At 47.4% G+C, this 71,670-nt stretch overlaps 1 long non-coding RNA gene and 2 gene segments (V, D, J or C); 1 reads left to right on the top strand and 2 right to left on the bottom strand.

Moving 5' to 3' along the window:
* The first annotated feature begins 896 nt into the window (after nucleotides 1-896).
* Nucleotides 897-14,044, top strand: LOC116862422. Its single transcript, XR_004381631.1, has 3 exons — nucleotides 897-939; nucleotides 10,015-10,073; nucleotides 14,005-14,044. It is a non-coding gene; the product is annotated as an uncharacterized LOC116862422 (long non-coding RNA).
* A 10,168-nt stretch (nucleotides 14,045-24,212) lies between these two features.
* On the bottom strand, nucleotides 24,213-51,446 carry LOC116862418. The segment is given in 4 exon segments: nucleotides 24,213-24,481; nucleotides 41,720-42,030; nucleotides 51,176-51,185; nucleotides 51,338-51,446. Coding segments are annotated over 4 exon segments (636 nt in total).
* Nucleotides 51,447-58,811: 7,365 nt separating this feature from the next.
* On the bottom strand, nucleotides 58,812-59,390 carry LOC116862421. The segment is given in 2 exon segments: nucleotides 58,812-59,146; nucleotides 59,298-59,390. Coding segments are annotated over 2 exon segments (366 nt in total).
* Between the last annotated feature and the right edge of the window lie 12,280 nt (nucleotides 59,391-71,670).

The raw sequence follows: 71,670 nt of genomic DNA, 5'->3' as shown, positions 1-71,670 counted from the left end.
TTTAAATTGCCTGTAACCTTCGTGTAATAGATTTATGATTGATGATAGATTTAGTTAAAATATAACTATTTTAAATATATATTCTCGGTAAACGATTCCAACCTTTGCTCACTTAAGTAACTGGTGCATAATCCCTTTTCAATTAAACCGTAGTGCTGCTTTTCTTTTAAGGACCAATTCCGCGTTTCTGAGAGAACCCCAAGCTATTTTTCTAGAATGGCCGTATGCGTATGTATCAGGCGTCCTCTTTTCACTCCCTTTGTGGAGCACCTACCCTGGAGGTCATGTAATAACCAATGACCAAAACAAAAAGCAAAACAAAACTAACAAAACCCATCCAGATCGAAGTTATTCGCGTGTGCCATCATGCAACGCAGACCCTGCCTGAAGACGAGGAGACTGCTTAAATAGATCGCGGGCAGGGTCTCAGCCCAGGCCTGTGCTGGGGAAGCTGGTTCCCGGCTTCGGGCGCGATTAGGAAGCCAGCAAAGTGACCCGAGAGTGCAGCCCGGGTTTAGGGCTGATGATCTTTTAGCAGCCAGGCCACGCGCGGACACCCGCTCGAGGATCCTGGGCACCTAGCTGGGAGGCCGGCCAGCGCTGGCGCTGGAGACGCTCGGAGCCACGGCCCGGGCCCGCCCCTCAGGAGGGAGGGTGGAGGCGGCGGCGCGGAGAAGGGGCTTTGCTAATTGCCGAAGCAGGAAGTGAGTTCGCGGAGGGCGCGGCGGAGAGTCTGGGAGGAGGTGGAGGGGCTGGCGGGAGAGGGGCGCGCAGCGCCGCGGTGCTGTGCTGTGGACAAGTCGGGACTGTAGGACCTTCCGGACTCGCCGCTTGTGGCTCTCGCGCTCCAGCCCAGTCCCCGAAGCCGCGCAGTGCCGCTCAGGCGCCCGGCTGGCCCTCCCCGCCCAATGGCTTCTCCGGACGACCCTCCGCGCGCAGGTAAAGTGACACCGCGCCGCGCCCTCACCTGGAGCGGGAAGCGCGGGTCGCGAGCTCGCGGGGGTGTCGAGGCCCAGTCTCCCGCGAACCCCGGGGCACCGGGACCACCCCGGATACCGACACCGCGCCGCACCCGGGTCCGCACGGGGTTGGGCCGGGGACGGCGCCGCGCCAGGTGTCCCCCGCGAGCCGGCGCGCTAGCCCCCATCGTTCGGCACCCCCACGCGGGCTTGCCGAGGACCCCCCCCTTCACTCGTCCTGCGAGGTGGCCCCGCCACTTTTGTTCTGGACTTGGGATCCCAGGTTGAAACTAGTCCCTCAAACCTCCCTGGCAGCATGGAGCGCAGGGAGGGATTCTCGGTTTTTCTGCCCTGGCTCTTCCTTTCTCCCCACTCACATGCCTTCTCGCGTCCCTTTCCTCTCCTCATTTTCACTTTTATTAAATGGTTTTGTTCTGTATGTTGACCCGCAGAGCTATTTCATGAACGAATATACACGAAACCGAGAGCCGGAGCCCACCTGTGAGAGCCCACCTGTAGAGGCCTTTAATTAGAATGGTCTCTGGTTCTAGCCTCAATTTAGAATACTGCGTGTACCTGAGGACTGAGTCCAGATGTTTCTTTCATTTCTTACTTGAATTTGAAATCCTCCTCAGACTTAAGCTTCCAGGATTTCTTCCGTCCTTGCTCTCCCACTGTCTTGGCGGGGATCCGCCATGAGTATTGAACACAGGAATGAATGAATGATATATACCCCAGATCGCTGGGTTTTTTTTCTTGTTTTGCTGAGGTTGGAAAGGCTAGGGAGAGACCCCCCCTGTTCACAGATACAGAGCTGTATGCAGTTGCTTAGATAAACGTGTTCCCCACTTAATTGCTTGGGCATTGAACATTCCGCCTTTAATCTGTGGCTTGAGCGGTTAGGAGGAGACAATCTGGAGGTGAATCAGAAGATGGCTGAATCCGCATGGTGGTGGGCTGGGTTTGGGAGATTTTCCTGGAGATTCAAAAGAAAGATCTAAATTCTTCCAGTGGGGAGTGGTAAACATTTTATCGATGGGAGATGGAAAATAAATAGTCTGGTTAACCTTTCCCTCCCCTCAAAACCCATTATTTGAAAACAAAAAGGGAAGTGAAGGGAGAAATCCTCCCACTCCCATCCCCACTCACCTCCATAGCCACCTCCTCTTCCAAGAACCTAACAGACAAGGTGCCAAGAAGTATTAGGTAACAGCAGTGGTCTCAGATCTCATTCAAGGATCATGGTGAAAGGCATTCAAAGAGATTGTGGGGGCATAGGGATCCAATGAAGGGGGACAAGTTTAAGGTTTGCCTGGTCCCCTAAAAATTAATGGCACTAGAGAAGATGAGCCTTCGGAACTATAGCTTAATGGCTACAATGTGTAAAAAGCTTCAATGAGTCATGGTGGGAAGAGGCCACGAGGGCAGCAAATACAGTCTTAGATGATGTTATTAATAGCACTACAGGGTCTAGATTTCCTGTGGTGGTATTCTTGGCCAGCCCAGACCCGCCAAAGTGGATACTCACTGTTGGGTCCGTTATCAAAGGAACGAGACTGAGATAAAGTTACGCAAAGCCTTATTCTATGCCAAGCGTTAGAAGTTAGACTGACCGGCCAGGGAAACGAGGCTGAGACAAAGTAAAAGTTACGCAAAGCCTTATTCTATGCCAAGCATTAGAAGTCAGACTGACCGGCTAGGGCTGCCTCTGAAGAGAGCGACGCCCCTTGGTCTTAACAGGCTAGTTTTTATAGGGCACAATTGCAGACATGTACATATGTGGCTTTGGCTGATTGGATGTCTCCTACCTGTGTGTTTTAGTAACGGTTACCTGGAACTGATATCAATAACTGTTGAGGCATTTATTAAACAACAAAATGTTTACCTAGGCAACATGGAGTCACTATGGGCCAGGCAGGCCCTAGGGGGTTAACATGTTTTAACGTGGAATCGACCCCAACACTCATTCACAACCTAGAACAGAGGGTCTTGGAGATCCCAGGACGTGAGGCATGATGAGAGGGTAGAATGATAGGAGGTGTCCTTTGGAAGGACTGTCTCCTTGACTTTAAAAGGGAGAACCCAAATCTGTAGGTGAAATCTTTTTGGCTACAAAGAGGGCCGAGGCCTCCTAAGGTCGAGGTCTCCTCATCACTTGCAAAGATGTCGAAGAACATATTCAGACATTTCAAAGATATCCTCATGTCCATCCGTTTGCACTCTGGAATTCTATCAATAAGGTGAGAATTCCTCTAGTTAAAAAAAAAAAAGATCTAAAATGACTTCCCTTTCTCATGTAATTTCTGTAACCTCCAGGACACGCCCACCTACCCCTTCCAGCGCTGTAATGAAGCCACAGCTGGTGCCAATTTGTGGAACTCATTAAAGGCCATTTTCCCTTATATACCCCCTGACCAAGTTCCCATGCTCCCTCACCTGATTTCCTGCACTCACCTCCCACCTGGTGTGTTCACACCTGCATGTGCCTTTTACCAACCCCTTTGCCAAAAGGCAGCCAGAGTGACCTTTCAAAGACCTATCAGTTCCTGGCATTTGTCTACGTAGAAACCTGCACTGATCTTCTAACAAATTCTCAGTCCTCCAAAGGCATCCATAGTCCTCCCATCCGTCTCTTCCTACCCCTCCCAACTGATTGATGCCTGTTCTGCCCAGTCTCTCTACCCTTCAACCACACTGCCTCCCTCTTCCTTTGTAGACCCCTCTTGGCACCTGCCTCCAAGCACAGGTGATTCCCATTGATGGGAAGACCCTCTTCCTCTCCCCCGTCTCCTCACTCCAGTTATTCCCACTTATTTGTGAGCTCACAAGCCCCATGGTACACACTCTCCATGCAGCCTGCTCTCTCTTTTCTTTCTAGCACTGGCCTCTGTTTCGCTGTGGTTGTGTCACGGATGTCCCTTCCCAGCCAGCCTCCAAGCTCTCCATCCGTTTAGCTCCAACACCTGACACAGTGCCTGGCACGTAGTAAGCCCTGGCTAGCTTCTAAGAGCCTCACTGAGTGACTGAAAGCCTTTTTAAAAATGTCACCACGTAGGCTTCAAACTGTAGGCAGAAAAAGCTTTGCCTGGATTGACATTTTAGAGACGTATTCGTTAAGTTAGATGTATTCACTGACTTTACCTTGTAAAATTAAAAAAAAAAAAAAAGGACCTCTGTATCGCTTCGCATCTAACAAAGGCATGTGTATACTATTAGACCACGTTATAAGCTTAATGGAAGGAGACAAGATTTTTTCGCTAAGAAAATGTATAAGACTGTTGAGGTCACGTGGGAGGAAAATAGTCCCTTCGTTGGAGCATTGCTATCTTACTCTATCACAGCCACTAATAAAAATCTGACACGGGGTGAGTCAGAATTGTCTGTCGGAGGTAAGTTAGATCTGGCTCATGTTCGTGCAGACATGAAAGCTGGGAACGAAGAAAGAGGATTTGAAAGCCTGGGTTGAGGAGGCTGTGTGGTTCACTGCGATGAGCTAAGTGCCCAGGGCCACCGGCAGACATGCGGGCCTGTGTCCTTCCTTTGTTCTGGGGTCCCTCTTGCACTATGTGGTGAGGCTGGCGGCTGGGAGCAGCTCAGGACAGGACTGGGTGGCATCTTACCTCTCCCACCCTCCTGTGGGCTCCAGTGGGTCCCAGGGGACAGCCTGCCTTCCTTGCAAAGCCCAGTAGCACTGGGAGCAGAAACTGGAACCAAAGAGTGAGCGCTCTGTTTGACAAGCCTGACCAGCCACTTCTTCAGATGCAAGGGGAGCCCTGGCATGCTGACTTCTCCCTTCTCCCTTAACCCTTCCCTCTCTTCCTCCTTCTTCCCTTCCCCTCTCTCCTTCCCTGGTGGTGCCCTTTCCCAATGCCCACTTCATCCCTTTTCCTTTCTTACATACCTGTCTTCTAGATTTTCTTCTCTTTCCTCCCAATTACTTCCCCTCATCTGAATCTCCTCTTTGGTCCCTTTGTCCCTGCTCTCCGCTCCTCCTCCCCTTCCCTGGCCCCTGTTCAGCTCCATCCTGACTGTAGGCAGAGCCGGACTAACACGCTCACTAGCTAGCTCTGCCACCCTCCAGAGAAGTCACTCTTCGGTGGCCACCTTCCTGACCCCCTGGTCCTTTCTCCACTCATTCAGCTATTGCTCTGAAGTCTGAGGAGGACAGAGCGGGGCTGTCGCAGAATTAGGCCAGAGGAGAAACCAAACCATGTGTCCACACCGCGCCCCCCCAAGCGCTGCTGCTCTGAGAGCTTTCTGAGTCCTCAACAGGGTTAGGACTTAGGGGCTTCTTCAGAACCGGGAGTGAAAACAGCCATAGGTCAAAAGAAAAGCTATGGCCCCCACACAATAATAATCACAAATGAAAACTAAGTTAACTCTGAAGTCCCAAATTCGAAGAATTGCCTTGAATCTGTCACTAGAAAGCACCCAAGGCCTCACTCTTTGGGCTCTGGGTGCCCTGGGAGTGGCAGGAGGCTCTGACCCCCTTCCCTCTTCGTTCGCTCCCAAAGAACGTCCTCTGAGGTGGTCTTCGAACTTCCTCGGAGAAACTCTCTCTGGGAACTGTATGCCCTCGGCTGCTGGGACTAATGAGGGTGATGTCAGGACCGCGCAACTGTTGGGCAGCTTTACCAGGAGATTGTGGCTTCTGGATGCGGTCCTCAGGTCCCATGATCTGGGTGAGATCTGGGTCTTCGAGTGTTGGAGGACAGATGAGATTTCAGATTTAGAGTTGATGCTGGAATGATTAGTGCTTTGGGGGGCACTGGGTGAAGATATTTTGCACATGGGAAGGACACAATTTGGGGGCCAGAGAGTGGACTGTTAAGGGGTGACCTGCATTTCCCCCAGAAACCTTGCTGCTGTTCTCATCTCTGATACCACAGAACATGACCTTACTTGGAACTAGAGTCCTTACAGATGCAATCACATTACAATGAGGTCGTTAGAGTGGGCCCTAATCTCCTGTAACTGACATCCTTATGAAAAGGGAAAATCTGGACAGAGAGATGCCCCTACGGTCAGTGGTGGGCAGTACATGAACTTCTAGAACCCTGACAATAGTGGAAAACAGACACAGGCTGGGCACTAGGTAAATGGGAGCTCTAGCGGAATTTCAGATGAAGATGCTGTGGACCTCGGCTTCCCATGTCATAGAGATGTTAGCCTGAAGCGCTCTTTTGACCCTGCAACCCCCGCTTTTCACCGTTCACTGACTTTTAAAGCTGGAAGGACACGTGGAGGCTCTCTGTTTACCCCTGAATATTACAGATTAGGGACAGGAGCCCCAGAGAAACAAATGACTGCACAGCCCACCTAGTTGGCTCTCACCTGTGGTCTCCAAGAGCGAGGCTGGGTGCCTTCTCCAAGGGCCACTGCGTGAGTTTATCCTGGTCCTTTCTCATGCCTTTTGAGAACTGTCCAGAAGATGTGCGTATAAATTAAACATCATTCTTGCTGCCATCAGTGAGATCCTTGTTGGTTAGTTGCCAGCTAATTTGGGGTGGCCTGTGCCTTGCTTGGAGTCCCCAGTCCAGGAGAGGTGAGGTGGCTTTGGGAGGAAAGGACCTCCTGGGACAGCAGAGCTCCAGCTGAGGGCCAGAAGAAGGTCCCTCTGCAGCCCCAGCCTGAGCTCCCATGGTTGCCCTTTCTGGTTTGGCCCTTCCTGTGCCTCTCGTCTCATCTGATATCCGAGCCCTGCCTGCTGTTTCCTGGGGCCTGTAAAAATAAACATTTTAATGCTTCCAAATGATTTGACTTCAGACTTAATAATATTATACCGTGCAGCTCCGAGAGCTCTCAGAAATCCTTTAGGACAACTTCCTCCTTCTAGACCAGTATCAAATAACCAGGGTCAGCCCTCTTCCAAATGATCCATCAGGGCCTCGAAAACAGCCATCCGGGCCTCGAAAACAAAGGTGATTGACTGCGAACCACAAGGAAGGCGCAGGGTCAGGCAGAGCACGTCGGTCACCACGTGGGCCTGGGTCGGTGAGCGAACTTGGCAATGATGCGCCTGGAAGAACTTCCTCCAGGGTCTGATCCCCATCAGAGGCTCCAGCAAACATGATTCAAAGTCCTGAAGGTGCCTCCCTGGCTGGTCATGAATCTTTTTCTTTTCCCAATTGCCCTTTGGCTTTGCGGCCGTGACTCAGAAAATGAGAAGCCTAAATTCATTGTCCCCTTCCCATCAGAACTTCCATCTATTATCAGAGATTTCAGACAAAGCAAGAAACTTTGGGCGGCGAGATAGGTGCTGTCATTGGCTTGGCTCTTCCTGTTCGCCTGACAGGAAACATGCTCAGGTGTGACCCAGAGTTGGGTCAGGGTCAGAGGGTCAGAGCGGAGTGGACAGGGTTCCCACTCCTGGCCTCACCAGAACATCTCTCCTAGGTCTCCTGGACTGCAGGTTACAGGGGAAGGAGCCTGAAGCAGCAAGCACTTACGTGAGTCATCCAAGGTCACACCCTTGGACTTGTTCAAGGTCAGACCGCTGCTCTCCGTAGCAGTGTGTCAGGGAGAGCCAAGGCCTTCTGCACCCAAGCCCACTGTGCCTTCCTTTTGACTATGCTGTCGGCATCCTTGCTGCCACTCTTGGTGTAATTCTGCCTTTCCCAGCAATGTCCTCCGTTTCTTTCCTCTCATGCTTGTGTTTCTTTAGGAAACAGAACTTACTTGTCTCGAATGCAGTGGGTGGTGTCTGCATGGATCTTGTTGAGGGTTGTTTAGAAACCACCTCCCCCTTGGCCCCTCAACACGCACACCCCAGCTCCCCAGGTGCTGCCCAGCCCATGGACCTGAAATTCCACTGTTGGCATCTGCTAATGTACACCCCACACCCCTGGTGGGGCATGTTTTAAAGTATTACTGTCCAGCTATACTTCAGTGAAAATGGAATTGCGGAGACAAGGCTGCAGGGGGCGGCGGGGGGGGGGGATGGGGAGGAACTTGAGGTGGCCTCTGCCACCCACTCTCCCCGCAGCCAGGAACCAGAACGAGAAGGATGGAAAGGAAAAACTCAAAAACCAAACTCCGTGTGTCTGCCCGGACATATCTTAAGCACACTAATATGTCGTGTTCTTTCTCATCTCTTAGCCTTCACCCGTGCTGTTCCTTCTATCTACAATGCATTCCCCTACACAACCCCTTCTCCTGGCTCGCTTTAGCTCCTCCTTCCAGGCCCAGCTGTCAGTTCCCCTGCAGGCTCTACTCTCCTGCTGCTCTTCCCCTCTGCCCCCGGCCCTGTGCACCCCAGGCTGGGCAGGGGCTGCCCCTCTCATTTCCATATCATTCTGCCCTTCTGTTACTGAACTCTGGGTGCCCTGTGGTGTAAGTGCCTATTACCTGGGCTGCAGAAGCCCTGCCAACTCAGGGTGGAATTAGCACAAGTGGTTCTTACTTTCTTTACATGGACTTAAATCCATATTCGAGTCTGTATTCTACTGGGCTGCTAGGAGATTCCATCTCAGTCTGACCTGGGAGCCCTGGTCCCCTCTTTAGGGTCATACAAGGATGTGAGAGGATGATGTGCTGCTGGGACAACCAGGGAGGCAGCTCGGTAGGCATTGATATCCTCAGGGTCTGAGCCATAGAAAACCCCTGAGCTCCAGCAACCCTCTGCTTTGGGGCCAGGGACACATTGTGGGTATCTTTGCTAGTGCAGGGAAGTCCCCTTTGTGCATTCCCTGATGTGGTCTTGCTACCTCTGGGCCCTGCCAGGGACCAGGGCGTTGTCCCTGCTTGTGCGACTGCAGACGTCTGTCCCCACTTCCTTGGGAGGATGCTGGCAGAAGGCCGTCTCTGTTCATCCTCACTCCTCTGGGCCACTTCATTTAATCTCCCTAGTGACGAGGCTGTCGTAAAACAAACAGATGTTCCCTTCACACTTCACACACATTCTCCTCTGGGCATTTTCAGCACCTGCCAGGCAGAGACCTGTGGAAAGCCCAGACACATTCTAGAAAGGAGACAGTGAGGGAGAACCAACGTAAATGAATATATCAATAAATTGTCTTGATGTGCTCGTTTGGATCCCCAAAGGCATTTCCTGGGCCTAGTGCCTTATCCACAGTGTTTTCTTAATTCAGCTTAAGTTGACTCTTGGCTGATTTAAGGCTTACACTTAGGGTTTTGTAGGTTGTGCACTGCACAAATCTAGAGGGCTCCACTCAAACGGATTTGGTTCTTCATTAACATAGTTTTCTGGCAGATGTCTGGTCAGGTGTCTTGGAGTGTGAGCTCTTTTCTACTTTGAACAAATTCTTCAGATCTAGTGGTGGCCTCACAAGGCCTATACCTTTTTCTGTTTTTCCTCATTTGGTTTCTTAAATGCAACTAGTAATAAATAAGAAGCAAAATTTTGGGAAGTGAAAAATCACTTTTTGTTTGATGATAATCCCAGGAGATTGCTCACTTTATTAATTTACCTAGACCACAGCCAGAAGCTTAATATTTTAAAATGATTAAAAAAAAATTACAGAGGAGTGGGAAACATGGAGAAAAGAAGAAATCTGGATCATGTCATTCCTGCTCAAAGTTATAATCAAATTATACCAAAGAGGGGTGCCTGGGTGGCTCAGTGGGTTAAAGCCTCTGCCTTCAGCTCAGGTCATGATCCCAGGGTCCTGGGATCCCCGCATTGGGCTCTCTGCTCAGCAGGGAATCTGCTTCCCTCTCTCTCTGCCTGCCTCTCTGCCTACTTGTGATCTCTGTCTGTCAAATAAATAAATAAATAAAATCTTTAAAAAAAATCATGCCAAAGAGTCATGGGTACCACATCTGCATATCCATAGTTATGTAAAACTCCGAGTGTCTGTAGATCTCTACAAGTGAACTGTCTAAAATATAGTGTGGTTTTTGTTGTTGTTGTTGTTTTAAGAAAAGTTTGTCTTAATCTCTTTCTTGGTGCTATCTGACCCCATTCCTTCCTGTTTTGTTTCCAGTGACGAGGGTAGCTTGCATCGATAGGAAGACAGTTCTCAAAGGACACATCTGTGCTCTTACATTAAAATAATCTCCATTTTTTTGTCTTGTTTTGTTTTGTTTTTTACAGATCAGATGGCAAAGGAGCCAGTGGAAGACACAGACCCTAGCACGTTATCCCTTAACCCAGTAGGTTACAATCTTTACATCAGTAGTGACAACTCTTGTTATTTCTTTTTTCCCTTTGTTATGTTTTTATTGCTCAGTATTTACACAAAGATCAGAAACCCCAAAGTCAGGTTTTTCCAAGATAAATTTCTTTATCGCGGTGTTCTCTGTGATGTAATGAAGTTTGGGTTTCTCAGGGCTAAAAATGGTATTAGATTCTGTTCTTGTGATCTTCTTAGATTATATCAGGTCTTTGTATTCTTGCCTATTAATACTTGTCAGTCTTCTGTTTAACTTCCCCTTCTTCAAAGTTCAAAATATTTAGTGTGAGATGGAAGGCTAAAACAGGACTAGTATACAGTTACTGGGGGCCAGCGGGCACAGATGTTTGATTCACTCATGTTACTGCATTTATTCCCTGCAATAACCCTGTAAGGTAAGCACTGCCCATTTCACACATGAACAACTGAGACTCAGGGGTTGGAGTAAGTAGCCCACATTGGAAGCAACCCAGGTGGGAGGCAGACCCAGCAGCTGGCTTCCGGTCCCTGCCCGGCCCTCCCAGAACCACCCTGTGGCGTGTCTGCTGCTTAAGGCTTACCAAGGACTTCAATACATGCTTCTTCATCCTCCAAGTAATCAGTGAGATGGGAGGACAGCCACCCCATTGTACAGATGAAGCGATGAAAGTTCACAGATTCATAAAAAGTCACCCAGACGGGAGCCCTGCTCTCCTGTGTGGTACTGTCTCTTGGTTATGACCAAATCCACGCCTCTGGCAACATTACATGTGTTATAGTGCATATAGGGGGTGACACACTCCTTTAAAAAAAATAAAAGAGTGTTTGGAGGAGAAGAACTGCACAGCCCAAGAAAAATCCTTATCAATGTAGTTAGAATGATGTAAAAGACACACATCAATATAATTTGATGAAATGTCCTGAAGTCTTTGGTGATTCACGAGGCACCTCACTGTCTTGAGGGATTTGTCCTTAAGTCTTGAGTCCCCACTGCATAGTTCATTGGGGGCAGCACTGGGGACAAAGCTGGACACGCAGTGGAAATCAAGAGGAAAACATCCTCTGTCCTTGCATTCCAGAAAGACAGAGCATGGGCCAGCCCTGGGGCTGTTGCTCCCCATTCCCTGTGCTGTGCTCCTGAACGAGGGCCTTTGGCTGCTAGAAGGTGCCCTCAGTTTGTCCTTCCAGTCCCCTACCAAGCACCCGACCCGCACTGCTCTTGGACTCCTCTCTTCCCGCCTAGGGTCACAGCCATCTCCACCTCCACTCACTTCTCCGTGCCGGGGCACAGTGATTTCCCCAAACCTTCCCTAGGTTGGTTTGCTGGGTCTGCCACAACAGAAGACCACACAGCGGGTGACCTAAGTGCTCCCCATGTCTGCAGGTTGGAAAGGGCAGGGCCCTTCTCGTCCCTCCAAAACTGGTGGGGAAGAATCCTTTCCTGTCTGTGGTGGTCGGCAACCCCTAATGGTTCTCAGCTTCCAGTTGCATCCCTCCAGTGTCTTTGCTGCCTTGGCCCGTGGCCAGATTCTCCCTGTGGGCGACCATCTCTGTGTCTCTTCTCTTGTAAGGAGAGCAGTCCTGTTGAATTGAGGCTCCCTTACCCCAGTGGGATCTCATCCTCCCTAGTCCTCTATCTAAGTCTATAGATGTCTAGCTACCCTATTTTCTTTTTTTTTTTTTATTAAACGTTTTTTTTTTTTTTTAAGATTTTATTTATTTATTTGACAGACAGAGATCACAAGTAGGCAGAGAGGCAGGCAGAGAGAGGAGGAAGCAGGCTCCCCGCTGAGCAGAGAGCCCGATGCGGGGCTCGATCTCAGGACCCTGAGACCATGACCTGAGCTGAAGGCAGAGGCTTTAACCCACTGAGCCACCCAGGCGCCCCTAGCTACCCTATTTTCAAATGAGGTCCCAGGTAGAGGTACTCAGGGTTAGGACTTCAGCACATTTTTGGTGGGGAGATGCATGTCAGCCCAGAACATTCCAGGGGCTCCTGGGATGAAATCTGTGCTCCTCATCATGGCAGATGAGGTCCTCCATGACCTCATCTCAGCAGCCCTCCTGATGAGCCAGTTGTGTGTAGCTCTTTGCTGCACCTGAAACACCCACACCTTCTCACCTTCCAGGGATACTAACACTGTTCCGTGCAGCGAGGAAAATCTCCCAGCTTCCTCAACTAAGGAACTCGTGTGCTTCCTCCCAGGCGATGCTTTCTTTGCTTCACCCTGGGGCCTTGGTAGTGTCCTTTCTCTACAGCCTAAACCCTACTTTTTAATCACACTGTGCTGGAATTGTTTGCTTGTGTGAGTTCCTGCAAGACTGTGTTGAATGTCTTCCCATATTCAGCGCTGGACACAAAGCAAAGGTGGATGGGCCAAGCTTCCCAAGAACCTGGAATGGCACCCACCTAAATCTTTTCACCTTGCTTCCAGAATCTTCCATGTGAACTGGCTCTGTCATTTCCTATCCTCCCCTGTCCTCCTCCAGTGTGCCTCTCTGCTTCTACACTTGTCACACTTCACACCACCTGGGCTTGCTCCCCTGGGCCCACCACCTGTGACCACCGTGCTCCTTCCTCTTGGTCACCCGAGTTCTTGGGCATTCTGCACACCAATTTCAAATGTCAGTCTCTCCAGGAGACCTGCATTTGCTCCAGCCTGGGGTTCCCTCACACAGACTTCTGGTAGATATTTATTTAACACTGAGTCAAAATGCGGGGCTGCAAAGATCATAGTTCCTTTTTCTTAAAAAAAAAAAAACAACTCATGAGTCTATCTGAGGAAATAGGCAAGTCCATACTTTAAAAACAGCCTGATAAGTGTTACCGTACAGGTGTGTTTTCTGTGCTCCGGGGACCAGACTATCTAGAAGAATCTAGTCTCAGGGAGAATTTGACTTTAAGTTCTCCATGACTGATGACTGATTGATTTCTTCTGTGGAAGAGGAGTTTAAGGCTTCTAGATGTTCTGAAACTTCACTGTTCGGCTCCAAAGAAACTCTAAGGAAGGAGTTTTAAAACAAAATCCTTGGTTCCACATTTGTTTGTTTTTCTCTTCTGTCAGAGGAAGACATGCGTGAGACCTACAGGCAAGTTGGAAGGTGCAGCCTTTTTTTTTTTTTTTTTTTTTTAAGCCTGGAGGCATGGATCCAAAGGCCCAGATGGGGAGTGGGAGCTGTGCAGGGGTTAGGGACAGGATAGGGAGACTGTTCACATTCCTACTCTGCTCATGGAAGTCATCCGAGAATGACCACATTGTTTAATCGGAAGTCAGAGTTTCCAGAATACCTGCATGGAGGTACCAGGAAAGAAATATGTGATTGCAAGAGCCTTTGATATTTTGAATTCCCTCCTATGGTACTGCCGCCAGCCAGTGCAATGAGCAACTGTGTACCACTGTGCTCAGTGAGTAGATCTTTGTAGATCTTTGTGCGGTCGGTAGGCTGGTTGGCTTTTGAATCCTGTCTACTCACTCCAGGACATAGCTCTACATGAGTGAGATACAGCCTGGCCCACGGGCTTGTTGAGCCAAAGGAATGCCACAGAAATGGGGACAAGAATGGGTCTATCCCCATAATTCACGATAACAAATGCTCCTCAATTTTAAACTACAGGAAATGGGTGGTGGGGGGGGAATAGCCCAGCAGAAAAGAGAGGAAGTGTGGTTTAGCGGTCAGAGCTGAAGCAGTTTGGAAGCCTTATTCTGTCTCATGTTCCAACATTAACTTCTTGTCAACCTTGATTCCATTTTTATAGACTGAGGATAAAAATGAACAATGGGTCAGGCCTGTTGATAAATCCATGGCTAGAAACTTGCAAGGCTTTAAACTAAAATTATGACTTTCCCCAAACAAAGATTTCTTTTCACTTTGCTCTTATAACTGAACTATGGGGTTTAAAAATAACTCTCTTCTTTTGTTGGTTTCCACAGTCAGACAAATATCCCATTCAAGATACGGGACTCCCTAAAGGTATGTACACTTAATATAACTACTTGAACTTGTGATTATTTTAATGTCTTGAACAAAGCACTAGTGAAAGTCATCTCTTGTTCCTTAAAGTTGTTAAACAGAAACATACTGACAGTTTAGCTTTTGACTTGTTGACTCTCTCGGGCATGGATTTTCTTATTAAAATGTACAAATTATTTCATTACAAATTATACATTAAATCCCTGTGGCATTTTTAAGATGCATAAAATGAAGAGAACCAGCGCTCTGTGTTGCAAATGACAGAAACCTAACCCAAGCTCATTTTTAAAAAAGGGATGGGACATACTGGCTTAGGCTCTTTGGATACTGCGAGGTGCAAATTTGAAGGATGTTCTCAGGCTCCGTCTCTGTGTGTCTCTCATCTCATCTCTCTGTCTTCATCTGTGTTGGCTCCATTTTGGGGCAGGCTTTCCCTTCATGGCCGGAAGGATGGTCACCAACACCTCCGGCTCTACACGGTGCCCATCAAGATGGCAGAGCAAGGTCATGCCTTTCCCCTAGCGCCCACGGCACAATTTCTAGGGATGGCTGTCATATGGGGAGTTTGGGTCACATGGCCATCCGTGACTCCGTTGTTGCCCTTAGGAGGATGGAGGACGTGGGTCAGGTTTGCACCTTGAGGTTGGGTGGGGGAGGGCATGGAGTTATTCTACCCAAACCACAGGAAAGAGGCCTCTGTTACTAGACAGAGGGGCAAAGGATGCTTGTCAGGCCCCAAAGCAAAACAAAACAAAAACAAATCCAAAAAACCTATCTTTTGTAATTCACAGACTAACGGTTTAGCCATGGTGTAGACATGGCCAGGCTCAGTCTCTCGTGATTTCTTCTGTGGGGCAGTCTGTTGTGGGGTCATCTGGTTGCCCTCTTGAGTCTTTACCTTGTGCTCCGCTGACAGGCCTGAGAGGAGGGGTGGACGGGGTGAGGGACAATCTGATCTGAGCAGCTTCAGAGATGGCATGGGCCCCCAGCTTCCTGGAAAGGTGGGACTTCCCAGCACCTGCCGCTGTGGGTTTTCCTGGCAGTTCTTGTGACCGGGTAGCCGTAGGGTCACCCAACTGGAGGGTGAGGAGGGAGCTCCTTACCAGGGTCCACTTGGGGTTAGGTCCAGGGTTCTGCGAAGGTTCCCCTCCCTCCAGTTCTTACTGGCCAGACTCTTCTCCTTACACCCAGAAATTAAACCTCCAGCGTTTCATTCCTTTTGCCGTCTGTGCATGTCCTGGGAGTGGCAGTGATGTGGAAAAAGGAGACTGAAGGCCAGGTTTGAATCCAAATCCTGGCTGTATTCGGGGAGGCTTGTGGCAAGCTCCCCTTCCCCTAGTGGTGAGTGATTTCTAAGTGTCCCGATCCTCCAGTCCATGATTCGATTCTCTAGTTCAGCCAGAAGGTAGAAGACGCAAACCAGGCAACCAGGGGCATGGGAGGCAGTCTCAGGTGGTGTTGCTTCGACTTCAGTGTGCAGTGAAGAATTATTGAGGGCGTGGGGGAGCTGTTGAAAATCCAGATTCTGGGCTCAGTGGCTTTGAAATCACCATGTGGCAGGTGTGGGGCTAGACCCAGGAACCTGTAAATGCATATCTGAGCGGCTGGGAGGCAGACCTCACTTTAACCTAAGAAGCTCAAGGATTTGGTATGTCCACAAGGGAGGCAGATAGACAAGAGAACCAATCTGTAGCCAGACCACTAGCTGGACTCTGAGTGACCTTAGAATGGTGGCTGCACCTCTCAGGGTCTCAGTTCCCTGTCTCCCAGTGCAGGAAGGACAGTGTTTTCCTCTTCTCCCAGGATGCTAAGGAGAATCCAATGAAATGAGTCCAGGATGGAGCCTGACACAGGCGAGCCAGATGGTGGAGGGAAATCAGAAGAAGGAAATGTGCAAACTCAGGCTTGAGGATGCTTTCCCAGTCCCATGGCAAGAATGGCACTGCTTGAGACAACCGCTGAGCTGCAGTGACTCTGAAAATGCAATGTCATGGTTTGATCTGTCTAAAAGATCTTTTTTAACACCCTTAAAAGTGATTTCCTGTTTTGGAGGGGAAAAAAAAAAAGAAGACTGGTTGTTTAGCAACCCGATACTGCAGTAACTGTATCATTGGGTTTCTCCTGGAATTTGAGATTCACAAAACCTTAATTAAACTGGTGAAGATTTTACAAGTAACATGACTGTGAAAACCACATTTATGGGAAATGTGACTAGTCTTCTATCTTGATTCACGGAGAACTGTCTAACTAAGCACTTGACTTTTTTTTTTTTTTAAGATTTTATGTATTTATTTGACAGAAAGAGAGATCACAAGTAGGCAGAGAGGCAGGCAGAGAGAGGGAGGAAGCAGGCTCCCTGCCGAGCAGAGAGACTGACGTGGGGCTCGATCCCAGGACCCCGAGACCATGACCTGAGCTGAAGGCAGAGGCCCAACCCACTGAGCCACCCAGGTGCCCCAAGCACATGACTTCTTATCTCTAAAGAAATACATCATCTTATACATAATGTCTAGAAGTTTATAAACTTACTCTACGGGTGCCTGGGTGGCTCAGCTGGTTAAACATCTAACTCTTGGTTTCAGCTCTGGTCATGATCTCAGGGCCATGGGGTCAAGCCCCTGTGTCAAGCTCTGCTCAGCGCGATGTCTCTTTGAGATTCTCTCTCCCTCTGCCCCACCTGCAACTCACTCACACGCACACATGCATGCTCCCTCTCTCTCAATAAACAAATAAACGAATCAAATCTTTTTAAAAAACTTCAACATTTGCATTCAGTAATATCTATGACTTGGGATGCCTGGGTAGCTCATTCAGCTAATTATTTTCCTTTGGCTCGGGTCATGATCCCAGGGTCCTGGGATCGAGCCCTCCATCAGGCTCTCTGCTTGGTGGGGAATCTGCTTCTCCCTCTGCCTCTGCTGCTCCTCCTGCTTGTGTGCTGTCTCTGTCTCTGTCAAATAAATGAATAAAATCTTTTAATAATAATAATAATAATATCATCTATGACCTGATATTTGCTAGTATTTTTAAAAACCTACCAATGGGGCCAATATCACCATTAAACATTTATGGTAATTTTTTTATAAACATATAATGTATTATTAGCCCCAGGGGTACAGGTCTGTAAATCGCCAGGTTTACACACTTCACAGCACTCACCATAGCACATACCCTCCCAAATGTCCATATTATGGTAATTTTTTCATCATAAATGTTTTTAGGGGAAGAACCCATATGAATCAGTGCAGAAACAAAGTATAGATTCAAAAGCAAATATAATCTAATTAAGTCCAAACTTGGACTCTAACGTTTAAGTGAATTTTAGGGGGTCCTGCTTTCTTTAACAGAGGATTTACCTGTAATTAGCTTCAGTGGTTTCCATATGCTTAAAAAGTCTTCAAAATTTATTTTTTTAAGCAGACTAACCGTGTTTCACAAAATATGATGCTTCTAGTATATTCCTGCTGTCTCCATGGGCAGTATAAAACCATTCCTCACACGGTCCTGAATGGAGGGGTTCTGAATTAGCTGCTTTCACCATAAATCAACAGTGAAGTCTAACGCAGCTCTAATGACCAGCCTGTTTTTGAGATGAAACATGCTGCTAAACTTGTTTTCTTATCAAGAACAAATGTGTAGCTTCCGCCTCCCCTGATTTTAGAGATTTCAGGGCTTCATTCTGTCGGGCCTCTTTTCTGAGAGCTATTCTGGGAGAGTCTGCTGGCACTAAACTCAGGACTAATATAAGAGTGGGGTTCATCTTATTAAGGTTTTTTATTTGAGTATTGTTGACATGTAATGTTACATTAGTTTCAGGTGTAGGGCATAGTGCAAAACAGCATGGAGCTTCCTTAAAAAAATTAAAAATAGGGGCATCTGGGTGGCTCAGTGGGTTAAGCCTCTGCCTTTGGCTCAGGTCATGATCTCAGGGTCCTGGGATCGAGCCCCACATCGGGCTCTCTGCTCAGCCGTGAGCCTGCTTCCCCCTCTGTCTCTGCCTGCCTCTCTGCCTACTTGTGATCTCTCTCTCTGTCAAATAAATAAATGAAATCTTTAAAAAAAATTAAAATTAGAATTACCATATGCTCCAGTAATTCCACTATTGGGTATTTACCCAAATAAAACAAAAATGCTTATTCAAAAAAATATATCCACTCATGTTTATAGCACCATTATTTTCAATAGCCAAGCTTTGGAAGCAACCTGAGTGTCTGCGGACAGATGAATGGATGAAAAGATGAGGGGTGGAGTGTGAGTGAGTGAGTGAGTGTGTGTGTGTGTGAATGAATATTACACAACCGTTAAAAAGGATATGATTGTACAGTTTGCGACATGAGTGGGGCTTATTTTATATCAAAGAGCTCCTGATATCTTAGAAATTGCTGGCTTAAGTGTTTTGAAGGAAATGTGACTCTTCACAATTTGAGAGAAAGTGTGTTTGGGAAAAAATTCTCATTTTTGAACCACTACTCCCAGTGAAGGGAAATTTTTGCATATAAATACATTATAAAGTAATCAGGATTTTATCTTCTTTTTCTCTAGGGTTCCTGCTCTTTTATTGTTTAAAAAATTTTGTGGTGAATTTTAAGTTAAAGAGAAGTAAAGTAGACTAATTCTATTGTTGCTAAATTTGAGGCATCTGAACTCAAACGTAGATAATACTTGGGGGAATGTTTTAGAGCAATTTGTCAACTAAATGTAGAAGTAGTGGTTCAGTTTGAAAAAGTGAGGAGAAAAATATGAAGGAATTCACTAAAATAATTCAGAAGTAAAAATACTTGCCCTAAAACTCACAAGACAATATGCTGTACTATATATGATCTTTCCCCTCATAGATTGAAGCATTTTGTTAATAGGCTTCCCTGTTCTAAAAGGAAGCCAAACACCCCTCCTGCCTGCATGATTTGCTGTGTCCTGGTCCTGCTCGTTCCATAAGTTCATGGCCTCCCACTCAACCTTGACTGGAACTCCTATTATAATAAACTCCCAAATCAACCGTCCTTCCCCAAATTATGATTTGAATACAAAAGTGACCATCCTACACCATTTTTAAAAAAATATTTATTTGAGAGAGAGAGAGAGCACGAGCTGAGCAGGGAGGGTCAGAGGGAGAAGCAGGCTCCATCCCAGGACCCTGGGATCATGACCTGAGCTGAAGGCAGATTTTAACCCACTGAGCCGCTCAGGTGCCCCGATCCTGCACAGTTTTTTGTTTTTGTTTTTTTTTTTTTTTTCTTTTGAGGAAGGCAGGAGAGGGAAGGATGTGACCACAGGAGTGTTTGGGGTGCCACTTCACAAAAGTATGTAAGTTCAAGTTGTCCTCATGTTGGCAAAAAAAAACATGCTTTCACAAAAGTGCCAGGCTGACCGTTATGACAGTAGCCATTCTGAGAACCGGTGTGACTAAAATCACACGTCTGTTACTTTTTGCCATGGTGCCTCAATTCTGTGAGATGCCTGTTGGATGTCAGATTTCTGGGGACCCCCGAAGTTCCAGTTAAGTAAGTCTGGTGTGGAACCTGGGAATCTGCATTGTTAGTCCGCACCGGAATTTCAGACACCAGAAAGCTGGGCTCTGTCCCTTGAGACACACAGGCCAAGGCAAGATCTCTACTGCTCTCACTTCAAGAGATACCATGTAGAATCTTAGTGAAAAACTATGCCTTTAGTTTAAATTTCTCAGATAATACTATTAAGGGGTTGGGGGGAATGTCCTTTAGTTGGAATCATGTGGGAGGCCGTGAACATAGCCCCTTGTTTGAACAAATCCAGCACCCTGCCACTTACTAGGTGAATGGATGTTAAAGAATGTAAGAAAGAGATCAATCAACCAATTTCTCACTCAGTCTTAACTCTTGGCCCCCGATAAATGATTCTTTCTTCAAAGCTTTATAAGTCTCAGAGTTTGCATAAGGCTTTCTTTCATAATGTTCTCTATGTCTGTCAACTTTCATGTTGAGAGTACAGTGTTGAATTCTACAAAGGTTCAAATCTGATGGGACCAAAATCCGATTTCCACGCGTTGGTGCCATCTTCACCACAAGTCGGGGAGCTGCAAAGTTAACCCCTGTGTCAAACAACCTAAGAATGGAGGTTTTCTCCCCAAGTCAAGTTTTTGGAAGGTGTTAAACATGGCACCTGCCTTTCAGGTTCCTTTGACTTTCTCTGGCAATCCGCACTTGGACAATAGAGCTGACGTAGCTTTGCTCTGTCCTCTAGGAGGCTGAGCTTTGAAGACGTGTCATTCCCGCTGTCTGCTATCCGCCGGGCATAGTAAAGTGTCCAACAAGCAGATGAGCCCAGTGGCATCTGCTGTGGTGTTAAGCAGAGGGAAATGTGTTTGGAGTGTCATTTACTCACCCGGCTGGACAGGGAGGGACCCTGCCCGGGGTTAGGCGGACAGCCACACATACCTGACACTGGATGGATGAGATGGACAGCAGTTTATGAGTCCCTTATCCTCACTTGGGGAGGGGGATGCTGCAAGTCATGCAGGGTCACATGGGGTTGCCCTCGGGAGCACGTGAAGAAGCAGGGGCTGCAGTTCTAAGGGTGGCGAGAGGACAGAGGGCCCTGGTTCCCCAGGGAGGATGTGACTGGCTCATCTGAGTGATTCTGTGTGCCAGCAGGGACCTGAAACTCAGTACTCAGGGCTGAGTGGGGACGGTGGCTTGTGTTTAGCTAGAGGGCCATATCCATGGAGCAGAGCGCTGAGAGCTTGTACCTTGGCCATTCCAGGTCCTCCTGATTTTACCAGATATGAAGTCAGCACGGAATATTGAGTCTTAATCTTAGATCTTATACCCCAGTTTAGTCCATGGTGCCTTGACATCAATTTAAATCTTAGTGACGATTGAGACTTACAGGGTAGAGGAGGGCCTCCCTAAATAGCAAAACAGGCACTTGCCCAGGAGAGAATGTGGTGTGGCACTGGGGGAGTGAGTGCCTGACCCCCAAGGGCGTGAATTCAGACAACCAATGCTTATGGCAATAGTGACCCCAGGCTAAGGCTCTGTTTGCACTTTGTAACTAAAACAGGAATTCTGTGAGGGGCCCATTATACCTTTTGAGGTAGCCTGTTGCCTACAGAGTAAATGGAAGTTCCATCCAATGGCTCCTTTTAGAGCCAGGCATTGTGCATTCTGAGAAGTGAAATGAATATCTTGGTCCCTATCCAGTAGGGACTCTCTATCCCCTGGTCTGGAACTCCAAGGGGATAGAGAGTGTTCTAGAAAGGCCTTATATTTGTGTTCTTACTAGAGGTAGAGACATTTGTTACCTTGATTTATATTCTGTTCATCTGTGAGGCAAGAGATTCCCAGGGTTCTTTACTTCAGATTGGGCAAGTCTTCAGCAATGGTTCAAGAGTTTGTAAATAATAATATTAATAGTAGTAGTAGTAGCAGTAGTAGTAATAATAATAATGATAATATTAATGATAATACTGATGGGACAATTTGTTGGCCAGGGCATGTAGCACTGAGATGACAGCCTGAAGTCTGGCCAACTGTGCTGACTCTTGAATCCCGTCTGTTATCAGGGACATCCTGAAAGGGCTGAAAAGCACAGATCTCCATGAGCTCCATCATGTCTGGTGGTGGCCATCTCATCTGTAGTGTCTACAGTCTCCCACAGCTATTTGCTCAGTTGGTCTGAAGGGGGCCCCGCAGGTAACCCAGGCATCTGGGAAGAGTGACCTCTTCTAGCACCATGGCATCTGGCAAGAGACTGAGGAGAGTGAGGGACTCCCCCTCCCATGAGTGGAATATGCCCGAGGGTCCAAGTCTGACTCCACTCAATAGCAAGGCCACAGAAGCCATGTCAAGCTTGTAGGGTGCTGCTTCCATGACCCAAGGCAGAATGGGCAGCAGCGCCTGGAGCCTCACAGGTACAGGGTCAGTGAGAGCCTCTATTTCCAGAAGAGCCCAGCCTGCAGCCAGCAATCTCTGCTCTAATGGTATATAGAGAGAAGGGCCTAGGAGGGCGGTTTCTTGCATCAGAAGCCTATGGACAGTTTAGGACTATCATGGTGGTCCAGAGACTTTGGGAGAAATACGAGGAAGGAGGTTGAAACCCTGACAGTGAAGGGGTTGCTGAGAATGCTCACTGTAGACTTTTGTTGGAGGGAGCCAAATTCATGGTGGACCCATTTGCAAGTAACCGTGGCAATGGGAGTAAGTGAAGTGTGTAAATGGGGAATGGGTTGTCTCTAGAATTCCAAAAGAACTAAAAGATGTTGGACTTATATTAATGTGTAGGTACTCAGAGGCCCCATAACTCTTTAATGGCCTTGTCAGAAATGAAGCAGCCCTTAGTTTACCGGAAAAGTCTTAGGAAATGAACCAAGTGGTACACTGCCCTGGGGGGCAATGTCCTGATCCCTTTCTGTGAGCTCTTTTACAAATATTTATATGGTTTGGATGACTGCGTCACATGGATGTCCTCAGAGGAAGATGTGAACCTGTGAACCTGGAGAAGGGTGGGTGTAGATAAGATCTTGCCTGCAAAGTCCGTGTGCTAGGACAAAGCTGTTAGGAACCCCATGGGTATCCTGGTCACCACACACTGGGTGCCTTTGCAGACCAAGGTACACTGCAGCTGAGAGGCTGCTCAAGTAGACACTAGACAGAACATATCAGCCAAAACTGTAATAGCCAGGTATTTACTAGTGGCTGATGGGATAGAGTCAGTAATGTCAATAACACTGGGCATGGGGTGTAGGGCTTTCATGGATGGGACCATGGCAGTAAGGTTGCAGTAATGCACTTTGTGGTGCCATTCATTTTCCTCCGAGTTTAAGACAAGGCCGCATTCAGCTGTTAAATGAGAAGCAGGAGATAATCAGCCTTTCACTCTTCAGGTCTTATATAATAAGTTTTGATCTTTGGAGGTCCTGTTTTTTTTTTTTTTTTTTTTTAAGATTTTATTTATTTGACAGAGATCACAAGTAGGCAGAGAGGCAGGCGGGAGTGGGGGAAGCAGGCTCCCTGCTGAGCAGAGAGCCCTATTTGGGGCTTGATCCTAGGACCCTGGGATCATGACCTGAGCCAAAGGCAGAGGCTTTAACCCACTGAGCCACCCAGGCACCCCTGGAGGTCCAGTTTAATTTACATTGGGCCATAGTAGTTATTTGAACTGAGAAGTCTATGGGGTCCCATTTTGTCAAGTTAACTAACTGGGAAGATTTAATATGAATTCATGGGGTCAGAGCAGCCATGCCCCCATGAGATGTTCTAAGACAGCATGTGCTGTGACCCTGGGAAATTGAGGCCACATGGTAGTCCTCATGGTCAGGGTATGGCATTCCTGTCCTCTGTTTTACCTTCAGGAGCTTTCCTACCATGATGGGGGGTACACCATGGTGACATTTAGTGGCATCTCCAGGTGTAACTGTAATTTGAACCCTGGTGCTGATAAAGTCCATGAGGGTTTGCCAATTCAGATATTTCGGCAGATATTAAAGCTAATTCAAAACCTACATGCACACCTGCAATGGGCGGGAGGGCAGAGGGAGAGAGAATCTCCAGCAGACCCCAAGCTTGGTGGGGAGCCTGATGTGGGGCTCTATCTCACCACCCCGAGATCATGACCTGAGCTGAAATCAAGAGTTGGATGCTCAACCAGTGGAGCCACCCACCCAGCCCTGTTTCATCTATTGCCTGTGTAAATTATTGTAGTAAACGTTGGATTTGCCATTGGGTCACACTGTGGACCTCTGTTTTCAGTTCTTTTTTTTCCTTTTATCTCCTCCCCAGTATCCAGGTTTCTTTCCATCTTGCCTTCATGTCCCCTCCTCTTTTCTTTTTGCGTCACTGGATAAACTCTGGGTGCAAGTAGGAGGGGGAACCCTCTGCTTCCTCCTCCACAGACTCAAATCAGTACCATGGGGGTTGGGGTCTGCCAAAGCTGCCTGCCACAGGGCAGTGGTGGCTTTCTTATAGTTTTGGAACCCCGGGCTTGCGTCAGGCTCCAACCAACTCCTCGTCATGTGGCTGCGGGACCGTGGGTGGGTTACCCCTGTAACTGAGGGTTAGGATCTTCACTGCAGACAGGCAGAGGTAGCCCACGGGCCCAGCGGGGAATTGGCTAAAATGGGTTTGCTACAGCCCTGCCTTTTCTTCATTTCTTTTATGCTTTCTCTACAGATTCCCTTGGAATATTTTTATTTCTACTTGCATAAAGCCCCAGCATTCACTTTCTGGCCATTCATGGTGCAGACTTTCTGGGGGCTTATAGGGATGGGCTGGGGAGGCTGATGGCCCACCTCATAGGGAGCTATCTCTTCCTCCAAGGAATGCCAGTCAGTCTGCTTGGGGTCAGGGTCCACCTCCAGGAAGATCCCATCGCTGAGGGGTCGGGTGGGTTCTGGCAGGCCGGCCATCCAGAATTGGTCCTTCTGCACACTGTAAGCAGCTGCACTAAGCCCAGACACACTGGCTGGAGCCGTGGCATGGGGACAACAGCCACGTGCCAAATGCTCCTTCCCCGTTTCCCCCAGTTCCTAGGCCACGGGCTGCCATGGTCACGTATCCTGATGCCCTTGGGGGTTGGGAGAGCACATGTGCCGGCAGCAAGGGAAGCCACAGTGTAGGATACAGCAGGGTCACCATTTGTGCCCAAACAGCCACAAGCAGGGCGCCATGTTTCACTCACCCTGGGATGGTGATCTCAGGGCTTTCTGCAAAACTCCCAAAGTGCTATCCCCACACCCATACTGGCCGTGTACGATCACGGTGCCAGTGCGGCTGTCCCCAGGTATCCACCAGGCTGGACACAGCTGCCAGAGAGCTCTAGCCCAGCTTGTGATAGCTGGGACTTAAGTAGTGACCAGCCAGGGCGCTTCGAGCTGGAATTCTCCAAGCTCGCCTGCCAAACATCAGCAGACCCCAACAACACATCATACTGGGGGACAGACTGTGAACAATGGTTTGCACCTTGAGGATGAGGACATTTTAGCTGGGAAGAGAGGACAGATGCCACAGTACCTGGGCCGTGCTATTCCTGATGTCAGTTGTCACACCACCTCCCATTCACCCAGCTGGTGAGGGAAGGACCCTGCCCCGGGGTTAGGTGGACGGCCATATATACCTGACACTGGGCAGATGAGATGGACGGCAGTTTATGAGTCCTATATCCTCACCTGGGGGAGGGGACACTGCAAGCCATGCAGGGTCACATGGGGTTGCCCTTGGGAGCACGTGAACAAGCAGGGGCTGCAGGTTGTAAGGGTGGCGAGAGGATGGAGGGCCCTGGTTCCCCAGCAGGGATGTGACTGGCTCAGCTGAGTAATTCTGTGTGCTGGCAGGGACCTGAAACTCAGTACTCAGGGCTGAGTGGGGACGGTGGCTGGTGCCCTCCCAGGCAGTGGGGTGTAGCTGAGGGTCCTTACTCATGGCTGCAGAGAGGCAGAAACCTGAGGCCTTCCTGATTTCACCAGATGTCCAAGCAGCACATAATACTGAGTCCTCGTGGTAGACCTTACACCGCAGACTGTGTTCCTTATCAAGCCTGAGTCTTTTTCCCTCCGCTGCTGAAGAATGCGATCCCATTACTTTGAACTGCCCAACAGAGTCTGTGGGGAACATCAGGTAAGACTCATTTCATTTATATTTTCACCCTTGGCTTCTTGCTGATCCATCTAGAATTTTTTAGAAATTCTCTGCCAGAGCTTTGAAAAAAAAGAAGAGGATTTTTAGGTAATAAAATAAGTCTGGAAATGATCTTTAAACAGCCCAGTGACAGAGTACATGCACACAACTTCTGTTACTCCCAGTAACTATGGTAGCTTTAATCCATTCTTCAAAAAAAGCATTTGTCTGTAGGCTAAACACAGACTAGCAATGTCAATGAATGAAGGAGCAGAGCCTGCTTTTTTTCAGATGGAGTTGGTATGCTGTGAATGGGAAGCTTTTTTTTATTTTATTTAATTAATTAATTTATTAATTTATTTAAAAGATTTTATTTATTTATTTGACAGACAGAGATCACAAGTAGGCAGAGAGGCAGGCAGAGAGAGAGGAGGTAGTAGGCTCCCTGCTGAGCAGAGAGCCCGATGCTGGGCTTGATCCCAGGACCCTGGGATCATGACCTGAGCTGAAGGCAGAGGTTTTAACCCACTGAGCCACCCAGGTGCCCCAGGAAGCTTTTTTTAAGCCACAACAAAACTGGATAGTCTAATAACATTTTTGTAATGTTTTTATAAAACTTTACCTTTTTTCAGGAACACTTTATTTATTTTGGGGGGGGGGGGTCTTTTCCCACAACGCCAAATCCAGGGATTGTTTTCTGATTATAAAAGAATGTTTGTTATTTTAAACTTCAGATAGGACAGAAGTGTATCCCCCCAAATTGAGATTTGCCTGTCATTCCATTTTTTACTTTTGAGGTACATCCTTCTAGAAGCTTCCTTGGGTCACCGTGTGGTTCAGTTACTTCTGGTACTGTCCAGCCCGTTGCTTTCCACTCTTTCAAAGCTCATTGGCAAAATTGCACAATGCTTCACAGCAGCTGAACTATATTTAGAGTATCAAATGTCTCAAAAAGCATGTCTTACCTCAAAATGGGCTAGTTTGGTCCTACCCGTTCCATAACACCAAGATGATTTTTAGCGAGACAAATTAAAAGTTCTGTTTAGGCTTGCTTGTCAAATGTCAGTCTGTCATAAATCTTAATAGTGATGCTCTTGGGTAGTCAGATCACTTTTGGAAAAAACAAAATTATACTGTATTTGATAGAATGGCCAATTTTAATTGTACACAGCTCTCTTGAAAGTTGTCAGTGATGCTGCTTTTAATTTTGGATTGGAGTTCTTGGGTCACCTACTATGAACATCATATTCTTATTTAGTCATCCTTAGTGTTTTCCTTGAAATTGCGATATAATGATTGAGTTTGCTGCCGACTAAATTTAAACAATTGTAGTAAATCCAAAGTATGAAATTTTCTCTTTTCGCATTCCTCAATTTGTTTAACCAAGTCTTGCTCCTCGCATGTTTTGTAACATGATATAGACTCAAGGAAGAGGCAAGAATGCTACATGGTTTGTTTAGCCTGCTTTTAGGGATTTTCCAAAACCAGTTAAGGTTACGTATGGAATATACCTTAGGACACTGTTGAGAAGCTGTTTAATTTTAAGTGATAGTTCTAGCTATAAGAAGTAAAGACTCTCCTAAAAGATGAAAATAGATCTATCAATGAATAAAAGGGGTAGAAACCTATTTGAGATTTTTTTTTCAGTTCTGTTGTAAAAGAAACCGTCATATTCCTAAGAAAAGGAGGACTGTACCTAGCTAATTCAGTTCGTTATTTCTTTGTATAATCTATAGGATTTGTTCTAACTGCTAGATATCCAGAGGATTCTTTGAAACCAACTTGGCAGTGAGAACAAAGAAGACTTACTAGGGGAGACACGTTTAAAAAAACAAACAAACAAAACCCCCACAGTCCATTTTCTAGAGCTCTGACATTAAAAGCAAGCCAAAAATACGTTCTTCAGAATATGTAACATTTGGTGTGTGAGTGCTTTTTATCATTTGAAAACTAAAATCTACCCCTTTGAATGAAGCAGACAGAAAATAATGCGGTTTCCTGGTGCGCAAAGTCAAAGTCTAACCTCACACACAAAATTTTATAAAGAATCCTTTACTTTTAGGAACTTAAAATCCATACCCCATCTGCTAGAGCCTGTCCTACTTCTGCAGTTTATTATAAGTGGCATTTGTTGAGTGGATGTTCTGAGACCAAACCTGGACTGGGTGTTCTTGGGTGTAAGAAAAAGCAGGAGGGGGGTCAGGGGGTGAGAGAAGACCCCCACAGAGCTTACAGACTCATTGGAGAGGCAAGGCACCCAGCATGAGATTCTAGGTGTGGAGATGGTTCACAGAGCTTAAAAACGTTCATGGAACTTGCAGCTGGGTGGCTTGGTCGGTTAAGTGTTGACTCTTGATCTCAGCTCAGGTCTTGATCTCTGGGTTGTGAGTTCAATCCTCATGCTGGGCTCCATGCTCAGCATGGAACCTTCTTAGAGGGAAAAAAAAAAAGAAAAGAAAATGTCTGCGGAACTTTATGTTCAAGAAAACACTTTCCACAACTTTAGCCAACAATGAAGTTTCAGTTATGTGGACTACATACACAAACATCAGGCAAATGAGAATAAGGCAAAATTTCTTCCAGTCTGTGGCCAACAATCTGTGCCAAGAGGAAACTGGAGTAATAATAAAAATAATAAATATCAGGTTGCTAACTCAGAGTTAGAGGTTATAGAAAGAATGACATTCTCTTCTATTTATTTATTTGGTTTCACCAAACAAAAAGTTTTATCTTTTAAGTTTTAAAAACTACATGAAAGTACTGGGTTCATTTAGTTGTGACAAAAGTATTGTACTAATGAAAGGTGTTTAATAATAAAGGAATATGGGGTAGAGGGTATATAGGAACTCTTTATACCATTTTCTCAAGTTATCTGTAAGTCTAAAACTATTCTAAAATTAAAATGTATTTTATCTCATTTAACGTTTTATTTAGAGAGAGTATGTGCAGGTGGGGGGAGGGGCAGAAGGGAAGAGAGAGAGCATCACAAGCAGACTCCTTGCTGAGCGTGGAGCCAGATGCGGGGCTCAATCCCACGACCCCAAGACCTTAGCTCAAATCAAGAGTCAGGAGCTTAAGCAACTGATTCACTAGGCATCCGTAGAGTAAAAATGTATTTTAAAAACCACACTAAGTAAAATTTAGAATCTAGAAAAATGCAAAACCTCATTCACAATTCCACTACTGTATTATAACCATTTTTTTTTGTCAATTGGATGTATTCCTTCATACGTTTTTTTCATGTGAATGATTATAAAAACTGTTTGTAAATATATCTTGTTTTTGTCATGTGATGTTATTTCACAGACTTTATCCAGCTTGCTACATGGCTGTGCCATCAGTTTGAACGGCTGTGTGGTATTACTGTCTCTGACATGAAAGTGATTCTGGGATGCGTGAGGGCAGGACGGAAGCATCCCTGCTATCAGCAGTGGTACCTGTCAGCGCTCTGAGGAGAGAGCCACTCACAAGTACTTTGCCTGGATTGAAGTATTAGAAGATCCTAGGTGAGGGGCGCCTGGGTGGCTCAGTCAGTTAAGCGTCTGCATTCACTCAGGTCATGATCTCAGAGTCCTGGGATCAAGCCCCTGCATCAGGCTCCCTGCTCATTGGGGAAGCCTGCTTCTCTCTCTCTCTGCTGCTCCCCCTGCTTGTGCTCTCTCTCTCTCCCTCTCTGTCAAATAAATAAATAAAATCTTAAAAAAAAAAAAAAAAAGAAGAAGAAGATCCTAGGGGATAAGACTGAAGGATGAGTTGGAGCCCAGGCCCCAGAGCTTGAATGCCAGACACAGGTGGATGGAAGGTATTGGGTGTGGGGAGTCATGGCCCAGTGACCATATCCGGGAGCCCAGGGGGACTGTAGAAAAGATGAAGGTAAATTTTAAGCCTGTAACTGGGAGCTGTTCCTACCAAAAATACAGAGAATTCAGGAAGAAGTTGAGATTCTTGTTGCGGGGATTAAGTTCTGTTTGTTTATGGGCTGTGAGACAAGATGTGAAGGTTTGTGCCCATGCCCCGTAAGTGCTAGAAAATGCAGCTCTGGGTCCTGGTTTAGACCTCTTGCATCTTTAGGTTACAGCTGAAGCCTCAGGAGTAGATGAGACTGCCAAGGACGGAGTCCTTGTAGAAAAGCAAAGAGGGGAACCAAGGACGGAAGCTTGAGGAACATGTCATGTTAGAGGCCAGAGGAAGAAAAGGAGCTCAGAAGCAGAAATCAGTCCTTGGGACAAAATGCAATTGCTAGGCTTAAAGAATGAGTGGGTGATAAGAAAGTTCAGGCAGTCCTGTCAGATTCCTTAAGGGAGGAAGGAAAAAATATAAATTCTTATTTGAGTATGTTAGAAAATACAGTAAAAGCTGATTCTTTTCAAGATGGGAAACAGGATTTTAAAGGATAAGGTATCACCAGGAGTGGAGTGATCAGAAACAGGAGAAGGAGACGTGACAATTAGTGGGCTTGGTTTTCCTTACAGGATTAATGTTCCTCGAAAATACTGATGGATAATGTGCTTGAAGATGTTCTGTGGGGGTACCTGGGTGGCCCAGTCAGTTAAGTGTCTGATTCCTGATCTCAGCTCAGGTCTTGATCTTAGTGTCCCCACATTGGGCTCCACACTGGGTATGACACCTATTTAAAAAAAAATGTTCTGTGGGGAACACCCAATATATTGGTTTCTTTCAAGGAGTGTATAATCTGGCAGGGAAGATAAATGCAAGCATATATTAGATAAATAAAGTTATTTGATGCACATATTGGTGAGTTAGCATTTTATTTTATTTTATTTTATTTATTTATTTTAAGATTTTATTTATTTATTTGACAGATCACAAGTAGGCAGAGAGGCAGGCAGATAGAGAGAGGAGGAAGCAGGCTCCCTGCTGAGCAGAGAGCCCGATGCGGGGCTCGATCCCAAGACCCTGGGATCATGACCTGAGCAGAAGGCAGAGGCTTTAACCCACTGAGCCACCCAGGCGCCCCATGAGTTAGCATTTTAAAAGTAAGAATTTCGGGGTGCCTAGGTGGCTCCGTTGGTTGTGTCTGTCTTTGTCTCAGGTCATGATCCTGGGGTCCTGAGATCTAGGCCTGCATCAGGCTCCTTGCTCAGTGGGGAGTCTGATTCTCCCTTTGCCCCTCCCCCTGCTCATGTTCTCTCTCTCAAATAAATAAATAAAATCTTCAACAATAAATAAATAAAACTAAGAATCTCAACTTTTTCAGAGACAGGATGAAAAGAAGACTGGATAGGTAAAGACACAAGTGTTCTTTTTAGATGTAAAGATTCTGGAAGCCGAGATAGCTGATGGCAGATTTGAGTAGGGCCTTGAATGGTGACCCTTGAGTGGGGCAGAAGGGGGAGAAATCTAGTGAGGAGATAGGAGGTTAAAGGGTGTGTTCTGTCCATACAGCAGGGAGACCAGAGGCCATCGTGAGTGAGGCAGGGGCGTGGTGGCATTTGGTAAGTTGGAAATGGATTGCGACAGGATAGATAATGCCGTATCCAGTATCCGTCTGTCCGTCCGTCCGTCCATCCATCCAGTCTTTGATACCACCACTTTCTTAGGTGCTGGGGATACAATGGTGAATGCTTGGAGATCCAAAGTTAGCATTTGACATATCCAGCCTGGAAAGCAGAGTAGGAATGTTTCAAGATGCTCTGTAGGCAGGTAAGCTGAGAAACTCTCCCTTCTGTTCTCAGAGAGTCTCAGCACATCTCCATCAGGGAAGGGAGAGAGAGGAGACTGCTGGTTGAGTTCGTTTGACAGGTAAGCAGACGTCTCGGAACAGACGTCTCCCACCACCTGGGAGACGTCTCCCACCACCTGGGAGAAACACCTCCCACCTCCCGTGACTGTTAACCCAGGCATCCAGCGGGTTTTCCAAAGCTCCACTTTGCAAAGTGCTGCTCTGGGCAAAGCAGTCTTGGTCTCCCAGACCTGGGGAGCTTCCTGGAAGAGTCTCCCCATAGAGTGATGGCACAGAACAGAGTTTTAGACAAGTCCTCTCAGCAGTGGCTCATCCAGGGGAGGGCTCAGGAGAAACATGGAGGCAATGGTGCTCATCCAGGAATGGGGGTCCCCAGGGCTCGGGTACAAGACATGGAGGGGGCCGTTCTGAACATCCGTGCTGGTGTTTAGGGCTGCTTTGCTGCTCTGGACCTTGCAAGTCCAAGGTGGATCCTTCTGCGGGTGCTGGGGGCAGGCTCAGCACTTGTTTATCAATGGCCATCTCCTCCCTGCGTCTTCCTGCCATCTTTCCTCTGCGTGGCTCTCTGTACAGATGTCCCCTTTACCCAAGGACACCAGTCATACTGGTTTAGGGCCCACCTTCATGACCTCATTGGAACTTGATACCTCTGTAAAGAGCCCATCTCCAAATACAGCCATGTTTTGAGGTCCTGGGTGTTAGGACTCCAATGTGTTGGATCTCTTTGTGGGGGGTACCTAAGTAAACTCATAGGAACATTTGCAAACAGAACAAAATGAGAACAAACAACAAGATGTTTGGAAGGAGGTGAAAGGATTTGGCATCCGTCAGGGCTTGGGACTGAAGAGAAGGGAAGCTGGTGACTGCTGGTGACCGGGTGCATGGGGGTCACTGTCAAAAACAGGAAAACACGAATTTGGGCAGTGGGGGATGAAAACAAATTGATCTTTCTTGAAGCTCATAAAATGTCGTGCAGCACATCACAGATGCTTTATGGGCGTGGAACTAGTAAGTAGGACTGATGAGGAACAAACGGTGTGATACTGAGTATTTCTCCTGGTGATAGTGCTCGAGGCATTGACTCCCGGGGTTCAGTCGTGCTCCTGCTCCTCAAGACTAGGACTCTCTCCTGCACTGGGTCAGTCCTGTTACCTGGGGGAAGGGGGTGGAGAGGCCTTAGTGAGACCACCCTGCTGGCCATCGCTGAGAAGAGAGGCAGGCCGGGTAGAGACAAAGGAGTGGGGCAGGTTTTAGGAGCTCTGAGCTTCCAGAATAGGGAGAGGGAGGGCAGAATCTTCCCAAACCTCAAAGTAGATTCTAAAAGCCCCCTAGGTGATTCTGATGCACCCCACTTCCTCTCCTACAAACAAAATCACTGAATAGGAGTCATGGCATCCAGGCATAGGTGAAATTCACCTGTCCCGCAGCAAGGCTGCTGTATGAATAATTTTGGCTCACGTTAATATAAATCTGCAGTTGCAGTTACTGGAGATTGATCACAAAAGTACCTCTTACCCTTTATCCGCCATATCCTGTCGCCATCCTACCCGTCTTGGCCAGTTTTGGATCATCCACGAGCCTGGCATGTGATTTTGCAGAGAGAAGGGGCAGAGGTCCTTCACACATCAAGTACGATCTGACGCTTGCCGGCAGGAATGAGAATCCTTAGGGACAGATTTACAAAATGCGGAAACACCTCTTAGTGACCTACAGAAAACAGATTTAAATTTTCTTACTAAAATTAGGCCCTCCTACGATCTGCTCAGCCCAGTGGATCTGGACCCTGATTGCACATAGGAATCACTTGGAGAACTTTTTTTTTTTTTTTTAAGATTTTTTATTTCTTTATTGGACAGAGAGAGATCACAAGTATGCAGAGCATCAGGCAGAGAGAGAGAGGGGGATGCAGCCTTCCCGCTGAGCAGGGAGCCTGATGCGGGACTTGATCCCAGACCCTGAGATCATGACCTGAGCCAAAGGGAGACGCTTGACGCACTGAGCCACCCAGGCACCCTACTTGGAGAACTTTTGTGATACTCCAGAGCCTGGCTTCCATCCCATAGAGATTCTGACTGAGATGGTTTGGTGTAGGCTTCCATCACTGCTAGCCCTTGATGCCCCGAGAATTTCACTGGGAGGCATGTAGACCACGCATCCATGGCGTGAGGGGTCCAGACATGCCCACAACATTAACTCTTCATTTTCCACGTATGCGGGCTGCTCCCACCGGCTGCCTCCAGGTGTAGCTCTTTGTGGTGCCTCTTTCCAAATGTCCCCTTTTTATAAGAACACCCATCCTCTGGGATGAGGATCCTCCCTAATGACCTCTCTTTAACATGATTACCTCCGTGAAGACTTTATTTCCGAATATAGTCATGTACTGAGGTTAGGACTCTGATATATGAATTTGGAGCAGGGGTAAGCGGGGCACAATTCAGCCTTAATCAGCATTCAGTGATTTGGTGTTGATTATATTGCAGCATTGATCTTGGAATTTGACACTGTGTAGGCATTTAATAAGTGGGATGGACGGATGAATACCTATCCTCTAGCACCAGGGGTATTGTGTATGCCAGCCGCTAATCCGTGCACAAAACATACACCCTGATTGTTTACATCCTCTTCCAAGCGGAAGGCCAGAGCTTTCCCAATTAACTAACCTCCAAATAAAAGTCATGTTCTTACGCAATGAAGAAGAGGGAAATGTTGGGGTTGATTTCACGTTAAAACCTGTTAAACCCCTAGGGCCTGCCTGGGCCTACTTAGCCAAAGTGACTCCATGTTGCCTAGGTAGACATTTTGTTGTTTAATAAATGCCTCAGCAGTTACTGATATCAGTTCCAGGTAACTGTTGCTAAAACACACACCTAAAACAAGGCCATTTTGTTTAATAAATGCCTCAACAGTTATTGATATCAGTTCCAGGTAACTGTTACTAAAACACACAGGTAGGAGACATCCAATCGGCCAAAGCCACATACATAGAGGTCTGCGGTTGTGCCCTATAAAACTAACCTGTAAGACTAAGGAGGGGTCGCTCTCTTCGGAGGCGGCCCTGGCCGGTCAGTCTGACTTGGCATAGAATAAGGCTTTGCATAACTTTCACTTTGTCTCAGTCTCGTTCCTTTGATAACGGACCCAACAGAAGTATTATTTCCTCTTTTTTTCCCCTTTATGAGGATATAACGATTTTGTATGTAGTTGTAATCACACTGTACAATGTAATGTTTATTTTAAAAATATTATTTATTTTAGAGACAGAGAGAGAGTGGGAGAGGGAGAGACAATGTCAAGCTGATTCTGTGCTGAGCAGGGAGCCCAACACAGGGCTTGATCTCACGACCCTGAGATCGTGACCTGAGCTGAAACCAAGAGTCCGACTGAGCCACCTAAGCGCCCCTCCTTTCTCAACTTAGTACAGTATCCTAAGCATTCTATGAGGTTAATGGGATGTAACCGAAAGAATAGTAATGAACATTTTTAAGGCTAAGACTTATTCCAAGCACTGACCTGTATGAATTCATTTAATCTTCCAAATGACTCTGTGTGGGACGTACTGTTACTGTGCCCATTTTACAGATGCATATTGTGACACAGAGAGGTTAAATAATTTGTTTAAGGTCACTCAGCTACTGAGAGTGGAGCCAAGATTTGAACCATGCAGGCATATTGATGCCAGACTCCATGCTTGCGGTTGCTACTGGCCTTACCACGGGCCTTGGAGCTAGACAGACCTATGAGGCCCCTGTCACCTTGAGCTAGTTGCCTGACCTCTTTGTTTCCTCCTTCCTAAAATGTGTACCAGTCTCCTGGCACATAGTAAATGCTCAATAAATACCTGGTTAGTATTGCATTTATTAATTTTTTTAAAAGATTTTATGTATTTATTTGACAGAGATCACAAGTACACAGAGGCAGGCAGAGAGAGAGGAGGAAGCAGGCTTTCCGCTGAGCAGAGAGCCCGATGCAGGACTCAATCCCAGGACCCCAGGATCATGACCTGAGCCAAAGGCAGAGGCTTAACCCACTGAGCTACCCAGGTGCCCTAGTATTGCCAGGTGCCCCATACCTCATTAACTCTTCACCTTCAAACTCAAAACTTGTCTCCTCACCTCCTCCACACCTGAAATTTTGAGGCCCAAAGAGATGTGGACGTGCTTCCCCTCTCCTTCCCCAAGTGAGAACACAGCACTGTATAATGACATGGTGTGGACAGAGCACTCTCAGCCAAATGTTTATATCCGCCTGGAACAGCCAACCCCAGCCACTTCTCCCCTAGTGCCATTATCATACCATCTTACCCGAGTAGGGCCCTTTCAAGATGGCTCCTGTCCACTTGTCCACTTGGCCATGGGGAACTTGTCAGGGATAGGGACGGCTCCCTTGGCACTTCCTCATACCTGTAGGGGAGGACCTCCCAGGGGCAGAGGGTTGGGCCCAGAGTATCTTCACATCAGTCAGCTTCCAATCAAGGAGTGAGAGGCTGGTCTGCCCCCTGCTGGCAAGCACACCCACAGGTGGTGATCCGGCTTGGGTGGGCAGAAAGGCTCCCCTTCCTCCTAAAGGCCGGGGAAGGGGAATAGCCACAGTGTTCACTTCTTTCAGTTCCTTCAAAGAAATCTCTTCTTACATAAGCTGAAGGTGGGGTTAGAGTAATTAATGGTCACACCACCACTTTTGGCCCCTTCATAGCTAGTCCTTTGGGATTTACCTGGCCCCTCACTGGGGATTGGATGCATACCATTGTCCTCCACTCGGGGCCCCAGTCACAGCTCTTGAGACACTAGGAGAATGTCCATCTCATATCCTGTTATATTCTTGGCCATAGAGTAATTGAAGAGTTTCCTCTTGTGGAACTTGAGGTTGGTTCAACTGTTTTGCTATCTGAAATATTGCTGTGGTAAACTTCCATCCCCTGCCTCTACCGCCCCCCATGGAAGCTGCAGATTTCCTAGACTACATTTGCATCTGGATTTGCAGACTAGACCTAGCAGGACAGCCCTCCAGTCTCCTCTTCCTCCCAACAAGTTATGAGAGCTCGCATCAGTTCCTAGTAACAAAATGCCGCCAAATAAAAAGATGCTGTTTTATCTGTTGAAAGCCTCTCAGTAACTAAGTTCTTTGAAATTGAACAAAACCTTTCACAGATAAAACTGCACAGTATATTGCCCAGAGGAGATGGCGGGCAGGGGGTCCACCCCAATTATTAAGCCATGGGATGCCAAGTGTGCTTGTTGATAGTGTTATGCCAAGTACCCTACAAGGATGAAGACTGAAGTTCTCAACCCTTTGCAAGCTGGAGAACTGTCTTAGTTAATGATGGACGCCCAAGACATTGTGGGTAATCTTGGATCTTGCTTATTCACCAAAGAAGCAGAAGTCTTTTATTTCCAAGGACACATGTTTTGTATCTTTGGTGGAACTTTCCCCCATGGCTTTGACCCCTCAACTACCATCCATGCCTACTCTTCTTCTTTTTTTTTTTTTTAAAGATTTTATTTATTTATTTGAGTGAGAGAGAAGAGAGCAAGCAGGGGGTAGGAGCAGAGCAAGAAGGAGAAAGATTCTCAAGCAGACTTTGTACTGAGCACAGAGCCCCAAGCAGGACTCGATCCCACGACCCTGAGATCGTGACCTGAGCCAAAACCAAGAGTCAGCCACTGAACCAGCTGCACCACCCATGCCTCTCCATGCCTTCAATTTCGATCTCTGGGTCCTTACCTTCCTCCCAGCTCCCAGAGATCCTGACAATTTAGAACATGGGTTTGGGCCCAGGTGTGCAGATGGACACCTTGGCAGGGTTTGAGCCCAAGGCGCCCCCAGAAATCATGTCGTTCATGGTTTCTTTTGTTTTACAGCAGAGAGAAACAGCTGGCTTGAATGATGGACTAGGGGCTTCTTGCAGACTTGTTTACCATCCGGTCACATGCCACACCTTGTGGGACTGTGGGCAAGGAGGTGATATTTGCTCTAAATAGGTGTCCGATATACAAGCTGTTTCTCCCATAGGCAGCATTCATGGATCCAGGAACAAATGGGTGGAATGGTAAGCGTCCTTACTCACTGATATTCCGGATGACCTACTGCAGAATTTTCAGTCCTTGTACCATGACCGTACACTTTGCTTCCCTAGAGGTCTTAGTTCTAAAGGAGAATTGCTTCCACACAGAAACACCACAATGATTCTGTTCAATGGAAAGCTGAGACTTCGCCTTGTCACTTTGAGCTTGTCTTGTCTCCATGGATGTCTCTTTGTCCTTCCAGCCTGATCTTTCATCTCTAACAAGTACCCTAGGCCAAAAAACATGACAGTGCCATCCTGCCTCCTGTACAGGCACCCCTGATCCACATGATACAGAGGCTGCCTGGAGGGCTATGTTGGGAGATGGACCTGGGAATCTCAGATCTGGGGCCCTGGACCAGACTTATGTGCTTTGTCCACAGTCCTCCAGGGGCTGATGGAGAGTATGACACAGATAGGAAAGAGGTTTTTATCTCACAACCCTGTCTCTCTCACTGTGAGCGTTAGTACCACTGTCCCACACCTGATAGTAGTAGTTGCCTCGTCCTTGGCCCTAGTCTTGCTGGTGTTTAGGGTGTCCCTTTCTTCCAAGTTGGACTCCTAGAATCAGGAAATCCCCGTGGGACCCTTGTTACTGTTACATATGGCCAGCCAGGGACCTGTCCTGACAGCTGCAAGTACCACTAAACACTGAAGATTTCTGTACTGTCTCCCTGACAGGTGATCATGACCATCTGTCCCAGGGTCAGTGAGGACAGGGTAGCTGAGTCAGCTCCAGGGAGGCCTTTCAGGAGCCTGGCCATGGGGCTGAACTGGGCTCTTGTAGAGCTACAGACAACACCTGATTCAGGGAAAGTGGTCCTGTGACCTCAGTGTCTACCCCTCCTGCTTCACGTCCCCTCTGCATCCCCCAGCTGAACTCTGGTCCCATCCTCAACATGTCATGAGAATGGGAAACTCTCTCATTATGACACTTGTTTATCATGGTACGTTTGGGAATTTACTGTTGTAGAATCACCTGCTCTTAGAGAGTCACCATGACTTCTAGTTTATTTCCGTGTGGGCTGACTATCTCTCTGACTCACTCCATCCCACAGCAGTCCAGCAATGTACATCTCAACACTTTGATTCCTTTCATTTTTTTCTTCCATGTCTCATGTAAGTTTTGCAAAGTGCCAGAAACCACCCCTGACTGAGGGACTCACTTCATGTTTTGTGCCTCTTTGAGGGTCCCCATGGTTACATCTTTGCATAGGGAATGAGTTCTGGGGACCAGATAGTCTGTGGTCCCTCCTGGGAACAGGACCTGTCTCTGAAGCAAGGACAGCACAGGGACCAGAGACATGGCCTGAGACCATGGGAATCACTTCACTCTGTAGACAGTCTCACAGGAGGCTGCAGACCCACCTTCCAGGAACCAGGGGCTCTGAGTGCCCCATCTCCCATCCCCCCGAGTCACTCCTGAGCAAGGCACCTGCAGCCCAAGATCTGCATCTGCAAGGAGTGGGGCAGGAGAGGCAGATGGGTAGGAGTCAGGGTGCCTATGGACGTGCCCAGCAGAGAAGAGTCAGTTATCTGGGACCTCAGGTAGAGAGACAGGGACTGGAATTTCAATGTTCTGGGTAACTGTGTGTGAATCTGACCCTCAGAACATAGTCCCTGGAGCCTGAGGAGTTAGGATAGATCAGGCTGACAGGCTCTGAGGACTGAACCCTGGACCCCTGCTGACCCCCAGGCCTGGTTTCCCTGTGAGGCTCCCTTTGGTCAGCCCTAGCCTCTGTCCTGCTGCTCCTGATGCGGTCTGCTGCCCCCTGCTGGTGGAGACTGGCTCAGACCAGGAGCTTCTGTCCTGCAGGTCACTCCACAGCACCTGTCACCTGAGAAAGGGTGTGGACAAGGGTTTCCAGCCTCCCACAGTAAGTTGCCCCCACTGCCTTGCCCAGACCAGCACAGAAGTTCACACAGAGTGCAGGAGACAGCACAGGTGGGATTCCTTCCTCTTGTCCACGGGTTGATATGGCCTAGCCTTGCCACTGGCTGTTGCAGTAGTGTGGGTGCAGGCTAAAGTGTAGTGTGCTGAAAGGGTCACAGTTCAGAAAACCTTTGTGAGATCCTGTTGGCACTCCTTTCTTAAGTCCGATGCTGCCTGCATCCCAGTGAGTGTCGCTGGGTCACAGAGCAACAGGGGATCCTTCTAGCACTAACGTTCACATGTGCACCTAAATCTTTATTTGCATATTCCTGTCATCTCTGACACTGTTGTTTCTACTACAACCCAGTGCACTAGCAGTCTGAGGGAGGATGATTTGTACACGAGCCTCCTGGGTGATGTGGATGAAACAGGGAAGTTGGGAATCAGACCTGCATGTGCAATTTCACATCATACATGTAACACTTTTGCTGAGCCCCTTCCCTTGGGTTTCTGTAGAGGATGGACAAGAGACTCCCTGCCCAGTGTCCACTCACTGAGACCCTACAACCTCTGTTTCATTCATAAGACTCTGTCAATATTTGTACATCATCGAATTTGGAAACAAACTGTTTTTAACATCAGCATAATTGTCCTCATTTCATATCACATAAAGTTGAGGTCCAGGAAAAAAGATTCCCCGGAGAGCAGAGAAAAGTGGGGCTAGTCCAGGATGGAGCCCAGGTGTGCTGGATTCAGATCCCAGGCACCTAGGGGCAGGGCTTGTGCAGAACTGGAGGGAGGGAGGGTAAGGCCAGGTTGGGCAGCAGGGCTCCTGTCACTGAACTCACTGCCATCCCCATCCTGCCTGGTGTATGGAGGAGTCCCCTCAGCCTGCACGTGGGGTGGATCAGCGGTGTCCTATCCCAGGTTAGAGCTGGAGAATCTGTGAGGACAGTAGAGAATGTTTGGCTATACAGGGACCTGGCGTGTGTCCTCCTGGATCTGCTCCGTATTATTGCTTACTCCTCTCTGTCCTCTAAGTTGGAGAGAATGACAGGAGTCTTCTGGCCATACAGCTGGGGTCAGTGAGTCCTGCAGTGGACACAAGGCCTCTAGTTTCAGGAGAATCAGGGGCTCCTTCTCTGGGTTCCAACCCTGCAGCACTCTCCAGGCTGAATTCAGGTTCAAGGTCATGCTCAGGTTCCTCTGGGGGTTGACCCAATGGGCAGCACCAGGTCAGCACCTGGGAGCGAGTGAGGTGGGAAACAGGAAAAGGTCCAGCCTATGGTGGGTTTGCAGCCATCACCCCGTATCTTATAGTTCCCCCCAATGACACGACATCACTCAGGTGCAGGATAAGGACGCCATAACATGGTCTCTTCTCTGTCATTATTTTTGCTCTCATCATCATACGTTTTACATGTTCCTCCATTATAAATTAAACATGTTGCTATTGTTTTTGCTTTTAGCACTGGATGGTATTTCCACACATTGACCACTAAAATTTGTTTTAGGTTTTTCCATGTAGATATGATTTCTGAAGTTTATTATACTTTATGCAGACTCACATTTCCATATGCCACTCTTTCCTTCTGACTGAGGGGCGTCCTTCACTCTCACTTGTGCTGAGGGTCTGTGGGTGATCAGTTCTGGGAGGTTTGCTGTCTGAGAAAGGTTGATTTTGTCTTCACTTTTCAATGACATTTTTCATCAGTAAAGACCAATGCCGACAGATTTTTCCTATTAGCATGTTGAAGACATTGCTCCCTGTTTTCCAGTTTACATGGTTCATGATGAGAAATGTGCTCCCAGCACGATTCTGGGAACTCTGTAGGGTACAGGACTCTCCTCTCTGCCTGTGAGAGTTTCGGATACATTGGTTCCTGGGTTTCTCCAAATTTACAGCCTTTTTTAGATTATATCTTCACAGACTTTTTATTTCACCCCCAGTCCCTCACCTTCCCTCCCTTAAGTCCCTACACTTGCACACTGTCTCGGTGGTGTGAAGGTATCCTCTGGGCACTGAGCCTTCATTAATTTTATTAGGTCTTTCACTGTGTGTTTCATTTTGAATACTTTCCATCGCTATGCCATCAGATTCCCTGACAGCATTATATTTCCTGTCAGTCTATCCCCAGTATTTTTAAATTTCAGACATATTCATTTAGGGAAGTTTTAAAAGAAAAGTTCTTTAAAAAGGTGTTCCATTTCTGCTTCTCACATGTGCAGTCCTTCCTCCACACATAGTCCCAGAGGAAATGGAGTTCTAACAACTGCTTACAAATGCCCTGGTGATCTGCCCTGTGCAGCCTGCCTGGAGGACTGGGAAGAAGGGGACAAACTGGGGACCTCAGACCTGGGGACCTGGGCCTGACCTGCTCATTGCTCTGCTCTCCTCCTGGAGCTGGAGGAGAGTGTGACACAGATGGGCAAGGGGTTTGTTTCTCACTTCCCCATCTGCCTGTGTCACTATGAGCATTACCACTATCCCACAGCTGACAGTAACAGTCAGCCTCGTCCTTGGCCTGTGCCCTGCTGATGGTGAGGGTAGCCGTGTTCCCTGACTTGGAGCCAGAGAATCGCTCTGGGATCCCAGAGGGCCGCTCACTATCTGCATAAATGACTGTCAAAGGGGCTTCTCCTGGCTTCTGCTGGTACCAGTGTACATAATCATATTCCAGTTCCTCTCCAGTGCAGGTGATTGTATCCGTCTGTCCCAGGGCCACTGACACAAAGCATGGCTGAGTCAGCTCACTGGAGACTACGGAGCCTGAAAAGACAGAAGAGGAGAGGTTGCAATGAGGTCCAGGGGCTCATTCCAGGATCCTAATACTGAGGTTGTGCTGTGCCTATGCTCAGGGTTTTGGGCAGGCTCAGCTCAGGTCCTGTGGGGCTGAGAGTGTGAGCAGGACTGAGGACAGCACCTGTGCAGAGTGAGGATGAGGAGTGAGAGAGAAGTCCAGGCCATGGCGGATTTGCTCGGGGCTGCTTCTGAGAATCACAGCTGAATCAGCCTCACCCTGGCCTCTCTTCTTTCCAGGCCTTTTGTTCTGTGGGTGATAGTATTTATGCAAATTTCCTTCTCTCTGGGACTCAAACCATCTGTGAGCTCAGGCCAGGTGAATGAGGAGGGAGGAAATGATCCTGCAGCTTCCTCCAACAGCTCTCAGGTCAGAAAATGAAAGTTGGTCTCCAAATTTGGTATCACAATCACATTCCAGAGATTTGAACACAACCACTGACCCTACACATTCTTCTTGGGGTTTGTCCGGGGCTGGCCCAGGGTCTTCCAGATTCCTGGCCATGGGCTGCTGGTCTTGTCCCTCTGAGAAATGCAGATAACACTAGAGTCAGGGAAAGGTGGTTCAGTGACCTCATAACCTCCTTCCCTGGCTTCTCATTCCCTCTCCATACCCCAGAGACTCTGTGGTCCCATCTGTGGCATGACAACAAAATAGGAAACTCTCATTTTGAGGTTCATCATCATTTTGTAAGTGGGAGCTTACTAGTCAAACAACCACCTGCTGTTGGAGATTCATCAGGATTTCTGGTCTATTTACACATGGTGCTGTTGTCTCTATGCAACCCCCATCCCACAGCAGACCAGCAATTGACATAATCAACCAGTTGATTTTGTTTACTTTTTTCATCAACGTTTCATGCAAACCTGTTAGTATGGCCTGAATCCATGTGAAAATATTTCAAGGTTGGTGGTCTTGTGAGGATCCACATGATCACATGTTCCCATATGGTGTGAGCTTGAGGCCCAGAGCCATGGTCCCTGCAACCATGAGAGTCACGTCACTCTGGAGACAGTCTCACAAGGAGGCTCCAATTGCTCCTCCAGGAACCAGGATCCCCAAGTGCTCTGCCTCCTGCCCCCGAGATGCCCTTGAACAAAGGAGCTGCAGCCCCAGGTCTGAGTTGGGGTGGAGGTGGGGAAGGAGAGGTAGAGTGTGAGTCATCAGTTGTCTCTGGATGTGCCCAGCACAGAGGAGTCAGTCCCTGGGACACTGGTGGACAGAGAAGGGACCTGAATTTCCCAGGTGAGATGTTTACTGTGTAAGGACTCATGTCATTGTCCTGGGTGACACTGTGTATCTGACCCTCAGAGCAAGGTCCTTGCAGCCAGAGGAGTTAGGATGGATCATCCTGACAGCCTCTGAGGACTGAACCTTAGACAACCTGCTGAAATCCTGGCCTGGTGTTCCTGAAGACCCCCCACTGGGCCACCCCAGCCTCTGTCCTGCAGCTCCTTGATGCAGCTCTGCTGCTCCCCTGCTGGTGGAAACAGACTCAGACCAGGAGCTTCCCTCCTGCAGGTCACCCCAGAGCACCTGTCACATGAGAAGGGGTGTGGACCAGGGTTTCCAGCCTCCCACAGGCAGCTGCCCCCCTGGTCTGCCCAACCCAGCAGAGAAGGTCACATACAAGGTGCAGGAGGCAGGGCAGGTGGGATTATTGTGCTTGTTCCAGGGTTGAAATGCCCTGGAGTAACCCATTGTCTTCTTTCAGAAAGGAGAGTGCATGGGTCAATGCAGTGCATTTCAAAAGGGTCAGTGTCTGGGCAAACCTGGGTGATGTCCCACAGCCACTGGGTTCCTGTGTATTTAGGAATCAGACCAATGCTTCTTGCATCCGTATCCATATAGTTGGGTCATGGGAGCGACAGGCGATGGTTCTGGTGCTAAGTTCAGTTGAGCAGGCAAACCTTAACTTTTATCCTCAATAGTGTTACTTTTACTGCATTTTAAATTACTCCAGCCCTCTTCTCATGAGTTTTGTGTGGGAGGATTTGTAGCCTATTCTCTGCTTTTGTGGAATTGGGCATCTATTAATTATACTTGGACCCAGGTGCACATGATGCAGGTCACAGGGCAGCTGAAAACTTTTCCTTGGATTCCCACAGAGGACGACCAGACACTCCAACCACAAGCTCAACTCACTGAACTCACATTGACTCTCTACTAATTAGTAGGACTCTTAAAATATTTTGTATCATTTAATGTGAAATGAAGTGCTCACTTTGGCAGCACATACACTAATGTGAAATTTAAACAGTGTTTCTTACTTGAGTGTAAGCTTCCCCATTTCACAGCAGGTAAAGCTGAGGCCCAGAGAGGCTAGCTTCCCAGAAAAACAGAGGAGAGTGGGGCAAGTCCAGAAATGGAGACCAGATGTGCTGGATTCAGATGCTGGTCTCATTAGGGCAGAGCTAGACCAGAACAGGAGGGAGAGAGGGTGAGGCCAAGCTGGGCAGCAGGACTTCTGTCCCTCAGCTCACTGCCATCCTCTTCATGGCCTGGCCTATAAGGGAACCTGGCTAGTCAGACCATGTGGAGGGTCAGGGATGTCATGCCCCAGGTTTGAGTTGGAGAATCTATGGGGAGAGTAGAGGCTGTTTGGTGGTACAGGGGCCTGACCTGGGTCCTGCTGCATCTACTCTATATTATTGTTTTGTTCTCTCTGTGCTCCATGTTTGGAGGAGTGACAGAGGTCTTGAGGGCACAGTAATAGGGTCAGATGAGTCTTGCAGTGGACAAAAGTCCTCTAGGGGCTCATTCTCTGGGTCCCACCACCTCTGGTACCCTCTGGGCAGAGCTCAGGGTCAGGGTCATGCTCAGGGTCCTGTGGGGGCTGAGCCTGTGAGCAGGGCCTGGGCAGCACCTGGGCAGCAAATCAGGAGGAGGAGCAGAGGAGGGTCCAGGCATTGGTGGGCAGCCCAGACTCTTTCTCTTGAGTCCACTGCTGAGCCTGGCCTCCCTGAGCCTCCCTCATGCCTTTTCACTGGTTCCTGTGAAAATGGTCCTCATGCTGGCGGAGAGAATCTCCTTGCTTCTGTGCGAGCTGCGCAGGTTTGGCTGTGCTCACCTCTCAGCTCCATAGGGGAGCTCTGGTCACTCTGTGTTTGAGCTGCATCACAACTGGGGAGAGGGAGAGCGGATGGCATTTCTGTTGAAGTTTTCATGAAATTTGTCATGTGATCATTTGATTCTATTTCTGTGAGTGTTTCAAATACACTAGACATGAAATATTCCATCCTGACCGCGTGTAAGAGTTCAATTCAACTTCCCAATTCCCCTCTGTTCTGTGCTTTTTTTTTACATCTTGAATTATGGAACAGAATTGAGTGCGAATATTGTCTTGATCTTGCATTTAGTATAAGATTATTTATGTAGTTTTCTCATCCTTTGATGTTGCTATTAAAATCATTTTGACAATGTCTGTTTTTAATTGTGGGGTTTAGAGCCTTTCCTGACTTTGTGTGGTAACATAGTTTGTTAGATCCCATCCCCATTTTTATTTTCTCTATGTTCCATGGGTTGTCTTTTCTCTTCCATTTTTATCTTCTTCTTGAGAATTGGAGCATTTTTCTATAATCTGCTTTGTTTTTCTGTTTTGGCTTATTACGGTAACTCCTTGCTCTCCTGTAATCTGTGTCTCATCACAGGCTACATTCAGGTGACATCACACCATGGGACAGGGAGCCTCAGACATTAGAGCCCAATTCCTACCTTCTCAGGGCTGTGGTAGGAATGTCATACCCATCACTGTTAGCTACTGTGATAAATTCCAACATATGCAGTGAATTAGATTTGCTCTAGACAGTGATTTATTTTTCAAAGAGAGTTAAATTGTCAAAAGAAATTCTTCATATTTATCCCTGTAGTTATAATTTCTGACTCTTACAATCATTTCGTAGATCTGGATTCTTTCTGGATTCCCTTCCTCCTGCCTGAGGGACGTCCAGTAGTATTTCCTGTGATATGGGTCTGCTGATGATCAGTTCTGTCAGTTTGGTGAGCTGAGAAAAGGTTTTTTTAAGGCCTTCGTTATGGAAGGCTATTTCCCATGGATAAAGAAATAAGGGTGTGTGTTTGTTTGTTTGTTTAGTATTTTGAAGATGTTAAGCCACTGCCCTCTGTGTGCATTTATGCTCATGAGAAATTTGTTGGTATCCTTCACTGTTCCTCTGAATCTAGTGTCTTTCCTCTCAGGGTGTTTTTCACACTCTCTTTTTCTCTGCCTTTCACAATGTGATAGTGGATGGGGGTTGGGTGGTTGTTTCCCCCCACGCCCCGTATTTCATGTACTTAGGGTTTCTCAAAAATTTGGAAAATATAGGTACTGAATTTTCATGAAATTTGAAACATTTTTGGCAAATACTCCTCAAATATTTTTTTATCCTCCCTTCCCCACCCTCACTCCCTGGGTTCACAATTATATGTGCATGACATTGCTCACATTTTCCTACACTGAATGCTGCTCTGCTCACCTATAAAGTCTCTCTGTGCCTTTCACTTGCCATATCTGTGCTGTGTCTTCAGATTCCCTCATGATCTTCATCTTGTCGTGTCTGCTGGTGATCTCAACTGTTGTGTTTGTGATCTGACACACTGTTGTTTTCATCTCTAGTGGTTTGATTGGGGTGCTTTAATTTTCTTCTCTGTCTCCTCTTAGGTTTTCAATCCTTCAGATGAAATTTGGATGAAAGTTTGCAACATTTTCCTGACTTCCATGCCTTCTGTCCTGTCCTGCATCTTCCAGACCTGCCACCCCAGGACTGCCTGAGCTTATTCTTAACCTGAGTGACTCTCTCCCACCATCTCTGTCTCTCTGTGCATCACAGAGAAATACACACATACATGCACATGACATCCATGTCCTATTAGATCTGTACCCTCCGGATATTCCTAAGTCATGCACGTTAGTATCTATAGCTCTTTGTTGTTAAAATGATGTTGTTTTAATGGTTTTTTTCTTATGGCTTTGCAGTCAGTCCTTACCTCCTACCTCATCAGAGTTCCTCCCAGTGACCTGACATCACTCACTTGCAGGATAAGGACGTCATAACATGGTCCCATCTCCCTCATCATTTCTGCTTTCATTGTCATGTTTTACTTGTTCTTCCACTGTAAATCTAACACGTTGCTATGGTTTTTGCTTTAAGCACATGACTGTATTTCTAGGCATTAACCACTAAAACTTGTTTTAGGTTTATCCATGTAGTTACGATTTCCCAAGCTTATTATAGTTTGTGCAGACTCACTTTTCCTTCTGTCACCCTTTCCTTCTCTCTAAGGGGCGTCCATCACTGTCACTCATGCTGAGGGTTTGCAGGTGATCAGTTCTGGGAAGACTGTTGTCTAAGAAAGGTTGATTTCGTCTTCACTTTGCAATGACATTTTTTGTCAGTAAAGACCAAAGATGACAGATATTTCCTACTAGAATTTTAAAATGTAGCTCTTTTTTTCTACAGTTTTACAGTTTACATAGTTCATGATGAGAAATGTACTTCCTCTAGCAACAGCAATCAGACAACAAAGAGAAATAAAAGGTATCCAAATTGGCAATGAAGAAGTCAAACTCTCTCTCTTCGCAGATGACATGATTCTTTATGTGGAAAACCCAAAAGACTCCACACCCAAACTACTAGAACTCATACAGCAATTCAGTAACGTGGCAGGATACAAAGTCAATGTACAGAAATCAGTGGCTTCCTTATACACTAACAAGAAAATACAGAAAGGGAAATTAGAGAATCGATTCCATTTACTATAGCACCAAGAACCATAAGATATCTGGGAGTAAACCTAACCAAAGAGGTAAAGGATCTGTACTCGAGAAACTACAGAACACTTATGAAAGAAATTGAAGAAGACACAAAAAGATGGAAGACCATTCCATGCTCTTGGATTGGAAGAATAAACATTGTTAAAATGTCTATACTGCCTAGAGCAATCTATACTTTTAATGCCATTCCGATAAAAATTCCACCGGTATTTTTCAAAGAGCTGGAGCAAGTAACCCAGAAATTTGTATGGAATCAGAAGAGACACCGAATCACTAAGGAAATGTTGAAAAACAAAAATAAAACTGGCGGCATCACGTTACCTGATTTCAAGCTTTACTACAAAGCTGTGATCTCCAAGACAGCATGGTACTGTCATAAAAACAGACACATAGACCAGTGGAACAGAGTAGAGAGCCCAGATATGGACCCACAACTCCATGGTCAAATAATCTTCGACAAAGCAGGAAAAAATATACAGTGGAAAAAAGACAGTCTCTTCAATACATGGTGCTGGGAAAACTGGACAGCTATATGTAGAAGAATGAAACTCGACCATTCTCTTACACCGTACACAAAGATAAACTCAAAATGGATAAAAGACCTCAACGTGAGCCAGGAATCCATCAGAATCCTAGAGGAGAACATAGGCAGTAACCTCTTCAATATCAGCCACAGCAACTTCTTTCAAGATATGTCTCCAAAGGCAAAGGAAACAAAAGCAAAAATAAACTTTTGGGACTTCATCAAGATCAGAAGCTTCTGCACAGCAAAGGAAACAGTCAACAAAACAAAGAGGCAACCCACAGAATGGGAGAAGATACTTGCAAATGACAGTACAGACAAAAGGTTGATATCCAGGATCTATAAAGAACTCCTCAAACTCAACACACACAAAACAGATAATCATAGGGGCCCCTGGGTGGCTCAGTGGGTTAAAGCCTCTGCTTTTGGCTCAGGTCATGATCCAAGGGTCCTGGGATCGAGCCCCGCATCGGGCTCTCTGCTCAGCAAGGAGCCTGATTTCCTTCCTCTCTCTCTGCCTGCCTCTCTGCCTACCTGTGATCTCTGTCAAATAAATTAAAACAAAACAAAACAAAAACAGATAATCATATCAAAAAATGGGCAGAAGATATGAACAGACACTTCTCCAAAGAAGACCTACAAATGGCTATCAGACACATGAAAAAATGTTCATCATCACTAGCCTTCAGGGAGATTCAAATTAAAACCACATTGAGATACCACCTTACACCAGTTAGAATGGCCAAAATTAGCAAGACAGGAAACAACATGTGTTGGAGAGGATGTGGAGAAAGGGGAACCCTCTTACACTGTTGGTGGGAATGCAAGTTAGTGCAGCCATTTTGAAGAACAGTGTGGAGATTCCTCAAGAAATTAAAAATAGAGCTTCCCTATGACCCTGCCATTGCACTACTGGGTATTTACCCCAAAGATACAGATGAAGTGAATAGAAGGGCCATCTGTACCCCAATGTTTATAGCAGCAATGGCCACAGTCACCAAACTGTGGAAGGAACCAAGATGCCCTTCAACGGATGAATGGATAAGGAAGATGTGGTCCATACACTATGGAGTATTATGCCTCTATCAGAAAGGATGAATACCCAACTTTTGTAGCAACATGGACGGGACTGGAAGAGATTATGCTGAGTGAAATAAGTCAAGCAGAGAGAGTCAATTATCATATGGTTTCACTTATTTGTGGAGCATAACAAATGACATGGGGAGATGGAGAGAAGGGAGTTGAGGGAAATTGGAAGGGGAGGTGAACCATGAGAGACTATGGACTCTGAAAAACAACCTGAGGGTCTTGAAAGGGCGGGGGGGGAGGTTGGGGGAACAAGGTGGTGGGTATTAGGGAGGACACGTATTACATGGAGCACTGGGTGTGGTGCAAAAAACAATGAATACTGTTACGCTGAAAAGAAATTAAAAAAAATAAAACAATAAAAACCAGAGTGATTTCCCCCCCCCCAACAAAACAAAACAAACAAACAAACAAAAGAAATGTACTTCCTCCATGATGCTGGTTCTCTGTAGGAAACAAGACTCTCCTCTCTGGTTGTGAGAGTTTCTGTATTGTTGTTTTGTTATAATTTCATACGATGTGCCCTGTGCTGTCTCTCATGTTCCCTGTGCCTGAGCTTCATTGAGCTTCCTGGATATATAAGTTCCTAGGTTTATTCAAATTTGAAGCCTTTTCTGTAGATTGTTTCTTCTCCTATTTTTTTGATTCACCCTCAGTTTCATACCTTCCCTCCCTGAAGCCTCTGCCCTTGCACACTGTCTGGGTGGCACAAAGGTGTCCTACAGGCACTTAGCCTTCATTAATTTAATTAGTCATTTCACTGTGTCTTTCATTTTGAACACTTTATATCTCTTTCAAATTCCCTATTCTTTTCTTTTGCAGCATCATACCTGCTGTCCATCTATCCCCTGTATTTTTAAATTTCAGACATATTCATTTAGGGAAGTTTTTAAAACAAAGTTTCTTTAAAAAATGTCTTCCAGGCACCTGGGTGGCTCAGTGGGTTAGGTTAGGCTGCTGCCTTCGGCTCCGCTGCCTTCGGCTCAGGTCATGATCTCAGGTTCCTGGGATCGAGTCCCGCATCGGGCTCTCTGCTCAGCAGGGAGCCTGCTTCCTTCTCTCTCTCTCTCTCTGCCTGCCTCTCCATCTACTTGTGATCTCTCTCTGTCAAATAAATAAATAAAATCTTTAAAAAAATAATAAAAAAAATAAAAAATGTCTTCCATTTCTGCTTCTCACATGTGTAGTCTTTTCTTCACCCACAGTCCCAGGGAAACAGAGTTCTAATAATTGATTACAAATTTCATGCTGATCTGCCCTGTGCAGCCTGCCTAGAGGACTGGGGGGAAGGGGACAAACTGGAGACCTCAGACCTGGGGACCTGGGACAGACCTGCTCAGTGCTCTGTGCACAGATCTGCTGGCGCTGGAGGAGAGGGTGACATAGATGGGGAAGGGGTTTGTGTCTCACTTCCCCATTTGCCTGTGTCACTGTGAGCACCAGCACTGTTGTCATAGTACTTACAGTAAGTCAGCCTCGTCCTCAGCCTGTGCTCTGCCAATGGTCAGGGTGGCTGTGTTCCCTGACTTGGAGCCAAAGATTCGCTCTGGGATCCCAGAGGGCCGCTAACTATCATCATAAAAGACCATCAAAGGGTCTTGACTTGGCTTCTGCTGGTACCAGTGTACATAACCATATTCCAGTTTCTCTCCAGTGTAGGTGATTTTAGCCATCTGACCCAGGGCCACTGGCACAAAGGGCGGCTGAGTCAGCTAACTCGAGGTCACAGAGCCTGAAAAGACAGAAGAGGAGAGATTGCAATGAGGTCCGGAGACTCATCCCAGGGTCCCAATATTGAGGCTATGCTGTGCCTGAGCTTGGGGTTTGGCGCAGGCTCAACTCAGGTCCTGTGCAGCTGAGTGCAGGCAGGACTGGGGACAGCACCTGTGCAGAGAGTGACGACGAGAAGTGAGAGAGGAGTCCAGGCCATGGTGCATGTGCTCAGTGCTCTGTCTTCTGAGAACCACAGCTGGGCCAGGCTCACTCTATCCTCTCTTATTTCTTTCCAGGCTCTGGGGTCTGTGATTGTTAGTATTTATGCAAATTTCCTCCTCTCTGGGACTGCACATGCATTCAAACCACTTGTGAGCTCAGACCAGGTGACTGAAGAGGAAGAAAGGAACTCTCAGCTTCCTGTAAGCAACTCTCAGATCAGAAAATGAGCCTTGGTCTCCAAATTTAGTATCACACTCGCATCCTGAAGTTTGAACACAACCACTGTCCCTACCCATTATGTCTGGGGTCTTTTGGTGCTAGTTCATGGCCTTCCAGAATCCTGGCCATGTGGCTGGTCTGGTCTCTCTGAGAGAGTCAGACAACATGTGATTCAGGGAAAGGTGGTTCTGTGACCTCAGTACCTTCCCCACCGCCCTCCTTCAGGTTCCCTCTGTGTCCCCACAGACACTGTTACCACCCTTGGCATGTCAACAGAATAGGAAACTCTCTTATTCTGAGGTTCGCTCATCATCTTGTAAGTGCAAGTTTACTTAGCCTAATAACCACCTGCTTTTGGAGATTTATCTGGATTTGTAGTCTATTTACACATGGTGCTATTGTCTCTATGACAGCCCCCATCCCACAGCAGACCAGCAACTGGCATTGTCAGCCATTTGTTCCCTTTTAATTTTTTCATCAATGTTTCATGGGAACATATGAAAATGGCCTGAATCCATGAGAAGCAACCTCAAGGTCTGTGATCCTGCGAGGATCCACATGATCACACGTTCCCATGTCTTGTGAGCTCAAGGGCCTGAGGCATGGTCCCTGCAGCCAAAAGAATCACATCACTCTGGAGACAGTCTCACAAGGTTGCTCCAATTGCTCCTCCAGGAAGCAGGATCCCTGATAGCTCTGCCTCCTGCCCCCTGAGATGCTCTTGAACAAAGATGCTGCAGCCCCAGGTCTGAGTGGGGGTGGAGGTGGGGAAGGAGAGGTAGAGTGTGAGTGTCTCTGGATGTGCCCAGCACAGAGGAGTCAATCCCTGGAGACACTGGTGGACAGAGAAGGGACCTGAATTTCCCAGGTGAGATGTGCATTGTGTCAGGACTCTTGTCAGTGTTCTGGTTGACACAGTGTGTCTGACCCACAGAACATGGTCCTTGAAGCCTGGGGAGTTAGAGTGGATCATCCTGACAGTCTCTGAGGACTGAATCTCAGACAACCTGTTGACTGCCAGGACTGATGTCCCTGTGAGGCTCCCCCTGGACAGCTCCAGCTTCTGTCCTGCACCTCCTGATGCAGCTCTGCTGCCCCCTGCTGGTGGAGATGGACTCACACCAGGAGCTTCCCTCCTGCAAGTTGCTCCGCAGCACCTGTCACCTGAGAAAGAGTGTGGACAAAGGTTCCCAGCCTCCCACAGGCAACTGCCCCACTGCCCTGTCCAGCCGAACACAGAAAGGTCACATACATGGTGTAGGCTACAGGACAGGTGCGATTCCTCTAGTTGTCCCAGGGTTGAAATGCCCTGCCGTAGACTGCAGTCTTGTTATAAGAATGAGAGAGAAGGTACGGTGTAGTGCATTTAAAAAGGGTCTTGGGGCACCTGGGTGGCTCAGTGGGTTAAAGCCTCTGTCTTCGGCTCAGAACATGATCCCAGGGTCCTGGGATCGAGCCCCACATCAGGCTCTCTGCTCAGCAGGGAGCCTGCTTCCTCCTCTCTCTCTCTCTCTGCCTGTCTCTGCCTACTTGTGATCTCTGTCTGTCAAATAAATAAAATCTTAAAAAAAAAAAAAAGGGTCAGTGTCCAAACAAACCTGTGTGATGTCCCACAGCCACCGGGTTCCTGTGTATTTAGGAATCAGAATCGATGCTTCCTGCATCCCTATCGGTGTAGTTGGGACATGGGAGTGACAGGTGATGCTTCTGGTGTAAAGTTCAGTTGAGCAGGGATATATTTAATTTTATTGTTATTACTGCTGTTTTTATTACTTTTTAAAAATTATCCAGCACTCACCTCCTGAAGTTTGGTGTGGGAGGATTTGTAAAATATCCTAGTCTGTGGCTTGGTGATGTTGGCAAACTGCTCCTTCAGACCTGGATCCAATCGCACATGCTGCAGGTACAGTATAGCTGAAAACTTGTCCTTGTGCACCCACAGAAGTATACTGGAGACTCCAACACCAAGAACCCACTGAGTTGTTCTCATTAAAGAGACACTTCAGTGTTTTGTATCATTTAATTTGAAATGACATGTTTCCTACTTGAGTATGTGCTTCCCCATTTCACAGCAAGTAAAGCAGATGCCCAGAGAATAAGTTCCCAGGAAAACAGAGGAAGATAGGGGGAGTCTGGAAATGCAGCCCAGGTGTCTTAGATTTAGACCTGGAGCCTCTGGGCAGAACTTGACTATGGTTGAAAGAAGAGAGTGTACATCCGGGGTTGTGCCCGCAGACTCACAGCCATCCCCATCCTCGCCTGGTCTATCAGGGAGCCCCCTACCCTCCCCCTGCAAGAGGGAGTGTCTGTGGGCTTGTGTTCCAGGTTACAACTGCAGAGTCTATGGGGCAGTGGAGCCAGTTTGGCTGTGCTGGGGCCTTGCCTGGGTCCTGCTGGCTCCCTTCTGCATCACCGCTTTGTCTTCTGCTCTGCTCTCCTGAGCCAGTGGGAGTGACAGGGATCTCATGGCCATCTACAGGGGCATCTGGGTCTTACAAGTGAACAGAGTACCTGCAGTTTCAAGAAACTCTGGGGGATGTTCTCTGTTTCAAGAAACTCTGGGGGATGTTCTCTGTTGTCCCAACCCCTACAGCAAGCCCTGGGCCGAGCTCAGGGGCAGAGTCATGGTCAGGGTTCTGTGGGGGCTGAACCTGTAGTCAGGGCCTGGGACAGCCCCTGGGCAGGGAGTGAGGAGAGAGAGCGCAGGAGGGTCCATGTCATGGTGGGGACGAGTTCTGTCTGTTGAGCCCACAGCTGAGTCTTCCCCCCTGCAAGCCTCCCTCATTCTCTCACTGGTCCCCTTGAAGATGCTCTTTCTCAGCCTGGTAGAGAGAATCTCTGTGCTTCTGGGTGGGCTTCCTGGATCTGGTGCATGATGTGCCACACTCACCTCTCGACTCTTCGTGGGGAGCTCTGGTCACTCTGTGTTTGAAAATCTTAAAGTCCGGGAGAGAAGGGACATGTGTGGGCATTTTGTAGTTGTTCTCATGACACGTTCACTGTGGGTATTCCAGATCTTCCTCCTGTGTGTGATACACGTAAGAGAAAATCATCCTGATTATTTTTAGGGACTCCATTCATCTTCTCAGATTTTCTATGTGTTCCCTGTGAATGTTTCATGTCCCAGATGGTGGAGCAGAATTGTGTGGGAATGATCTTAAATTGTGGCTTAGATTCTGTGTCACTTCCCTTCCTGGCGGTTTCTGATGGGCAGCATCTACTTGGGTGTTGCTGTGAAATTCAATCTAACAACCTTTGTCTTTAATCGTGGCATTTAGAGCATTTCCTGAGTGTGACTGGTAATATCATTTCAATATAGCAACTTTCCTTTACGTTCTTGTCCCATGTGTTCTTTGTTCCTTCTTTCCATATATATGTTTTTGATTAACAGAATATTTTTAAATGATTCCATCTTATCTCCCATTTTTGCTTAAGTTCCTTCTGCCTGATGATCAATAACTTGCAATAGTCTACGTTCTGTGATGCTATCAATTTATATGGAACATAAGCACCTGATAACATCCTTCTGTGTCTCACCTCTCAGCATAGTCACTGTGATTTTGCTACATATTATTTCAACTCTGTCAGGAGTTCCAACATACATAGCTATTTTATGTTCTGCACAGTATGTTTTTCTGCACACTTTTAAAGAGAATTCGATAATAAAGAGGTCTTAATATTTATCCCCCTAGTTAGCTTTTATGATGTTTACATTCATTTTGTAGATTCAGATTCTTCCTGGAATCATTTTATCTTCCTAAGGGATGTATATTGTTGCTTGTATTGTGTGTCAGCTGATGAAAACTTCTTTCACTTATTTTATGTGAAAAGTTTCATTGAGACTTCATTTGTGAAGGATGTTTTCCCTGGATGAATTGGTTCTCCCCCACCACCCCCTCCCGTTCTTTCATCTCTAATTAGAGACATTAATCCAGTGTCTCTTGCTGGCATTTCCACTGACGGAAAAGCCACTAACATCTTCTTCTGTTTATTCCCCTGAGTGCAGGGACTCTTTCCCTCTGGCTGCTTCTAAGACTCTCTTGTTCATGGCCTTGAATATTTGATATAAATGGGTGTTGTTGTTTTTTCTTCCTTTGTCTTGTGCTTCTGGTGTGTTGAGATTTTTTTTTTTTTTTAATTTTTTTTTTATTTATTCAAGAGAGAGACAGAGTGAGAGAGCATGAGAGGAGACAGAGGGAGAAGCAGACTCCCCATGGAGCTGGGAGCCTGATGTGGGACTCGATCCCAGGACTCCGGGATCATGACCTGAGCTGAAGGCAGTCGCTTAACCAGCTGAGCCACCCAGGTGCCCATGGTGTGTTGAGATTTTTGAACCCGTGCATCTTCAGTTTCATCAAGTTTGGAACATCTCGCCAATGACTGTCCCTATTATTTTTCCATCCCCTACACACTGCTGCCTCTCCTTTTTGGACACACTACATCCTATTCCACTCCTAAAGGTGTCCTCCAGCTTGGGGTTTCTCTGTTCACTCTCGTATCTTTCCTTCTCTCTCTCACTTTGCAGTGTCTGTGCTGTGTCTTCAGGTTCCCTCATGTGTTCTTCACTTTGTCATGTCTGCTGTTACTCTCAACCCCTGGATTTGTGATCTGAGACATTGGAGATTCATCTGTAGGAATTAGATTTGTACCCTTTAACTTTCTTCTCTGTGTCCTGTGAACCTGTCAGCACTCAGACTACATTTAGACGAGACATTGCAACATCATTCTTGCTAGAAAATCCAGGCTTCTGGCCTCCCTGCATCTTGAGTGCATGCCCATTTAAAAAAAAAAAAATTTATCTATCTATCTGTTTATTTATTTGGGAGAGAAAGAGTGAGAGAGAACAAGCAGGGGGAGTTCCAGGCATAGGGAGAAGCATGCTCCCTGCCAAGTAAGGAGCCTGATACAGGACTGGATCCCATGACTTTGGAATCGTGACCTGAGGTGAAGGCAGTTGCTTAACTGACTGAACGACCCTGGCATCCCCATGACCCATTTCTTTAAATCAGCTTCTGTCTATTTCCCTGTTTCTGTCTCTGGGTATGTGTGTGTAACATACGAATAAATATCCAGGTGTATATGAGATACAGGCCATATTGGATCTATATCCCCTGGAGAACCCTAACTAATCCACCTTATCAGCTCTTTCTCTTTGTTTTTCAAATGTTTTTTTTAATTATTATTTTTTAATTTCTTTTCAGCATAACAGTATTTATTGTTTTTGCACCACACCCAGTGCTCCATGCAATACGTGCCCTCCCCAATACCCACCACTTGGTCCCCCCAACCTCCTACCCCCCGCCCCTTCAAAACCCTCAGGTGGTTTTTCAGAGTCCATAGTCTCTCATGGTTCACCTCCCCTTTCAATTTCCCTTAGCTCCCTTCTCCTCTCCATCTCCCCATGTCCTCCATGGTATTTGTTATGCTCCACAAATAAGTGAAACCATATGATAATTGACTCTCTCTGCTTGACTTATTTCACTCAGCATAATCTCTTCCAGTCCCGTCCATGTTGCTACAAAAGTTGGGTATTCATATTCATATGGAGGCATAATACTCCATAGTGTATATGGACCACATCTTCCTTATCCATTTTTATTTTGGTGTCTTACTTGGTGTTGGAAATCCTCACTGCTAATTGTCAAGTACCTTCTTGTGACATGGTGTCAATTACATGTAGAAGAAGGATGTGATAAGAAAATTTTCTTTCCCCAACATTTTTACTGACAATTGTCATATTTTTTTTATTTTTTTAAAAGGATTTTATTTATTTGACAGATAGAAATCACAAGTAGGCAGAGAGGGAGGGGGGGAAGGGAGGGGAGGGGAGGAAGCAGGCTCCCTGCCCAGCAGAGAGCCCGACGCAGGACTCAATCCCAGGACCCCGAGATCATGACCCGAGCCAAAGGCAGAGGCCTAACCCACTGAGCCACCCAGGCAGCCCCTGTCATATATTTTATAGATACATATTATAAATCACAATATATTGTTCTTATTTCTACCTAAACAGTTGACTTTTAATAGACACTAAATAATAAAATCTTTTTACATTTACCCATTTAGTTTTTGCTATCTGATACTTTTTATACCTTTGTGTAGACTCACATTTCACTCTCCTACACTTTCCTTCTGTCCCAGGGTGTCCTTCACTGCCTCTTGTGCCAAGAGTCTGTGGGTGATTAGTTCTGGGAGGTTTACAGTCTGAGAAAGGTTTAGTTTGTCTCACTTTTCAATGACATTTTGACTGGTTAAAAATGAAGGTTGACACAAGAAACAGACTCTTCAGTGTAGAAAACAAACTGGCGATTACCACAAGGGTGGCGTGGGAGGATGACTGAGGTAGATGATGGGCATCAGAGAATACAAAAATAAAAAAAATAAGATTGTCCATTTTTTTAGTTGTATTTTGAAGACATTGCCCCCCCCCCCCTCAGTTGTCCAGTTTACTTGGTTTGTAAGGAGGAATGTACTCCCACCACGTTACTGGATCCCTGTAGGGAACACGACTCTCCTCTCTGGCTGTGAGAGTGTCTACATCACTGGTTTGTAGTAATTTCGTTACGATGTCTGCTGTGCTATCTCTCATGTTCCCTATGCCTGAGCTTCATTGACCTCCTTGGATACATTGGTTCATGGGTTTCACAATTTGAGAACTTGGTGACTCTTTTTCCTTCAGATATGTTTTCAATCACCATTCACTCCCCACTGTCTCTGCCTCAGTTACTCCAATTACACATCTTTAGGTAGAAAGAAGCTGTCCTCTCTGCACTGAGACTTTCTTCAATTTCTCCAGTTATTTCACTCTGTGTTTCATTTTGAACAATCTCTATTGCTGTGACATCAAGGTGACTAGTCTCTTCTTTGGTAACATGTAATCTGTCAATCGCCATCTCTGTATTTTTAAGTCTCAGAATATATGATTATCTTTTAGGGAAGTATTAAAAGATTTGGACTTTGGAAAATGTCTTCTATTGTCTGCTCCTAACATATTCAGTCATTCATGAGCTCACATCCACAACTTAAGTATAGTTATAATAAATGTATCCTTATCCTCTGCCAATCCATCTTGTCGAACCTGTCTGAAGGTGTGTGAGAAGAGTCAGCCTGTGGATCTCAGAAGTGGGATCCTAGGCTAAACCTGCTCCTGCTCTGTGCATAGTCCCCCTGGGGCTGGAGGAGGGTGAGACAAAGGCAGGGAAGGGGTTTTTGTCTCACTTCCCTATCTGCCTGTGTCACTGTGAGCTTTATCACTGCTATCTGATGACTGACAGTAATAGTCAGCCTCATACTCGGCCTGGGCCCCGTTGATGGTCAGGGTGTGTGTGGTCCCTGAACTGGAACCAGAGAATTGGTCAGGGATCCTAGAGGGACGCTCAGTGTCCTTATAAATGACCTGCTTGGGGGCTTGACCTGCCTTCTGCTGGTACCATTGTGCATAGTATTTGCTCAGTACTTCCCCAGAGCAGGTGATGGTAGCTGTCTGTCCCAGGGACACTGACACCGAACGAGGCTGAGTCAACACACTGAAGGCCATGGAGCCTGAAAAGACAGAAGAGGAGAAGTTGGTGTGAGGTTCACTTCCCTGGGTCCCTGTAATGAGGTTGTTTTGAGTCTGAGCTCAAGCTCTGAGGCAGGCTCAGCTCAGGTCCTGCAAGGGGCTGAGCATTTGCAGAGGGTCCAGGGACATCACCTGTGCAGAGAGTGAGGACGGAGAGTAGGAGAGGGATCCAGTCCATGGTGGAGATGTCCAGAGCTCTGCCTCCTGAGATCCCACAGCACTGCTGGGTTCTACCCCAGCCTCTTTTATTCCTTTCTAGGTCCTTGGGTCAGTGATTGTTAGTAGTTATGCAAATTTTCTCCACTTCAGGGGCTCCTAAGTGATCCACAAGTTGTGAGATCAGAACATGTGATTGAGGAGGAAGAGAGGAGCCCTGAGTTTACTCCAAGCAGCTGCCAGTTTCAAAACCATCCTCAACAACAAACATCTGGGATCAGTTACTTTCCTGGCATCTGAACACAGGATAACCAAATGAAACTACTCTGTATGAGGTCTGCCCTTGGCTCTCTCTGGGGTCTTTCAGAAGCCTGGCCATGGAGCTGGGTTGGGTCCTCTGAGAGATGCAGACACTTGGTTCAAGGAAAGGTGGTCCTATGCCCTCATTACCTTCCTCCTACATTGTGTCGCCACTGTGTCCCCCTGCGGCACTGTGATCCCATGCTTCCCATTTCATCAGATTGTGGAATTTTCTCATCAGAATTTGTGCATTGACGTCTGTGAGAGTCCACTTGCTTTTTTTAAGATCATTTATTTATTTATTTGACAGAGGGAGAGAGAACACAAGTAGCAGAGAGGCAGGTTGGACTGGGGGGAAAGCAGGCTGTCTGCAGAGCAAAGATCCCAAAGCCAGGCTTGATCATGGGACCCTGAAACCATAACCTGAGCCAAAGGCAGAGGTTTAACCCGCTGAGCCACCCAGGCGCCTGAGAGTCCACTTGTTAAGAGAACATCTGCTTTTGAAGATTGATCACAATGTCTAGTGTATTGTCATGTGGTGATTTCACACCCCCATCCCACAGCAGACCAGCTCATAGATTGTCAGCACATTGATTGCTTTACGATTCTTCATCAGTGTTGCATGGAAACATGTGACTTGCATGAGAAATCACCGCTGACACTTTTGAACACCATGTGTTTTTAGGGTCCCAGAGTTAGGTCTTTTCACATGGGTGAGTTTTGGAGCCAGGCTAGCATCCCAGGAGGGAGCTGGATTCTGTCACTGCACAAGGACAACCCAGGGACCAGAGCTGTGGCCTCAGGTAGTGAGAATCCACTTCACTCTGGAGACAGTCTCACAAGGAGGCTGTGGTGCTCATTTCAGGGACCAGGGACTCCAAGTACTCCTTGTCCCACCCCTTGAGACCCTCCTGAGCAAAGAAGCTGCAGTCCCGGGTCTGCTTCTGCCTGGACATGGGGATGGAGAGTCATAAGGTGAGTGGTCAGGATGTTCTCAACATGTCCAGCTCAGATGCTCAGATGAGTCAGCTCCTGGAACACCAGTGCACAGAGCAGGGAGATGCATTTCCCATGTAGGCATTTACTGTGTCAGGACTCCTGTCAGTGTCCTGGGTATCACTGTGTGTCTGACCTTCAGAGAAAGGTCTCTTCAGCAGCTGGAGATAGGAGTGATTATTCTAATTTCTTTCTGGGAACTGAACCCTGGCCTCCTGTTGCCCCCAGGCCTGGTGTCCCTGTGAGTCTCCCCATGGGCAGCCCCAGACTCTGTCCTGCTGTTCGTGATGCAGCTCTTCTGCCCCCTGCTGGTGGAGGAGGACTCAGACCAGGAGCTTTCCTCTTGCAGGTTCCCCTACAGCACCTGTCACCTGAGAAGGGATGTGGACCATGGTTTCCAGTCTCAAACAGGCAGCTGCCCACCCACAAGCCCTGCCCAGCCCAGCACAGACAGGCCACATACCTGGTGAAGGAGACAAGGCAAGTGGGATTCCTGTACTTGTCCCTGGGTTGAAATGTCCTAGGCTAGCCTGGTGTCCTGTATAAAAAGAAGAGAGCAGGGTAGAGTGTAGTGCATCAGAAAAGGGTCAAATCCAGATAAACCCATGTGATGTCCTATCACTACCAGTTTTCCTGTGTGTTAAGTGTCAAGATTGATGCTTCCCCACTCTGATTAGTGCAGATTGTCATAAGTGGGAACAGATGATGCTTTTGTGTAAAGTATACTTGTGTACATAAATCTGCATTATTACTGTTATTGTTGTTGTTTTTGTTATTATTATAAACTCCTCAGGGCATAGCTTGATCATGGGAGCAAATAGGGAGGGAGGGTGAGGCCAGGCAGGGCAGCAGGATTTCTGTTCCCGACTCACTGCCATCCCCATCCTGGCTGGTCTCTAAAGAGCCCCCGTGGCTTGCACATGGGGAGGTTCAGGAGGTTCATGTTCCAGGTTAGAGCTGGAGAACCTGTGGGGACAGCGGAGGCTGTTTGGCCAGGCAGGGCCCTGGCCTGTGTCCGGGGGCTCTGCTCAACATTATTGTTTTGTCTTCTGTCTCCTGAGCAGGTGGTAGTGACGAGGATGTCATGGCCACTCTACTGGGGGAGGCTAATCTTACCGGTAATCACAGGATCTGAAAAATCAGGAGACTCTGGAGCTCATTCTCATTGTTCCCAATCTTGCAGCATTCCCTGGGCTGAGCTGAGTCTCAGGGTCATGGTTGGGGTCAGGTGGGGGCTGAGCCCATGGGCAGGACAATACAGGCAAGACCTGGGTAGAGAGCGAGGAGGAGGAGCAAGAGAGGGTCCTGGTCATGGTGGAGACCCCAGAGTTCTGTCTTCTGAGGCTACAGCTGAGCCTGGCCACCACAAACTTCTGTCATGTCATCCCTGGTTCCTGTGAAAATGCTCCTTCGCAGGCTGCTGGAGAGAATCTCTGCTCCTGGCAGGCTTCATGGATCTGGTGCCTGTGGAGCTGTCCCCACCTCTCAACTCCATAGCAGAACTCTTGTCTGTCTGTATGGAAAATTCTTTTTTAATTTAATTTTTTTATTTTAATTTAAAATCAATTAATTAACATACAGTGTATTATTAGTTTCAGGAATACAGTTCAGTGATTCATCAATTGCGTATAACACCCAGGGCTTATTATATCATGTGCCCTCTTTAATATCCATCACCCCCTTACGTTTCCCCCAGCCTCTTCCCTCCAGCAACCCTCAATTTGTGTCTTATGGTGAAGTGTCTCTTTATGGTTTGTCTCCCTCTCTGGTTTCTTCTTGCTTTATTTTCCCCTCCCTTCTCCTAAATGTGGGGGAAAGGAGGGAGGAGTGAAGGCTATTTCCCTATCAGTTCCTCATGAGACGTGCTCTGTGAATATTTCTTTTTTGTTTGTGTGTGTAAAATACATGCAATATAAATAATTTCATTCTAACTATTTTTAAATATTCACTCTCTGTCTCTTCCCTGTGAATGTTTCATGTTCTACATTGTGGAGCAGTATTTGTGGGAACTTGTCTTGAACTTACCCCTAGATTTTCACGTGGTTTCATTTACAGTAATTTTCTAAAATGGGACATAGAGTCGGGCATTACTCTGAAACTCAGTTTGACAAGTCTTTTCTTTGCATTTAGACCTTTTCCAGGGTGTAATTAGCACTGACATTCCACATAACATCCTAGTATATAGTGTTTCTTTGTCCATGTTCTCCTGGTTTCCTTTCTCCTTTTCTTCCCTTTTTAAGTTACTGGTGCATTTTTAGGATTCCATTTTATCTCCTACTTTTTTGGTTATTAGCTCTACCTATGTCTGTCATATTCTCATGAGTTGTAATAGTCCACATTCAGGTGTGTTCCCCCGTGTCACACAAACTGTCAGATCCTTACAGCAAACTTCTCCCTCTCCTTCTCAGTATTTTTTGCTGTAATTCATACATACTGCTTTTAACTCTATTATAAATCCCAACATAGATAGGTATTTGAGTTTCTTTAGACAATGAACTATCTTCAAAAAAGATTTAGATACTAAAAAAATCTTAATATTTTCCCTAGTAGTTAGCATTTGTGATTTTTTCATCTGTCTTGTAGAATCTGATTCTTTCTGGAATCACTCCTTCCTGCTTGAGGGGTGTCCAGTACTATTTCTTTTGTATCAGGCTGGCTGATGATCAATCCTGTCACTTTTTTTTTTTTAATATTTTATCCGTTTATTTGACAGACAGAGATCACAAGTAGGCAGAGAGGCAGGCAGAGAGAGAGAGAGAGAGAGAGAGAGAGAGAGAGGAGAAAGCAGGCTCCCTGCCGAGCAGAGAGCCTGATGCGGGGCTCGACCCCAGGACCCTGGGATCATGACCTGAGCCGAAGGCAGAGGCTTTAACCCACTGAGCCACCCAGGCACCCCATTGCCGTCACTTTTTGTATGTATGTCAGAAAATGTTTTATTTAGCCTTCATTTTTGAAAGATGTTCTCCCTTGTTAAATAATTCTTTTTTTCTTTTCCCTGTATTTTAAAAATATGCTGTCTTTCCTTGCCTTTCTGTTAATGAGAAATTTGCTAGAAATTTTCTCTGTCTTTCCCTAAAAACTCTGTGTCTTTTCCTTCTGGCTACTTTTGAGACTGTCTCTTTTTCCTTGCCTATTTGACACTGATGGGTGTTGGGGACTTTGTTTTTGTTTTTGTTATACTTTTTTTAAACTATGTCTTGTAGTTGAGGTATGTCGAGATTTTGGGATCTGGGAGTTTGAGTTACAGGTATAGTTATGGCTGGGGGTTTAATAGATGATCAGGATGGGGGCTTGGTCTGGCCTCTGCTGGTACCCGTAAGCATATTTACTTCCAGTATTGTTTCCCCACAGATTATCCTGGCCATCTGTCCCAGGGCCACCCACACAGACAGGGGCTGAGTCACCTCATAGGAAGCCACAGCTATAAGAGAAGAAAGGAGACATTGGCTGGAAAATCAAGGGCTCATTCCAAGAGACTGCAGGCCTGGCCAGAGCTCCAGGGATTTTCTATATTCTCAGGGGTACCCCTCTCATCAGTCTCAGTCCCAGAGTAGCGTGGGTCTGACTGGTGGATGGAGCTTTTGAAAAAACTGGAAAAAAAACCCTATCCCTATGGTTAACTAACCTCTGACAAAACAAGAAAAATATACAGTGGAAAAAAGACAGTCTTTTCAATAAATGGTGCTGGGAAGATTGGAGAGCTATATGTAGAAGAATGAAACTCAACCATTCTCTTATACCATACACAAGGATAAACTTGAAATGTGTAAAAGACCTCAATGCAAGGCAGGAATCCATCAGAATCCTAGAGGAGAATATAGGCAGTAACCTCTTCGACATCAGCCACAGCAACTTTGCTCATGATATGTCTCCAAAGGCAAAGGAAACAAAAGCGAAAATAAACTTTTGGGACTTCATCAAGATCAAAAGCTTCTGCACAGCAAAGGAAACAGTCAACAAAACAAAGAGGCAACCCATGGAATGGGAGAAGATATTCGCAACTGACAATGTAGAAAAAGGGCTGATATCCAGGATCTATAAAGAACTCCTCAAACTCAACACACAAAACAGATAATCATGTCAACAAAATGGGTGGAAGACATGAACAGACACTTCTCCAATGAAGACATACAAATGGCTAACAGACACATGAGAAAATGTTCATCATCACTAGCCATCAGGGAGATTCAAATCAAAACCACATTGAGATACCACCTGACACCAGCTAGAATGATCAAAATTAAAGACAGTAAACAATGTGTGTTGGAGAGGATGTGGAGAAAGGGGAACCCTCTTACACTGTTGGTGGGAATGCAAGTTGGTGCAGCCACTTTGGAAAACAGTGTGGAGATTCCTAAAGAAATTAAAAATAGAGCTTCCCTATGACCCTGCAATTGCACTACTGGGTATTTACCCCAAAGATACAGATGTAGTGAAAAGAAGGGCCATGTGTACCCCAATGTTTATAGCAGCAATGGCCACAGTTGCCAAACTGTGGAAAGAACCAAGATGCCCTTCAACGGATGAATGGATAAAGAGGATGTGGTCCATATACACTATGGAGTATTATGCCTCCATCTGAAAGATGAACACCCAACTTTTGTATCAGCATGGGTGGGAGATTATGCTGAGTGAAATAAGTCAAGCAGAGAGAGTCAATTACCATATCGCTTCGCTTATTTGTGGAGCATAAGGAATAACACAGAGGGCATGGGGAGATGGAGAGGAGAAGGCAGTTGGGGGAAATTGGAGGGAGAGAGAAACCATGAGAAACTATGGACTCTGAGGAACTAAATGAACTTATGGGGGGGCGTGTGAAGTTGGGTGATCCTGGGGGTGTGTATTGTGGAGGGCACGTATTGCATGGAGCACTGGGTGTGGTGCATACACAATGAATTCTGGAACACTGAAAAGAAATTTAAAATAAAAATTAAAAAAAAAAAACTATCCCTGAGCAGGGCCATTCCATCAGGGCTCACACAAAACCATGAGCATCATGGGGTGTTTCTTCTACCCAGCTCCTCGTCCTGCAGCCGGTCCAAGGGCATCCTTCCCCCAGGCAGCCCCTGAAAGGCTTAGATTGTCCCAAGAATCTCGAGCCGGTGTGGCTGTGCAGTGAGCAAGGACCCTGAGGAGAAGATGGGTCCAGAACATGGTGGAGTTACCCCTATTCTGCTCCCAAGGTCTGAGGCTGGACAAGTGTCCTCCCAGGCTTCTCTTATTCTCTTTCTGGAGACCTCTACTGGTTGTGCAAACTGGAGGGCCTCAGAGGCTGCTGCTGAAGAGTTTTGTGGGTTCTCACAAAGACCTCAGATGCACGGGTCACAGAAAGGGCAGGGGTGGTTCTTGTCGACTCCACTCGGAGTCGACTCCACAGGGGATTCTGTTTCACTCTTGATCCTATAGTCTGGGGCTGATGTCCCCACTCCAGTTTGTGTTCTGATGTCCCTGTGGGCTGGTTTAGCCACAGAGAGCTCAGTAGTGAAGTCCATCTTTAATTTCTGAAGCTTTCCTTTGGTTGATTAGTCGCTTATTTGTGGAGCATAACAAATAACGTGGAGGACATAGGGAGATAGAAAGGAGAAGGGAGTTGAAGGAAATTGAAAGGGGAGGTGAACCATGAGAGACTATGGACTCTGAAAAACAATCTGAGGGTTTTGACAGGGTGGGGGGGTGGGAGCCAGGTGGTGGGTATTAAGGAGGGCACGTATTGCATGGAGCACTGTGTGTGGTGCAAAAACAATGAATTCTGTTACGCTGAAAATAAATAAAAAAAAATTTAAAAAAAAAGAGAACATGGACTTTCCATAGGAAGGATGGTGCTGTAAATATCTTCTGTAGGCTGTGAGTTTTGGGGCAGGCCACAGGTGCTGTGCCTCACTATCTCCATTTTGCTGTCAGGGGCAGTAACAGATAAGTTGTGAAAAGAAATAATTGCCATATAAGAGAATGAGAAGGGCTATAAAGTTTAATAACTCTTCAAGGTAATATATATCACATTTAAGTTATCTTCATTTTTTTGTGGAAAATATATAATTAACATATCATTTTGTAAGTTAAGTTAAAAAATGTTTACCAAGGGGCGCCTGGGTGGCTCAGTGGGTTAAGCCACTGCCTTCGGCTCAGGTCATGATCTTGGGGTCCTGGGATCGAGTCCCGCATCAGGCTCTCTGCTCAGCAGGGAGCCTGCTTCCCTTCCTCTCTCTCTGCCTGCCTCTCTGCCTGCTTGTGATCTCTCTCTGTCAAATAAATAAATAAAATCTTAAAAAAAAAAATGTTTACCAAGAAAGTTGCTGTGTTGCAGACACTAGGAAAGAGAAGAACAGAATTTTCCAGTCCCCTGTCCCTTTCTTAAGGGAGGTAAATGGAGGGACAGGTGAGGGGCAGGGGGGAGGAACTTCCCGGAAGGAGGAGTAGTGTGTCTGGAAGGACAGGGGTCTCTCAGCACAGGGGAGGGAGGAAATGTGTGATCACAGGGAGAACTGATGTTTGTGGACAGTGACAGCATTTTGTTTCATGAGGGCGGGCTAGGTCTTGGTTTGGTGGGAGGCATGTTGGCTGGGCCTATATTATAGAAATAGGCAATGTCTCCATGAGGAAGATCACACACACACATACCCTGAAGAATTTGTAGTTGATACTGCAGTGTATGCTAATGACCAATGACAAACAACCTGAGGGTCTCAGGTCCTGGTTACTAAACCTGTCCTCACGTGGCAGAAGACCTTATGCCCAGGTTCTCCCCATTTTCAGGGGGCTTTGCCAGGGGATCTCCGCTTCCCTCTGATGGCCACTCCATCCTGGCTTCTGGAAGTGCAGTAGTGTCCCTGGCACAGGTGTGGACTCACTTACAGCTCAGGTCCTGATTCCTGATCCATGGACTCGGCCCAGTGAGAAGTGGCTCTTCAAAGCATGGCTCCTGCCTGCCTCATGTTCTGGCATTAGAGGCCCAGATTCACTATGAAAACAAGAGCAGGCCCATGTGGAGGAGGAAAGCACAGATTTTACTGAGGCGTCGCTGCCCCTATTTCTGGGGTGTGGGGTGTCATGCAGGCAGTACTACAGCTTAGCAGTGGGGACCAGAGGACTCGGGATGGCTCGTATTGGAGCGAACAGTGCATGCAGGTCTGATGTGGGGTTGGGGGAGAAGGTGACCAGGGACTAATTCCCCAAAGACAGACAGGGGAGGATCCACCCAGCAGACATTTATTCAGACCCTCACTGATCTGGCACACATTCATTCCATCCTGGGAATCCTGCATGGACAAGACACAGTCCCCACTGAAGAGGGAACTCTGGAGCTTCTCGGCATAGGAAAAGTGACCAGAAGTGAGACGTGTGTAGGAAGAGCCTAGTGGTTGCTACTGCGTAGGGGTAGAGGGGGAGTTAGAGGATCTGAAAGAACAGGACAAAGCTGAGGGACCTGGGATTCAATCCAGTTCCAGGCCAGTGTGGAGTTTTCACCTCAGGTGAACATTCAGCACAGAGAGTGCCGGGCTGCGGAAAAGCCTCGGAGCGAGAGAAACTTTCATGCCCCTACTGAGGCCAACCCCAGCCTTGGGTGCCCCAGCGGTCCAAACAATCCAAGGCAGATGCCCAGCCACATCTCCTCCCTCAACTCTGCTTCAGGAAAGCTCCCCTGTGCCGGGGCCCCTGGGTGGGCCGCGTTGTCTAGGTGCATTTCCCGGTGGCCGCGACATGCCCTGAATGAAAAGGGCCCTCGGCCATGGGGGACAGGATAGCCCACAGGGCTGCTCAATGACGGCCAATTCTCACGAGCGTTCTGCCCAAAATGATCCTGGTTTGGGCAGAATACTCGTGAGAATTGGCCAGAAAATGCCCAGCAAACTCACTTCAGGCACTGCACGTCTGCAGGGCCGTCCCATTGGCCTGGCTCAGGATCCCGAGTCGTCGCGTCCGAACCCCGCCAGAAAGCCCTCCGGGAGTCTGGCGCAGGCGAGGCCGACGCCTCCTGCTCCTCAGCCTCTGGGGGGCCCCCTCCCTGGCGCTGGCCTATGGGGCCGGGACAGCCCTGAGGCCCGGGCTCGAACCCTTGAGTGCTTCCTCAGCCTTCTGTTTCCCATGTCCTGTCCCTCGGGGCCTCCAACTGGGGAACCCTGTGTCCCATGCCATGAGTCCCCCTAGCACTGTGGCACAAACAGTGCCTTTCGGAGCTGTGGACAAGCCTCTGAGCGAGAGATACATTCGTGCCGCCACTGAGGCCAGCCCCAGCCACCGGAAAAGTCGGGGGCAGACGCCCGGCCACAACCCTTCCCTCAACTCTGCTCTGGGAAACTCCCCTGCGCCAGGGCCCCCGGGTGGGCCGCGTCATCTCGGCGCCTTTTTTGGACCGCTGCGACATGCCCCTAGTGAGAAAGGGCCCTCAGCCACGGGGGCCAGAAAGGCCAGAAGGGCCAGGTCAGAAGGGCCGCCCAATGTCCGCCTATTCACAGGAATAGGAATATTCGAGCCTGCTGAGTCCCGCCCTAAACTCAGCCCTTGGGTAAGCCTATATCTGTGCTGTCAGATCCAACATGCCTTGTCCCTATGACATAACCCTAAACCTAACACTAACCTCATATAATCTTAGCCCAGGTTGTGTGTTCAGGTGTCTGTCCTCTGACGCCTGGTCCCCACACCTCCAGATGGGGGAACCCTGAGCGCAGCCCCATCATTGCAGCTGATCCCAGGTGGAAACCGTCCCATTTAGAAATGTGCTGAACGGGCAGAGCGGAAAAACCTGCATGCCTCCCTGAGGCCACCCCACTTCCGGCGCCTCCAAGGACCAGGAACCAGGTGTCTCACAGTCATGCAGACACAAGCTGTCAATTCAGGCGTCAGAATGGGTCACCACAGCGCCAGCAGATGAGGGCTGCCGTGCTCCTATGACCTAACCCTAACTCTAGTTGGGTGTTCAGACTTCTGTCCCCAGAGGCCAGGCTCCCTAGCCCTCCAGACAGGGGACCCTGAATTCACAACGCAGGACTCTGGCTGCCACCCATGAGGAAACTGGACCACGTGGCCCTGTGCAGAACCCTCTAGGCGGGAGAAACCTCCATGCCCCTTAAAACCACCCACACCTTCCGGAGGACCTTCCGAGGACCCCACACCACAATCCCGCAGCCTGACAGGCCGCCAGAGCAAAGCCCTCAACTCAGCCCTCTGGAGAGCCTGAGTCCACACTGGCACATCAGGCCTGCCATTCTCCCAGGACCAAACCGAAATCCTAGGTTGGGTGTTCAGGCTCTAGAACCCAGAGGCCTGACACCCAATTCCTCCTATGGAAGGGAGCATCAGACTGATGGCAGGACTCAGCCTCTCAGCCAGAATCAGACCATTTCATTTGGTGCTATCTAACACCCTCAGATCTGTAGAAATCGGCAGGTTCCCCTGAGGCCATTCCCGCCATCATTGCCCCTCAGGCCAAAAACCAAGGTTGTGAGGAGCTTCCTGAGTCCCACCCTCAACTCAGCCTTTGGGTGAGCTCATATCTCTTGCCAGATTTGAATGACTTGTCCCTAAGATATAACCCTAAAAATAACCCTAACCCTAATCCTTAGGTGAGCCCATATCTGTTGCCAGATCTGAATGACTTGTCCTTAAGTCATAACCCTTACCCTAACCCCTAACCCTAACCCTAACCCTACGTTGGGTGTTCAGGATTCCAACCCCGGAGGCCTGGCTCCCTAACCCTCCAGATTGGGGACCCCGTATTCACAATGTAGGATGCTGGCTGCCACCCATGAGGAAACTGGACCACATGGCCCTGTGCAGAACCCTCATGGCGGGAGAAAACTCCATGCCCCCTAAAGCCACCCACACGTTCTGAGGACTACCACACCACAATCCCGGAACCTGACGGGCCACCAGATCAATGCCCTCAATTCAGACCTCCTCAGAGCCTGAGTCTGCACTGGCACACCAGGCCTGACATTCTCCCAGGACCAAACCGTAACCCTAGGTTGGGTGTTCAGGCTCTGGACCCAAAGGTGTGACACCCAATTCCTCCCATGGATGGGAGCATCAGACTGATGGCAGGACTCAGCCTCTCAGCCAGAAGGAGAACGTTTTTTATGGTGCTATCCAACACCCTCAGAGCTGTAGAAACTGGCAAGCTCCCCTGAGGTCATTCACGCCATCTTTGCCCCTCCAGAACAAAACCCAGGGCCTGAGGAGTCTCCTGAGTCCCGCCTTCAACTCAGACCTTGGGTGAACCCATATCTGCTGCCAGATCCCAATGACTTGACTCTAAGACATAACCCTAGCCCTAACACTAACCTCTAGCCCTAACCCTAACCCTAACCCTAACACCCTCAGAGCAGTAGAAACCAGCATGCTCCCCTGAAGCGATTTCCACCATCTTTGCCCCTACAGGCCAAATCCCAGTGCCTGAGGAGCCTCCTGAGTGTCGCCATCAACTCAGCCCTTGAGTGAGCTAATATCTGTGCTGGCAGATCCGACATGCTTTGTCCCTAACACATAACCCCAAACGTAAGCCTAACACTCACCCTAATACTAACCCTAGACCAGGCTGTGTGTTCAGGCATCCATCCTCCGAAGCCTCCCAAACACCCCAGATGGGGGACCCCTGAGCTGCATCCCATAATTGCACCTGGTCCCAGGAGGAAACCCTGCCATTTAGAAATGTGCTGAACCCGCAGAACTGGAGAAACCTGCATGCCTCCCTGAAGCACCCCCCCACTTCCGGCGCCCCCAAGGACCATGAACGAGAAGTCTCACTGTCTGGCGGACACGCGCTCTCAACTCAGGCATCAGGATGGGTAACCACAATGCCGGCAGATCAGGGTTGCCATGCCTCTACGACCTAACCCTAACCCTAGGTTGGGTGTTCAGGTTTCCCTCCCCAGAGGCCGGGCTCCCTAGCCCTCCAGACTAGGCACCCCGTATTCACAACGCAGGACTTTGGCTGTCACCCACAAAGGAAACTGGACCACATGGCCCTGTGCAGAACCCTCCTGGCTGGAGAAATTTCCATGCCCCCTAAAGCCACCCAAACCTTCCGCGGACCCCCACATCACAGTCCTAGAGCCTG

Source organism: Lontra canadensis, unplaced genomic scaffold, assembly GCF_010015895.1.
Source record: "Lontra canadensis isolate GAN:19392208 unplaced genomic scaffold, GSC_riverotter_1.0 scaffold241, whole genome shotgun sequence".
Classification (NCBI taxonomy): domain Eukaryota; kingdom Metazoa; phylum Chordata; class Mammalia; order Carnivora; family Mustelidae; genus Lontra; species Lontra canadensis.
The sequence above is the reverse complement of the archived record's forward strand: the minus strand, read 5'-3'. Positions and strand labels throughout refer to the sequence as shown.